This window comes from Vigna unguiculata, chromosome 6 (assembly GCF_004118075.2).
Source record: "Vigna unguiculata cultivar IT97K-499-35 chromosome 6, ASM411807v1, whole genome shotgun sequence".
Taxonomy (NCBI): Eukaryota; Viridiplantae; Streptophyta; class Magnoliopsida; order Fabales; family Fabaceae; genus Vigna; species Vigna unguiculata.
Genome location: NC_040284.1, coordinates 12,377,645 through 12,449,733, shown reverse-complemented (window position 1 = coordinate 12,449,733; position 72,089 = coordinate 12,377,645). Strand labels below are relative to the sequence as shown.

General features: G+C 32.9%; 3 protein-coding genes and 1 pseudogene across 3 annotated transcripts; 2 read left to right on the top strand and 2 right to left on the bottom strand.

Moving 5' to 3' along the window:
• Window positions 1–6,343: 6,343 nt before the first annotated feature.
• LOC114189196 (glutathione S-transferase F9-like) lies at window positions 6,344–11,668 on the bottom strand. The gene is made up of 3 exons (XM_028077911.1): window positions 11,525–11,668; window positions 7,992–8,040; window positions 6,344–6,928 (listed from the first exon to the last, which is right to left on the bottom strand). Exons 1-3 carry the CDS (start codon window positions 11,663–11,665, stop codon window positions 6,480–6,482), a joined length of 639 nt encoding a protein of 212 aa, XP_027933712.1. The 5' UTR covers window positions 11,666–11,668; the 3' UTR covers window positions 6,344–6,479.
• Window positions 11,669–45,267: 33,599 nt separating this feature from the next.
• LOC114188424 lies at window positions 45,268–49,672 on the top strand. Its single transcript, XM_028077011.1, has 2 exons — window positions 45,268–45,748; window positions 49,647–49,672. Exons 1-2 carry the CDS (start codon window positions 45,268–45,270, stop codon window positions 49,670–49,672), a joined length of 507 nt encoding a protein of 168 aa, XP_027932812.1.
• A 1,707-nt stretch (window positions 49,673–51,379) lies between these two features.
• Window positions 51,380–51,705, bottom strand: LOC114187324 (annotated as a pseudogene).
• A 10,453-nt stretch (window positions 51,706–62,158) lies between these two features.
• On the top strand, window positions 62,159–68,341 carry LOC114186865. The gene is made up of 2 exons (XM_028074908.1): window positions 62,159–62,396; window positions 68,151–68,341. Exons 1-2 carry the CDS (start codon window positions 62,231–62,233, stop codon window positions 68,297–68,299), a joined length of 315 nt encoding a protein of 104 aa, XP_027930709.1. The 5' UTR covers window positions 62,159–62,230; the 3' UTR covers window positions 68,300–68,341.
• The last annotated feature ends 3,748 nt before the right edge of the window (window positions 68,342–72,089 follow it).

The window sequence follows — 72,089 nt, the reverse complement described above, 5'->3', positions numbered from 1 at the left end:
TTTAGTATTAGGTCCTGACATGATTCAACAGACAATAGAGAAAATCAAAATAATCAGGGACAAATTGAGAGCAACTTAAAGTAGACATAAAAGTTATGTTGACAAGAAAAGACGACCTCTTGAATTTCAAGAAGGTGATCATGTATTCTTGAAAGTAACGCCAACCATTGGAATTGGTAGAGTGATGAAATCAAATAAACTCACTCTCCGTTTATTGGCCCTTACCAAATTCTTAGAAAAATAGGTCTTGTTGCTTATCAAATTTGCTTACCTTCGTTCCTTTCCAACCTTCATAATGTCTTTCATGTGTCTCAAATAAGAAAATATATTTCTGATCCAACTCCTGTGATAAGACCTGATACAGTACATATGAAGAATAACCTTACATTTGACGTAATACTTGTACAGATTGTGGACAAGTTAGTATTACTCAAGATGAGATATTCTTGACTTACTTTGCTAGCCATGAGCTCATTTATCTTGACTAGTTACTACAAAATTAATCAATATCTTTATAAAAGTATAATAAAAATCCAGTTTTATGGATTTGGGAGAATTTTCATTTCATTTTATTTTATCATGATATGCTGTATTTTTTATGTGATATTTGTCTCACTTCTCTATTTTATGATTATGTGTGAAAAACAAAATTTTATCATCATATCATAGATGGCTGCTTTGTGGCTGTTTTCTGGGGGAATGCATGGCAAACCAATGTAGTGAATAATTATGTAACATTTTAGGGAACGAGAAACTCTACTATTACTTTTCTCTCTACTCCAAACGCGCCAATTGTCATCGAAGGACAAATAGGAGTTACCTTCTATTTACCCCCAACAGTCCAAGTGAACCTTATCCATAACATTTTCCCTCCACATGTTTGAAAACCAGTATATGAGGGGGAAACTGTAAATAAATAACACTTCTTCCTCTTCTAGTGTAGGAAATATAAGATGTACTAAACAATGTAAATATAAGATGCATACAGTATTGTAAATATATATATATATATATATATATATATATATATATATATATATATGTGTGTGTGTGTGTGTGTGTGTGTGTGTGTGAATATTTTAAATATAATTAGATAGCATTGTATAATTTTGCCTTTAAATTTTATAAGTATATTGTAGGAAATAATAATAATAATAATTAAATAAATAGATATTTTTAAAGCCACACAACACATGACAATTATCAAACATGAGACTAAGTAGTAAACCTATTACTATTTAAGTTCATGCATGTAGAAGACAACTTAAATACTACCGTAAGAGGCATTTCTAGAGGGTGAGGCAAAGACAGAGGGTGCATGAACAATTTGTTTATTCTAGCACACCTTTAGTTTACTTGATTCAAATTTGTGCACTTGTTTTGTAGTATTGTTTTAGCTCAATTGCAATTTACATATACAAATGATGTTCAAAGTTTCAACTATATACATTATTGAAGTTGAAGACTTACAAAATCAACAAGTTTTAAGTGTAATGCTTAATATAGTGTTCATACTATATAGTGGTTTAAGTGTTAAGTGTCACCTTGAGTTTACAAAAGTAATTGGTATTTCCTATAATCATATATATTAAAACAACAAAAGAAAATTATAAATAAGGCTACATACCAAAAACACCAGAGAAGAGTTAAGGTTGAATCAAAGTAAAAGGAACTGAAAAGAAGCTAGTAGATGTACCTGCAAAACAGAAAGCAATTTAGATACTAAACATAGGACTTTTATGTGTACAAGAACTTGTTTTAGACATACCAACAATGGCTATATTAGTTTCTATGCTTAATGGTGAGGAATCTATTTTTTTCAATTCAAAAATTATAATAAATCAGAATATCAACTTTATCATAAAGTTATATGCATTTTCCATAGAAATTTGTGTGTAGTTTAAAGTTTCTAAAAATCTGCACAATTGACCTTAGGGTTGACTTTCACTTTGAAGGTTCAAAACCATGCACAAGCTATTGGAAACCTTTTAAGATAATTGAATACACTTGTAGATGGCTGATTGAAGGAGAATTAAGGGGAAATTTCAATTGTAAAGTAAACAACTATAGAGAATAATATTTCTTTTGAAGCTCAAATGCAAGTTCTAGATGTTGGAGACCTTAAGAGACATATCATGAGAAATGTTGAAGGCAAAAGCAACCATTGGAGTGCACTTATCTGCTGCCAATTGTGTTAGTAACTAGTTTAATTATAATAAAATAACATAGGTAGCTTTAGAATTAGAGGTTATTAGAGGTAATATAGAGTTCATGTTAATAGGGTGCTTTTATTATATCTTTTTAGGACAGAATAATTAGAAATTAGTTCTAGTAGTTTAGTTTAGTATTCATAACAATTAGGACTTTAGTTTGGTGACTCGTCTTGGTAGCCTAGTTTCATTAGGAGAGTTAGTCTAGTAAATAGATTCCTTACATTGTAAACATCATAATAGTTTGATTACATTGCACTAGAAGTAGTCTTATTGATAGGCTCCTCCTCAAGTTAGGTTGGGCCAAAGCTTGAAATGATGACTATAGTGGATGGTGGATTCGCGGAAGCTTGGTGTTGAGAGAAAATGGCTCTCGGTTTTGGTGATTTAATGGTGGGATGAAGGTGGTTTATGGAGCCCTAAGAGAGGTTAGGCCAACTCTAGAGAAAGGGGTGCTAGAAGGACCTCTTGAGATGCTCTAGCAAGTGACTAAGAGAAGAAGTATAACTTAAAAACAATTTTGGCAACATAACATTATCATTCTCAAAGTGAGAAATACATGGGGGAGACACCTCTATTTATAGAGTAAGGTGTCTCCAAAATGGTTCAAACCCTAAAATGCTAACATGCACCAAAACCTTAAAAGTCCTATCATTGTGAAGGAGAGCTTGACATGTGGCAATCCTCACTACTCACAAAATGAACCACTCATGAGTTGTCATGTATAAAGCTACTTTATGAAAAGCCTTTCCAATAGGACAATGACACATGGCCACTACCTATGTAAGAGAACTCTCCTTTAAAGGCTTTTCCATGTGGCATGTGTGGGACATCCTCCACCTTAAGCTAAGGTTAACTAAATTAAACATCAAAGGATTGCTTAAGCTAGGGACATATGATGCTCCCTACTTACACAAGATTGTTTTAAAACCTTACACTACTTAGCCCTTAATACAAGGCCTTCGAAGGAAAATCTACAATACATGACCCTTAATACAAGGTCTAAAAATTCCTAATCTACTAAAGATACTCCATTATGGCCTTTAAAGAAAAGAGCTTTGCTTCACCTTGCAAAGATGACTTTATCTCTTCATGAAAGTGCTTGGCCATGTTAGGGGGTATGCCATCACTTATTCAATTTGTGTCTTGGTTAATTAGAATTTAGTTCTAAGAGTTGTTTTAGATTTTTAGTAAAACTAGTCTATTAAAATAACTTGGTTTAGGTGTTTCTCATTGAATTAGAGTGACTAATTTGTGTGGCTTTTTTTTAATACAACTAAATCGAATCAAAAGGGGAATCAAGAAGGGTTGAATGGAGGCAAGAGAAAACTATTTCATTGGAAACATCAACAACTGCACTAGGCGAGACGGCTTTAGCTAATTGATGTTCAAGTGGACTTCATAGTTGACTTTTTTGAAATCAACTAATGTTGAGGTACCCGTTGTTGGAAACCTTCAAGGACAGCTAAATGCACTTGCAAAAGGCTAGAGAATGAAAAATTAAAGGGGAACTACAAATGAATAGAAAGCTAATGCATAAAAGACCAATAACAAAGGTATAGTTTACCAAATGGTTGACTTTTCAATCGAAAACATCAATTATTGTTTTGGCTGTTGGCGATAAAAAAATAGTAGTTGTTTGCACGTGCTAGCAACTCAAATTACCATTGAAGAGCTTAGGAAAGTAATGCTTCACTTCATGAAGGCTAACTCTTCCATGCTTAGACTAGATTAGTTAGTTAAACTAGGTTTTCTAGTTTTAGAAGTAGAAGAGGAGTTAACTAGGCTGGTTAGTGGTATAACGCTCTTCCACAATTTTTCTTTTCTTTTTTCAAGCAAACACATCAAATGGACAAAACTAACAGCACATTTACAAACTCTAAGGTTGCAACGATTCATCCCACATATATATATATATATATATATATATATATATATATATATATTAAGATTAAAAAAAGAACCATAATGCTTTATAAAAAATCCATCAAAATTAAAATTAACTTTTTAGCATTTGAAAACTTTTTTACCTTGATGTCAGTGCAGCACTAAACGTAATTGATTCCTCTGACGGTTAGAGTGGCAGCAAATGCACCAGCCTCCATCGATGCAAGCCTCTATCAACTCACACATATGCCTCGCAAAGGCTACAAATTCCTTGTAGAGGATGTTTTCTATCGTTCTCGCCCAAAGAAAGGACATCCTATCAGCATAAAATTCCTATCAACACAAAGAATCAATTCAATAACAAAGTGGGATAGGTACAAGAAATAAGAAAAATCCCATTGGTAAGAGAACTCCCTAAAATAGCCCTTATCTCTATCAATGTCATGGTGAGCAAGCAGCATCATGGGCTAGTGATAATGGCAAGGCAGTGACAAAACACCAAAACGGTAGGGCAAGGGCAAGGGCTCTTTTCGCGATACGCATTTTTGGGGAACTAGGATTGGGATGAGGGAATCTTAAATTTTGATGGAATTTCATCAAGTAATTTAGCGATGTATTTTTTTTGCCAGTAGTTAAGTAAGCGTTTATCGACGAATATTACTAATGGATATTACTGATGAATCTTTAGTCAACAATTTTATCTATGACTTTACTAACGGATATTTCTATCGATAATTCAAACAAGGATATTCATGACTAATTTTGTCGATGATATCAATTATTTTTGTAGTGGTAGGAGTAATCCTCATGACGTGTTCTTCAATTTAGTTCGATCAGTTTCTCTATTTGAGTAAGTTAAGTTTCTGCCCTTTCCTTGGTCCAATTCGATTTTCTCCTTGCGTGTGGTCTCTTTCCACTTGCATGTATCCTTTCAGTGATCTTTATGGTAGGTCCTAATCGTTCTTGTGATGCTTATATGTGTAGATAGAGCATCTTGTGGTTTTGAAAACATTTTGCTATCTTAAAGATGGTTGGGCAGTTTTATCAAGTGAAGGAAGTTAATTATATTATGTTTTGTGTGATTTTTGTCAATTGGATGTATGCTTGTTGCTGCTAGAACAAATTTGGTGATAAAATTGGCTTTATCTGCTAAATCTATTTTGGTATGTATTGCTGATATGGACTTGTAAGAATTGGATGATTGTGGTGTGTTAGAATGGTTGTGATTGGTTTAATTTGCTTTTGTGTGGCAATGAAAGAATTGGAATCTAAGCAATTAAGTGAGTTGGTACAAGTTCCATTGTATGTAAAAATGTTTTAAACCAAAGCATTAAGGTAAAAGTACCAAATTGATCAATTGAACAACTTAAATTGCCTAAATAACAACATTTAGTTTCTAGTTTCTGATACAACGTTGAGCGGCAGCAGAATGGCAATGAGCCCTAGTTCCTTTAATCAGGTCTGGAAGCATTTTAGCTATAGGATACTAAGGTTAGAATGTGTCGTTGAGCGCAAATTTTTGCGAATGCTTTGGTGTTGAGCGCTAGAAGGTACTGTTGAGCGTAAACTTTTTTGAATGCTTTGGCATTGAGTGCCAAAAGGTACTGTTAGGCGCTAGTTTGTTGTGTGTTTTGTTTTGTTTTACTGTTCACAGTCATGTAGAGTAGAATGTGTTATGTGGTGAGAGTCGTAAGAGGTTGTAGTCTGAAGACATGATAATGGCCTCATATTCAAAAAGGATTAATCTTGTGAGTGATAGGATGATACTCATTGACAATGGCTCTACAGAGATCATACATGTCTCCATTAGCAAAAGATAGTTTTCCTTTTACTTTTAATATCAATTGTAAAAGAATAAACATAGATATAGTCCAATATTCTATTACTTTAAGTGAATAAGAATATTACCATTGACTTTAGTTACTTGGAAAAGCTAATAATTATTACTTTAATAAACATGTTTTCACCTCAGTATAGAAAGTAGCTTAATGTTTACAAGGTAATAAGGTAGTACTAGTTTTGTTGCAATTTTTACGTTGTTAAATGTTACAAATATATTGCTCACATAACTGTAATTATATTTATATACTTAAAAATATTGTGTTATGATTCAAGTGTTGTATTTTTTCCAGGTTGAAACATAATATGATCTAAATTATAAATTTCAAATTTGTCCTATTGGTTTAACACTACGTTAATGAATCTAATTACTTTTGGAGAACTATTAAAATAACAACATTTTATTTTTGACCTGCCAGCCTCTTACTCAAGTTTGTTACATACCTTGATACCTATACCCTCATCATCTAGTGAAGTACTAATATGAAGAACATGCAACATTTTATTCTCAAGGTCAAAGAAAAGTTGAAAACCCTAAAAAGGTCATTTGTATAGTTGAAGAACCTTCTTCCAGGATGGTCTATTACTAATAGCATCCCACCAAGCACTCACATGCTTCCTTTCTCTAATCATATACCCTTTCTTCATATGATTCATCAATAAATGGGTAAATGGAAGATGACTAAGGTCAGCAAGGCTGAAGAAATCCCCTGCAAGGTACTTTGTGTGGGATAGTCTCTCCTCATAAATGTCAAGCACCTTCCCTAGCTTTTCTTCATTTTCTTTAGTAACCTTTGGATCTTCTGCTTCACCCTTTACTAATGGCAAAGCCAAAATATTCATCACCAAGTTGTAGATTGGAGGGTCATAGTTATGAGCTTCAACTTCAAGCCATTGCTCCACAACACCCCTCTCTTCTATTGTGTTTCCCAATAAAGCACTCCCTTGGTTTTTGTACTTTTCTGAATAGTATCTAAGTATTGCCCTTGATTCTACACATTGAGAAATCCATCACAATTACTCATGAAGTCAACAAAATTTGTTATGTTTTGATCCCTAAAATTTTTACTAGGCTTTAAGTTTAGTTTATATATAAAAAGGTTAAATGTATTTTTGATCCCTTAACTTTTAGTAAAAAGTGAAACTAGTCACTATTCAAAACTTAACCCCAATTTAGTCCTTCAACTTTAGAAATGTGTTGATTTAGTTATTTTAACTGAATTTTGCTAAGTTTATTTGACGTTTCAAACTCACTTCTCAATTAACATTGAAACGAAAATGTGTCAAACTATGTAAACAACTCAAATGCTATCATGAAACACGTTTGAAACGCTAAATAAACTTAACAAAATTCATGCATTTCTAAGGTTGATATGGACTAAATTGAGCTAAAGTTTCAAAGAATGACTAATTCCAATGTTCACTGAAAGTGAAGGGACCAAAAACATGTTTAATCGTAAAAAAAAGAACTTTCATTTTATATTTCAAAAAATTTAAATTTTATTTTTATCTATATTATTAGATGATATTAGTTTATATATTATGTCATTAGTGAAATAATACATGTAAGAGCATTGAGATCTTGAAAAATTATAATAAACAAACAATTATTTGATATCTAATTATATAATGTTTTTGTATTTTTTTAAATTGAATTGTTAATACATGATATTACTAAAATAAAGTGGTTAAGTGAGTACTTATTTAATAGAGGTGTCAAAATATACTTAAGAAAAACTGGTATCTGAAAATTTCATTTTATGTACCTCAAAACAAACTTGTGTCGGAAAACGTTTTGATCTTAGATTTTAGAAGTATAATTATAGAAAAATATTTTACAAAATATATAATTAAACGTAGTTCATTTAACATAAGAGCTAAAATTGATAAATTTAAATATTTAATCGATGAAACAAAGAACTATTTTATGTATGAATCATATCAAACTACACTAATTTTATTAGCATTAAAAGCACAATTAAAAATAAATAGATTACATTTATTTTAAACTTCAAACTATCTAAACAATATGTGGAAATAAGTTAAGGAGCTAACCATAAAGGATGTAGTCACCATCTTTAACAACAGGAAGCAATCCAAAGGGCTGTAAATTATAAACAACAAGTATATTATATTTGACAAAATACTAAAACACAATTTTGTTTTAGGCTTAATTAATATTTGACAACTAAATTTTTAATGAATATATGTAGGACTATCTTAGACACACCCCAGAACTATTTTTTCATTCACAAATCAATTTTTTCATGAAAGATATTCTGAAAAATGTACGTGAATATGTAAAGACATCATTTTGGCTTCTTTCTTCTTATTTATTCAATTAAATATCTATGAAAAGTAATGATTGTTACTTTTGCTCATATTTCTTATTTAATTCCTCAATAAGATTCTAATTAGTGATGGTAAAACATAATGGATTCGGTTGAATTTAAAAGATTATTTAATGGATTAGGTTGAATTTAAAAGATTATTATACATATTATATCATCTGAATAATTTACTTATAATAATAATATAATTTAAATTATTAATATTTTTAAATAATTTAACATAAAAAAGTAATAATTATTTTAATTTATACGATTAGAATTCTAAGTATTTTAATAAATTAAAAACTTAAAAAATATTGATGGGATCAAAAATGTGTTTTTAACACACATTCGGATGGTCATACTATTAAGCCATTTCGCATTGAAGATATATGCATTGTCATCTTGAAGAATGTTGATGATATCAATACAATAGTTAATAAGTAACTGGTTGTTAAAGTTTTTCCAATGGTTTTTAATTTAGTTTTTCAAGGTTAATAAAATAAAAATAATTTTTGAAAATAATTTCTCTATTTTCCCTTTGTCTTTTATATTAAATAAGTAATAAAATACGATTTTGGTTTTACAAAAATATTCAAATTTTGATTTTTATGAAATATAAAAAAAAGTGTTTCTTTTTTTGTGTCTCTTGCATCATCGTATCGTATTTAGTCGATGAAAATTATTTTCCGTTTTACCTATTGTAAAGTTAATAGATAAAACAAAAGTATAATATAAAATGTTAGTTCCTCTAAAATATTGAAAATTTAATTCTAGTTTCTCTAAAAATATTCCGCTTTTGTTATCCATATGCCTTTTAAATCACTTTCGAACCTTCAAAAAGTTTACTTTTATAAAGGGCAAATAATGATTTAGATTACTCTATATGGAAAAATATATATTTCATTTCAAAAATAGACATGTAAAAACGACACAAAAAATATTTAAAGGAAACAAAAGTAAAAATATATATCTTCGTAAAAGAAGTCATGAATTCCTGTACAAATATTTAAAAATAAAAAGTAAATTGAAAAATAATAAAAATAAAAAAATAATAAAAGTTAAAAAAGTTAAAAATAAATGCTAAAAACATTTTCTCATACTAAATTGGTCCTAAAATCACACATAATATGGTATTCACTAGGGATGGAAATAGGATGGAGTGGGGACGCTATCTCATACTTATCTCCAAAGAAAAAATTTATCAACATCTTCATATCCAAGTGTAACAGGTATAAAATTTGTGTCTTATCTCCTAGTAATGGTTATTCACTCATACTCCTATCTGTACCTCTTTTTTTACGATTTCAATATCAATTAATTAATTTTTATAAAATAATAAAAAATTACGGTAAAGGAAGCATAATATTATCAAATGTTCAATATTAAAAGGAGGGTATTCTTGTTTTTTCAATATAAAATATTTAGAAAAAACTTATAATTATATACATTTCAAATTAAAATACCAAATACAATTTTAGGAAATCCTAAACATTTATTCAATTGTAAAACGTTAATGTTACCTATGGTTGATGAAATTTAAAAGTATTTAAAAAATATATGTAAAAGGAAAAAAATGTAAATTAAAAAATATTTTAAATGTATGTTTCTCAATTTTTTAAAATTTTAATGAAATATCCTTTTTTATATACTAATAAAAATTATAATACACCACTTTATCCAAATCAAAGAACAAAGATTAAACTAATAATAATTGAAATTCAACATAGATCTTCCATCTTTTCAAATTAAATATATGTAACAATGAAACGATTCATGACAATTACATTAAATTATTATATTATCATAAATTAAATTAATTATAAAATTATAGTGATAAAATTACATGTATGAAATTGAGTTATAAAATTAAAAAAAATCATATAAAAAAATATAAAAACAGTAAAAATAAACAACAAATAATAATAAAATAATCAAATGAAAACAATTTGATAGACCATTGAAAGAAATCATAAAGAAAAACAAATGTACAATTAAGTGTATGATAAGATGAAGAAAAACTTACAGATCTAAGAAAACTTTTCAAATATCAAAATAGTCGAATAGTTAAAAGATAATAAAAATTATTTTAGCGAAATAAAAAAGTTCTTCAAATGAAACAAAAATTAATAATAATAGAATAAAGAAAATAAGCTTTTTATATTATCTAGTAAGTGAAAAGTTTATGCTATTGAACACTTAAATTGACAATGCTAAACATTTTCATGTGAAAAAATTAAATACAATAAATAAAAATATTAAAAAATAGTAGAAATATTCAAATGTGTGAAATACAATAAATAAGTGAAAGGTTTATGCTATTGAACACTTAAATTGAAAGTGCTAAACATTTCATGTGAAAAAAAAATACAATGAATAAAAATATTAAAAAGAGTAGAAATATTCAAATGTGAGAAATAAAAAATATTTGATTGACACACATCATTTGAACATAATTGCACAAAATTTGTGATAAGACGAAAAATATCATGGAGATGCCAATGAGTTTCATGACATACATCATTTGAACATAATTGCACAAAAGTTGTGATAAGTGGAAAACTATCATAGAGATGCAAATGAGTTTCATAACAAGCCAAACAATTAGAAGAAATAAAAATAGTAAATGTGTAATGTAAAAAATAGAGAATTTGTTGTGTGTGTGAGAGAGAGAGAGTGTGTGTGTGTGTATATATATATATATATATATATATATATATATATATATATATATATATATATATATATATATATATATATATATATATATATATATATATATATATATATATATATATATATATATATAATGTGATACTTACTAGACTATAGGCATTTTAATAATTTAAAATGAGATGGAGATAAGATGGGGATGAGTACTATGACGAGCATGGAGACGAAGATGAGGTGGATATGTACATCCTCATCCCCAACCCCATCTCCATACCCAATTGAAAATGCCAGATATTCCCCATACCCATAGCTAGTTAATGCTGAAATTTTTCATCAAAATAGGGACAAATTCAAGCAATATTCATGGGAGATATTCCCCATACCCATAACTAGTTAATGCGGGAATTTTTCATCAAAATAGGGACAAATTCAAGCAATACTCATAGGAGAGAGTTTATTTGTCATCCCTATAATTCACTAAGTGCTTAAATTATCATATAGTTCAACTATATCATATCTAACATGTATGTTATTGTATAGGGATGAAATGAAAGCCTAAAATTGATTTAAGAAAGAGAAAAGAACCTGCAACTTAAGGTACTCTGGCAGTTTATTCTCCCCCTTAAGGCCATCAACATGGACTATTTCAAACTCAACTTCCTTCTCAATCAGACACACTATCACCCTCTTAGGGTTAGCATAATCTCCATAAACCTTCACCACCATTGTATAGAGAATGAAGTAGGATTAGGAGATACGGAAAACAATTAATATATATACTAAATGAAAAATCCTTAAAAAAATTACAATATTAATTAATATATTAAATGAAAATTAATTAATATATTAAATAACTATTAATTAATATATTAAATGACAATTATAAAAATGCCAAAACGAAAAGACGGTATAATTTTGGGATGAATGAGGTAATATAGTTAAGTTTAATAATAGATCATATATACCATTAACACTAGAATGACAAATAAACATATCCTTATGGGTATTGTCCGAACTCATTCCCATTTTGATGGAAAATTCCCACATTGATTGGATATAGGGATGGCAACGGGGAGGGACGGGGACGGGTTTCACTATCCCATACCCATCCCTGTAAAAAAAATTCATCCCCATCTCCATCCCCAAATCCAACGGGTATCAAACTTTTGTCTCATCTCCATCCTCATCCCCACCGGGTAACGGGTATAATCTCGTACCCATACCCCTACCCGTTTTCTTACTACTTTAATATTAATTTTAATTAACTTTTATAAAATAATAAAAAATTACAGTAAAGGAAACATAATATTTTCCAATATTCAATATCAGGAGGATGGTTATTTCTTCGATATCAAATACTTTGAAATAAATTATAATTGTTTACATTCTAGATTATAATACCAAATAAAATTTCATGAGAACCAAAATATTTATTAAATTTGCAAACATTTAATAAATATATTCAAATATCTTTTTAAAATTATTTTAAAAAAATATAAAAGGAAAAAAATATTCAAATTAAAATATATTTTAAATGTTTGTTTACTTCAATTTTTTAAATTATAATGAATATCTTTTTTATACACTAATAAAAGTTATAATACATCACTTGATCAAAATGACGCAAAGAACAAATAATAAACATAATAATAAAATTTTAACATAGATCTTGTATCTTTTGAACTCCAATATATGTTGGATGGTGATAAAAAAATATTCATGGCAATTACATTAAATTTTTATATTGTAGTAAATAAAAATTATGTATACAATTAAAGTGAAAAAATTAAAGTATGATTGTAATGAATTAGAAAATAAAAAGTAATTAGATAAAATATATCAGAATAGTATTCTACATGATGAAAATAAACAAAAAAAAAAATTTAAAAAATTAACAAATGTGTGTCTTATAAACAATTTGGACACTATTGAAAGGAATCGATAAAGGAAAATAAATGTATAATTAAGGGTATGATAAGATGAAAATCTTAGAGATCTAAGAAAACTTTTCAAATATCAACATATAAACTCAATGGTTGAGAAATAAAAAAAATTGTTTTAGCGAAACAAAAACGTTCTTCAAATGAAAGAAAAATTAATAATAATAAGTAATTTTTTTATATTACCTAGTAAATGAAAGGTTTATGTTATTAAACACTTAAATTGAGAGTATTAAACATTCTCATGTGAAAGGAAAATATACAATAAATAAAAACATTAAAAAATAATAGAAATATTCAAGTGTTAGAAATAATTTTTTTTTAATTGACATACATCATTCTAACATAATTACATAAAGATTATGATAAGATAAAAAATATATTGGATATGCGAATGAGTTTCATAATAAACCAAATAATTAAAAGAAATAACAAATAGAATATATATATATAGGGTTACTTAATTAATTGTGAATATTTTAATAATTTAAACGAGGATGAAGATATGGCGGGGATATGTACATCCCCATCCCCATCCCCATCCCCATACCCAATTGAAAAAATCGGGGATTCCCCATACCCATACCCAGTTAATGCGGGGATTCCTTGTCAAAACGGGGACGAGTTCGGGCAATACCCACGAGGATGGGTTTATTTGCCATCTCTAGATATAGGTAATGCTCAATTTTTTCAATTGGGTATGGGAATGAGGATGAGTATGTGCACATCCACTCCATCGTCGTCCCCACACCCGCTCTATTACCCATTTCTGCCCTAATACCCATTCCCTCCCTTATCCCATCCTGGTTTAAACTACTAAAATACTCATAGGGATGGCAACGGGGCAGGGCGGGGATGGGTTTCGCTATCCCATACCTATCCCCATAGAAAAAATTCATCCTCATCCCCATACCCAGATCCAACGGGTATCGAACTTTTCTCCCATCCCCATCCCTGTCGGGTAATGGGTATAATCTCGTACCCATACCCGTACCAATTTTCTTACTACTTCAATATTAATTTTAATTAATTTTTATAAAATAATAAAAAATTATGATTAAGGAAATATAATATTATCAAATATTCAATATTAGGATGATTGTTTCTTCGATATCAAATACTTTGAAATATATTATAATTGTTTACATTTTAGATTTGAATACTAAATAAAATTTCATGAGAACCAAACATTTATTAAATTTGCAAACATTAATTAAACCTAGTTGATAAAATTTAAAAATATTTTAAAGAATATATAAAAGGAAAAAAATATTCAAATTAAAATATATTTTAATTGTTTATTTATTTCAATTTTTTAAATTCTAATGAATCTCTTTTTTATACACTAATAATAGTTATAATACACCACTTGATCAAAATGACGTAAAGAACAAATAATAAACATAATAATAAATTTTGCCATAGATTTTATATCTTTTAAACTACAATATATGTTGGATGGCGATAAAAAAATATTCATGGCAATTACATTAAATTTTTATATTGTAGTAAATAAAAGTTGTTTATATAATTATAGTGAAAAAATTACAGTATGATTGATAATGAGTTAGAAAATAAAAAATAATTAGATAAAATATATCCAAATAGTATTCTACATAATGAAAATAAACAATAAATAAAAATATTAAAAAATTAACAAATGTGTCTCAGAAACAAATGTACATATATGAAAAATAAATCGTACAAAGAAAAATAAATGTATAATTAAGAGTATGATAAGATGAAAAATACCTTAGAAATCTAAGAAAACTTTTCAAATATCAACATATATACTCAATGGTTGAGAAATAACGAAAATTGTTTTAGCAAAAAAAAGAGTTCTTCAAATGAAACAAAAAAATGAATAATAATAATAAGTATATAATATTTTTATATTACCTAGTAAATGAAAGGTTTATGTTATTAAACACATATGTGAAAGGAAAATATATAATAAATAAAAATATTAAAAAATAATAGAAATTGTTCCTGCGGAGAACAAATAAGAGATGTCAGACACGAGTATCACCTTACCTCAATCCGCAATCTCCCTAGCAAGCTTTCTTCCAGTATGTATGCACTATTTGCTGGTGTCTCGGTTTGGACCCATTTGGACCCGGGAGGGGTTACCTGCGGAAGAGACTCCGACACTCAAGTCAACTAAGGATTCTCAGAAAGTCAAATCTCGTGATTAGGGAATTAATGAATGTGTACCTTTAATTCGTGGGGTCCATGCATATTTATAGATTATTAATTATGTCTAGCCACATCATGGGCTGGGCTTTTGACTATGTTGTAGCTGGGCTTGGGCCAAACCCAGGTCCCACAGTTTTGGTTATTGAGGGCCCTAGGATCTTGGTTGGTAGTGTTTTAGGGTTAGCAAGTTCTCGTTCCATTTGTTCAAGTAGGCGGCTTAGGCCACTTACTATTGGTTGTTCGACATATATTATCATAGTTTGTGTCCTTAAGAGGCTGTGTAAGCGGATCTCATGGTTGTGGTCAGGTTAGGCCGCCTAGGTGTAGTACAGCAATATTCAAATGTGAGACATAAAATTTTTTAATTGACATACATCATTTTAACATAATTACATAAAGATTCTGATAAGATGAAAAATATATTGGAGATGCGAATGCATTTCATGACAAACCAAATAATTAGAAGAATTAAAAAATTGAAAGTATATATATATATATATATATATATATATATGAGTTATTTAATTAATTGTGAATATTTTAATAATTTAAATGGAGATGGAGATATGGCGGGGACAAGTATTATGGCAGGGATATGTACATCCCCATACCGATCCCCATACCCAATTGAAAAAGTCGGGGATTCCCCGTACCCATATCCATACCCAGTTAATGCGGGGATTCTCCGTCAAAACGGGGACAGGTTCGGGCAATACCCACGGGGAGAAATTTATTTGCCATCTCTAATCTACGAGGTAATCTAGCTAATATATATATATATATATATATATATATATATATATATATATATATATATATATATATGTATGATATAATAATTGTAACTCTATCACTACAATTGTATAAAATAATTTCATTTACTATGATATAATAATTTAATGTCATTGTCATGAATCTTGTTTGTCATCTTTCAACACATATTGAAGTTCAAAAGATGAAGAATATGTCCTAAATTTAAATTATTATTAGTTAATCTTTGCTCTTTGTGTGATTTAATTCAAGTGGTGTATATAATTTTTATCGGTGTTTAAAAAAAATATGATTTCCTTAGAATTTAAAGAATGAGAGTAAAGAGACAATTAAAATATCAGTTTTATTTTTGTAATATTTTAAAAGAATTTTTAAATTTTATCAACTTTGTTTCATTATCGTTCACAAATTTAATTAATATTTTAGTTCTTTATTTAGTATTCTAACTTGAAATATATACAATTATAATTTCTTTCTAAATAGTTGAAATTGAAGAAACAAGAATATGTTCTTTTAATATTGATTATTTGATAATATTGTATTTCCTTTGAAAGAAAAAAAATTAATGAATTGATATTGAAATAGCAATAAAACATGTATGGGCAAGGATACATATGTATACTCGTTACTCGGTTAAAATAGGGATGACACAAAATTTGATACATGTTAGGTTTGAGTATAGAGATTGAAATAAGTTTTCGTTAGAGATGACTATGAGATATCGAAACCCGTCCTTGCTTCGACCAGTTACCATTAGTTAATGCGAGATTACATTTATAATTTTGTGTAAACATTCTCTTGCAATTTTATTTTTTATGTTTGTAATAATTTTTATATTTTTATTAAAATAATTAACTTTATCAATTTTACGGTGAGTAATAGTTATTTTCCTTGAAGTAAATTTTACTTATATATGTTTTTCCATTTTAAGAGTTAATTTATAAAATTTTTTTATTTGTATTAATATAAAATAGTGAATACATGTGAATAGGTGCATATGTTTTCACTGATATTTATCAAATTTAATACACAATACTATTTATTTTTAATGAATTAAATAAGTAATTTATGTAATAACAATAAATTTGCTCCTTTTATATATAAATGTATATATAAAATTTTCTCAAAAGTACTTTTGTTTACTATTTTGGTGTGTTATTCTAAATGTTTGTGAATCCACTTCTCGCGTATATTAAATATTTTAGTTGAAAAATAAGTAATACAAAAGGGGTTATGAATTCAGTATATAAAAGAACAAAACAAGTACCACTAATTAGAAAACATTGCCTTAATCATATATATCAATAAAACAATACATTTCAGAATTTATAATGACTAAATTATTAAATTAAAATTTATTTTATATACAAATACAATAAACATTCGCTTAACTCAGCACTCGTTTAAGTCCGCATCCTACCTAAATTCGCATTTGATAAGGAAAAATTTTGGGATCAATAATTTTATTACTTATTTTCAGAAAAAAAATCTTGTAAAAATCATTTGATTTTATATTTTATTACATATATGAATAAAATAAAATAAAATAAGAAGTTTCTCTTGGGTTTAGGGTTTAGGGTTTATCTCTTGTATTTATCATATATTTTATATTTCTTATATTTTCACAATTCCTACAAATTTTCAACACTCATACTATTTTATAATCTAATTATATATGACTTATAATACTTATAATATTTCATATTGTAATATGACTATTAAAATTTCATAAGTCCGCATCAAACGCTCAAGATCAAAATACAGACTTAAATAAATGTTTACTATACTACGTATTACTTAAAGAAATTTAACGTTGATAAAAAAACCAATACTAACATGAAAAAACAATGATGAATGTTAAATTTATACAAATTATTTGTAGAAAAAAAAAGTCATAAAACCTCATATACTTTTTTTAAATAATGTGGTAAATAGTGAAATGAATTTGTCTCCACACACTCATATTAATTACCATTTTATTTTTATAATTTGGTTATTTTAAATCACTTATAAACTATAATTCATATATGTTTTGTCATCCTACTTCCTTATTTCATGAATGATATCTTAATTCATTGATGTAACAACCTGTTTTAGTAGCATAAAATCAATAAAACAATACATTTTATAATAGTATTTAGAACAAATAATCTCGAGTGCAAAGTATATTAATACAGTCCTACAAAAGATAAGACTATAAAAATATGATATTTATACAACCATACTAAACCAACAAGGCCCTCTACAAAATCTAACCACTATATATGCTCCTTAAGACTTTCCACAACTCTAATCGATGACTCCTCATCCTTCAGAGGTGTCTTTAAACCTGCATTTTTATATGCTCACTAGGTGATCATTGCAAATGAAAGAGACAAACACAAACAAGGCAAACAACACAGGAAGGCAAACATCATATATTAAGCATACAAATTTTCATAATAAAGCCATACAACTCAAATAGTCAAAGTGAAATCAAACATATAATTAAAGATTTTGTAAACTCAATTATATGGATACATGCATTTAATGTCGGAATCATTGGAGACATGCATTTTTGGTGGCTTCTAATTCTTTGTAGAGCCATTGCTAATGTTTTTGACCCTACCACTCAACGTCCTAGGGCTAAAATGCTTCCAGCCTAATTAAAGGAATTGACGCTCAACGTCAATCTATTGTCGCCCAACATTGTATCAAAAACAAGGAACTTAATGTTGTGATTTAGGGAATTTGACATGTTCAATTGATCTTTTGGTACTTTCACCTTAGTGCTTTGATTCAAAATAATTTTATATACAATGGGACTTGTACCAACTCGCTCAATTGCTCAGATTGCAATTCCTCATTCACACACAAAAGCAAATTAAACCAATCACAACCATTCTAACACATCGTTATCATCCAATTTATACAAGTCCATATTAGCAATACATACCAAAACATATATAGCAGAAAAAACAAATTTTATCCCCAAATTTGTTCTAATAGCAACATGCATACATCTAATTGAGAACAATCAAACAAAACAGATTACAATTAGCTTCCTTCACCTGAAAAAACTGCCCAAGAATCTTTAAGACAACAAAACAATTTTGAACCCATGTGATGCTCTATCTACACATAGAAGCATGACAAAAATAGTAAGGACTTACCATAAAGATCATTGATCAACAGATACTCAAAAGACACATGCAAGCGGAAAGAAACCACATGCAAGACGAAAAATGAATTAGGCCAAGGAAAAGGCAAAAACCTAACTACTCAAATGGAGAAACTGATTAGTCCAAATGGAAGTCTGAGAACTCTAGAAAAATAGTTTCTAGAGAGATAATGTGTTTTAAAATAATGAAACTCATTTATAAACTTTATTTTTATATAAACTCTTTTTAAACCATTGTCAATTCTAAAATACTCTTTTCTAGGTCTTTACATTCTCCTCAACAAGAAAAAATTTTGTCCTTGAAAATTCACTCATCAAGTAGAAGATAAGGACATACTATCCTCATTTCTCACATAAAAACCACCTAGACTTGCCCGACTTACCGTTCCCAACACCTTAACTATTTGAAAACCTTGCCTCTATGGTATGTGATATAGTGTTCAACAGTATAGATTGGCCTAAGCACACTCTCAACATCAAAACTATAGCTTGAATCATCCTTTACTTTTGCCTAACTTTTTATAAATGATACACTAAACTCATATTCCATATGTTGTCCACTAACTCTTCTAGGCTTTTACCAAAATCTAAAGGTAACCTTGGGTCTCAATCTAAAACATCCTTTACCACTCAACTTACTTGATCACACACAACTTTTGGCATATTGACAAGAAGTGAACACTCTTGGTCACTAATAACGTTGTCGTTAACATGATCAAATTAACACTACTTGATTATAACAACTTCAATATTGCCAAGTTAGTAGTGAGAAAACTAGATGATTAAGCTAACCTTGAGTCGTATCTCAATGAATACGAAATTGATTTTCAATATTTGATCCTTATAAAAATCTAACCTAATGCAATTAAAACTATATGAATGCATATGCAAATATATTAATAAGAATATGAGAATAAATGAAACAAAAAATTAATAAAAGACCTTAAAATAATTATAGTAAAATAGGCTAATTCAACTGTTTTCAAAATAGATTCATCTTCGATTATCTAAAGATTATTGTAAATTAATTATTGTTGTAGATTTACAAATCAATCAATATAAAGTCAATTAATTTGTTGGTGTTCTCACTTTTGACCAAAGTACAATCTCAATTAAAAGTGAGAACTTTTAGATTATCCATAGTAAATTCAACCAAAGTACAATCTCAATTAAATTTACTATGCCTAACCATGTATGTTCCTTTGTTTCCTCACCAAATAAAAAGCTTAATTAATCAAAGTAAAGTCTTGACTAAGTTTAGTTAAAGTGATTACATTTAATCAAAGTAAAGTCTCAATTATTAGTACAAACTTATTTAATCACATGAAAGGTTCTAAATAAAATCAAAGTAAAGTTTGAATTGAATTTAAAAACCCTTAAGCTCATATGTTAACATGTATTTATATTTAAAATTATTATTTTCTATTTGATTAAGAAGCAAAAGACATAAATAAATGAAAACAAAAACAATAATCAAAAGAAAAAGGAAATTATTTTAATTTAACCTCAGAATCCATAATGAAATTATAGTGGAACCAAGCTTAAAAGCTTAGCCGTCCACGGATTTGATGAAATACATGATGAATGATGAATGAGACAAAAATTAAAAAGGTGGAAAGAATAAAATGAGAAATGTGGTGGATGGTAGCTTTCAAAACCAGAGTTGCTAATGCATCCATATGCTTCCTCTAAGTCTCTTTTTATAGGGCTTGAATGAACTTGGACTTTATCTTTTCTGTTGTTGGAATCTTTTATCTACAATATCTTTCAAATAATTAACAAATTTTATCAATTTTAAAAATATCTGAAAGATATTCTCAGTTGATATTATTTGATTAATTATCTAAAAATATCTAAATAATTATCAACAACTAAATCTTGCCAAAATTCCAATTCAGCCCTAGCGTGTTTGACATGTTTTGCTATTTTGACCAAAGTTTGAATATTTGACCAACTTTGACCCGTTGACTGTGCAATGAGAAGTTGCCACGTGGCATTCTCTTTCTTTCTCTCTATCTCTCCCCCTCCCTCCCTCTCTCTCTAATTGGGGTTTTTTACTTAGGGTTATTGTCGGAATGATGCTTTTCGTTGAGGTTCGCGTGCTGCTCGTCTATAGTAGTTCTCTCACGATTTAGGATTTTTATTTATTGCTTGCGATTTCTGCAGGTGCATTTGGAGCCTAGATACGTCGCGAGGGTTTCATGTTATGGCAGTCCGATGAACTTTGTTCTCGCTATTAAGATTCTGGTTCGTGAACGCACAAGCTACGATTGTGGGCTGTGGTGGTGCATGATCATGGATTTGAGTTTGCCTTGGTTAAACGATTATTGAACAACGTGGTGTTGGCTCCACATTTTGATGTTGTTGGTTGGGGGTCCAGTTTGGAGAAGGGAAGAAATGATGAAGTGGCGTGATGTGGTTGAACAATTTAGTGAATGGAGGATCATGACACTTGTTTCTTCTTGGTTGGACAAATTGAAAAGTACTGGATCATTACACTTGGCAGCATCTGGTTGGCCAGAATTTGTGAGTGATAAGAGGGGTGAAAATAGATGTATTAGGGGGTGTAGAACAAAGTTTGTATGGGCTATTTGAGAAGGGGAGTGTATAAATAAAAGTTAGGGGTGCATTTAGCTCCATGTATATTTCTTTCTAGAATTTATTGATTTTGGCCTATTTTTGTAAGTTAGAACAATTTAATTTCACACATTTAAAGAACTAAATTTAGGTTCAACTCCATCAACAAACATTAGAATATCTAGAAATAATTTATGCAACTAAAAACCCTTTTTAAGCCATTTTTATCTCATGTACTCAATAAGCTCAATTATTACAAATCTTAATTAAATCAGTCTTTTAAGCACAAAAACTCAATTAAATATTTAAAATTAAAGCATAAATAAGGAAAAAAATATGCACTCATCAGTCACCCTATTCACAAACACCCCACAACATCATGCTTCCTGTAACTTTGGCCACTACATAACAAAGTGCATAACACTAATATCCCACTTCCAAACTAGAACTTTCAACTATTGCAATGACAAACTCATTCTGGCACTCCATTTTCATTTTCTAATCCACTAACCTGTAACCATTCCTCAACAACATCCTTAAAACAACATCTTTTCTCAACCTTTAAGAAACTCACAAATTATATTCAGGTGACTACACTAATGAAATCTTCTCATAACTACTCTTACCTTATGAAATTAAGGACTTGAACCATTTTTCTATTTAAAGCATCTACTATCAGTTTCTCACTTTCAGGTTGACACCACTCTCGAAATCATAGCTCGATTCATCTCTTTCATGACTTGTCTAACTTCCGTTGTGCAACTACACACTTCTACCTCTTGATGATCTTTGAACATGTTTAACCATTCCTTATGAAGATGACACCTTCGCTATGCCAACTTGATCAACATACAATCCCACATCTAGAGTATTGAGTAGTAAACCTCAAAAGGCTTTCTTGTGTAAAGAATTATTAGAATTGAAGTGCCAATAAACTTCTTCTTCAGCATCCTGAAAAATCTCTTCACACTCCTTTTTTTACTGCAAAAGGATGATCCTTTAGTGTCATCTATGAAAAAGAAACAACCATCCTAGAGAAATTTCCCTTAGCCAAAGTTTTCACTTGGATAGCTTGACATACAACTACATCTTCAAGATCCACTAAATTGTAGTTCTCGTGATGACATATTGTGTCTAAACCACTACTTCTCTAGCAGTTCCTCCACTTATTTCTACAAGTTCACCAACTCTACAAAGCCATCCTATAAGGAGCTATTGACGTTGTTTCCAGTCCATGTATCGAGTCAATAGTGAGATCCCTTGCATATGCTCTTCACTTGCCTTTGTCAAGGAACTTTGTACTGCATAACACTTTGCCGCCACTTTTCAACTTGATCCACACTTGATACACAACCATCACCTTACCCATAGATAAAAGAATATCACTTATTTGGGTACCACAACCCAATGGGAATGATATTGGAAAAAAACCAATTCCCCCTTGAGATTTTGTAACACCCTTGCAAAGGAAACAAGTCATATTTCCTTTGAATTTGGATCCTTTGATATCCATGAGACTTGCCTCACAGCCGAGTAGTCTTCACTTGCCCAAAACTGTAGTAAAACCACCAACTCAAACTTTAACCCGCTCTTGCAGGCAACCATGGATTATTTACCATACTAGCAACACCAAGGAGTGTACGACTTCCAAACAAAGTCATAACCTTAATCCTAGCACCACCTTCGTAAGTTGTATCTTTGAATATGTTAGTTACTTTCATAGTAACCATCTCAAATACCCTTTCTAGCTACTCGAGAACTTTCCTCGCCTCTTTTCCTTAATTGTACGCTAACAACACTAGCTTGACTTTCCCTTTGAGAACAATCTTTACCAATGTGCCTCCTCTTCTGACACTTGAAACACTTAGCCTCATTGCAAGTACAATCCTTTTCTCCCTTGTGAACCCTTGTACTTGAACATCTTTTCCATTCTCGTCATTGATGCGACTGACATTGTTGAGAAGATTCAACTACCTTCATCATTTGGTTTGGCATAAAGCTCTTATGCTACCTTATCCTTACCAACAAACAAAATTTTCCTATTGAGAAAGAATCACTATACTTGATTGGTCCTTAAAAGTCTCCATTAAAACATCAACGAATAACCTTTTCACCTCTATCCTCTTGTCTCTCACAAGCTTCTTACACCTCTAGCTTCAAATGTTGCTTTCGATTTGTGCCTTGTCATATTCTCCAACCTCATTGCTTACACATGCATTGACATCTCACTTTTCACCCACCTTAGATACTCATCTTCTCTTGCCAACCTTACTTTATTTGTAAAATTACCTTTCCAAAAATCTCCCCTTGAAGATTATTTGATCCAAGATTTAGTCTTTTGACTTCAACATCTTTTCTAGACCAAAAAATCAAAAGTCAACTTTCCATACCCATTAAAAAACATTGCACAATAACTTCATATCTTTGAGACAAAAGATTGGTTTATAGACCTTCTTCAACAATTTTGAAGGTAACTAGATCAAATTGGCCTTGAATTTGTGCTTCTCTACTACTATTGAACATTACACATAAATTACAAAGGTAAGAACATGTCTAGTCTAGTATCGAAAACATAACTCAACTATAACTCTATTACCCCCTTTAACAAACATGACTTTTCTACACATACTCTCTCAAAATCTACTGACCACATAACCTAGTTTTACCCATTGCATGTTATCTATCACTTTTCTTTCTCCAAGCTTTCATACTTAAGAAGGGAAAACTATTTTTGATATAGTCATGAGTGTGCACCCTTATTACTTTATCAAGACACTTTTTATTCTCAATACTCCTAGTTTTATAAACAATATCTACAATCTAAACTTAAACTCTTATACACGGAAGACATGAGAAAACATCACCCTTAGGTCATCCTAAGGACAAAATGCTCTCATACCATTAATGTAACATTTTGTTTTAGTAGCATAAAACTAATAAAATAAGTCATTTCATAATAATACTCATAAGAGATGATCTATAGTATAAAGTATATTAATACAGGTATACAAAATATAGGACTATAAAAATATGACATTTATACAACCATACTAAACCAACAAGGCCCTACACAAAAACTCACCACTACTTATGCTCCCAAAGACCATCCACAACTCTAACTGATGGCTTTTCATCCTCTAAAGGTGCCTCTAAACCTAGATCTTCATTTACTCACATCGATTAGGTGATCGTTGCAAAAGAGAGATCCAAGCACAAACAAGGCAAACAACACAGAAGGGTAAGCTAATTTGCAATAGAAACATCATATAGTAAGTATACAAATTTTCATAATAAAGCCATACAACTCCAAAAGTCAAAGTGAAATGAAACATATAACTAAAGATTTTGTAGACTCAATTATCCGGATACATGCATTTAATGTTGAAATCACTGGAGTCATGCACTTATGGTAGCCTCTACTGCTCTATAGAGCCATTGCCAATCGATTACACCCTACCACTCACAAGGTTAACCCATCAATGTTTGAGGCCATTATCCTCCCTTAGGAATAGGACCTCTTGCGAGTCTCACCATATATCTCCTTTCTTGAATCCATACATCAATGTAGAAACTAAAGAAATGCCACCATAGAATCTACATACGAGATCCCACAAATTACGCCACACACATTGATGAAGGATTGACCCCAACCAAGGATGGAGGCACATGCTTAAGAAGACTAAGCATGTTTAGAAAGGAAGTTCATTAATCCTTCATCCCTTTCATTTGTGTTTGTTATTTTTGATTCCCTAAGTTGACTTAGTTGAATCAACTTTAGTTGACTTGTTGACCTTTGACTAGGTTTGACTTGTTGACTATAGTTGACTTGACTTAAGCCAACATGCTAATCTATGTTTATTTGCTTTGTAGGTTAATTAGGAGTAAGAAAGCAATGTTAGGTGGTGCATGGTGATTGGGGAGCATAAATGATGTGGAGGAGAGAGTAAAGCAAAGGCATAAAGCATAAAGTAAAAGGCATAAAACAAGTGTACCTTTGTATCTTTAGTCTCCTTTGTTTTTTGCACACTTTGGCAACTTTTTAGAGACATATGAGACACATTCTTTGTCTCTTTTTGTGCTAGAATGAAATTAGCCTTGCACACACCATAGTTAGCTCTTTTGTCTCTCATTTTTGTAACCTTATTTGACCTAGTTTCTAGAAGCTAGGGTTAGGTTTTTGTAGAGACATCCTTAGGTATCTTTTATTTTCTTAGAGGCCCTTAAACTCTTCTATATAAGGGGTGCTCCTAGACATGTAAAAGGGTTGAACATTTTAAAGTAAAACACTCTTGTGTCTCAACCATTTGTGAGAGTTTCCTCCCTTGGGAGTGAATACTTTTAAGCCTTATCTTGCATAGCAAGTGGCGGCACACATCCACTCATTTTCAAGGTTGTCATGGCTTCTAGCCTAGCCTTGTAGTGGCGTGCTTCTCACATTTTTACCATTTCTTTCCTTTCCATTTTATGTTTTCTTCTTCCTTTAATTGTTCTTGGTTTTCTATGGTTTATGTGCCTTCCATTTCCTTTTTGTTTTGAATCAATCCATCATCTTCTTCTCTTGAGCTTTGTGAAAGGAACCTTCACATCTAGATAACTTGCTATCTTAATGTCCAGTGGGGATTTCACTTAGCTTTCTTAATCAACCAACACCATATTAATAATCTTAAAAGGAAACAACATAATCCTTCATCACACATATGCCATATCAATTCTAAAATACCATTTTCGAGGTCCCCACAATAATACCTTTGAATCTTATAAAATTCTTAAGCACTTTGAAATTGTGTTTTGATCTCAGGAAACAATTGTATATCATTTTGATTGAATACTAGAAAAGTTGTGTTAACAATACCAATAATACTCCTTTTATAGATATCTTGAAAACATAAATTGTAAAACAAAAATTGATGCATATAATTGATTATATTCAATGGTAATCGATTATCCTAATAGGTTGTTAAAAATAACTTTCGACATCTTTTAAAAATAACCAATTACTCAATTAAGAATGCTCCTCACTAAATTTTGAAACCTAATTTAACCGATTACCTATCGATTATATAGTTGGAACAAAAGGAGCTTAAAAAGCTTTCAAAAATAATCGGTTATGTATTAACATAATTAATTGTACTATTCTAAGAGGCTCTAAAGAGCCAAAAATTATGTAATCAATTGAAAATGCTAAATTTCATTTTTCACTTATTTTTATTTTTCGAAAAATCATTAGCTCATTTTACTCCAGTTTTAAGTGATGTATGTTGTGTTCTAGAGTTTCAATGAGTGCTTGTGTTAAAGATATGAAAACAAAGAAGGAAAGATCTATGATAAGCTTGAATGTTCATCAACATCTTCAAACATTGTTAAAAACACAATCTTTTGCCAAAATTGGAGGTTTCTCTTGAATAGCAATAATCTCCACCTTTTTTTATAATGTCCCAACCTTATCTTCTTCTTAATGAAGATTTTGAACATGTCTTATGATGTTAATCCTCTGACTTTCCATGACATTTTCAGACAACTACAAAGAATCATAGCAAACTTCTTTGGGCTATGAAAACTCCCCTTATCTCAAAGCTCCCCCTACATGAAATACAAGGAAACAAAATAACCAAGAGACTTGGAAACAAAAATGTACTCTTAAATTAGACTTTTAAAACACAAATACATATAATTGAATAAACCATGAAAAGTAAACCATGCAAATAATCTTTATGTAATGTTATAATTCTCCACCTTAGGGCATTATCAAAAGAAGATAATAAAAAGAGGATCATGTTTCAAGAGTAGAAAATAAAATACAACATTGAAATAATCGATTAGCAATCAATTATATATATTAGGAATAAGATCTAGTGAAATAAAAATAGTTTCAAGTATAAGCAATCAAACAAATATTCACATATAGATAAAAAAAGTTACTCAAACTATTTTATGAATTTAACCAAGGTTTCAAACATCTCAAAATATTTTGTTAATAAGTTTTTTGGGTATTACAACATTTTAAAACAAAATAGGGAATACCAAAAAATTGAGCAATTTGAGAATTCTTCACTTGGTACACTACTACTCTCTTCATTTGTCAACTTCTTTAGCTTCTTATTCCTTCCTTCTAGCTTGTTGTAGAAGTTATCCAACACAAAATTGTGAGTTTCTTCTTTCTCCTTTTGATTATTGTAAATAACATCCAAATTATTCACTATTGCTAGCTCAAAAGGAGAAAAAGGCTTTTCCTCTTATTCTTGGATAGGTTCAAAATACGTTGTTAGAGTCGTAGCTATATTTACGTTGGACAAAAACCAAGATGGAGTGAATTGGTTTATTGAATAAAGTTGTGCTTCTAAAATTATTTTTCCCCCTTTAAAATTTGATTCGAAAAAAAAATTTAATTTTGTTAAAATAATCAACATATAATTAAAGAGAGTAGGGAAAGAGAAAATTGCACAAGGAATTTTTATACTGGTTTGGATCAAAAGATCCTACGTCCAGTTTCTAATCTCTCTAAAGAGGGATAAACTCAAACACTAAACATAAACCAAACTTACAATCAAAGAACAAAGAGTTCAAGGTTTAGAAAATACCTCTGTTGAAGACACAAGAGATGAAAGACACCTTCCTTGAATTACACAAGGAATGAAACATTTCCTTTGAGTCACACAAAGGATGAACAACTTCTCCTAGCAATAACAACAACACCCGATCACAAGTTATCGCTCTACCTACACTAGGTTTTTCAAAGCACCCTTTCACAAACATATAGAGTTTCTTTTTGCAGTCAAAGCACTAAGCCTCTTAATGAAAAGTTTGTTATGATAGGTCTCCCAAAATATATAGATTTGAAAAGTAGGTCAAAAATCTAAAGAGTCTAGACACTCGTTGATAATCAATTATTTGAAGAGATAATCGATTATCATAAAAACTTTTTATTTTCTCTATGATAACCTAAAAAGTCTAGTTACTCGTTGATAATAAATTATTTGAAGAGATAATCGATTATCACAAAAAAAATTCTAAAAACTTATTTTCTCTATGATAATCGATTACTAGAAGTGATAATCGATTATAAAAGAAAATCTTTTAAAAAAAATTGATTTTAATTAGATAATTGATTATGAGAAGTGATAATTGATTATCACATAACTTTTTTGTAAACAAAAGAAAACTTTCTTGAGTGATCTTTGTGTATGCTGCTTTGTGACTCTCTTAGCTAAGTCCTACACACAAAGTATTCACTAATATGTGACTTATTACAAAGGCTTCTAATATCTTTTGTCATCACTTTAAGTTCTTGGGCTTACTTTTATCATCACCAAAATTTACTCTTGAAGAATGATCTATATCACCCTCTTCTTTTACCAGCAATCTCCCCTTTTCTTAAGATTATAAAAAATTGTTTTAAAGTCTTTTGTAATAGCTTCCAAATACACAACTACACAAGAGAAAAACATTAAATAGTCTTAAGGTGTCATGCTTTAAACTTTTGTCCCCCTTTTTCTTATCATAATAACATAAGAAAATTAAACTCCCCCTTAATTTGACAACCCATATATAAAGGAAAACAAGGTGAAAATATTTTATTAATTAAGATTTAAGAGTCATCACTCATATCATTGTTATCATCAACCGAATAATTATCAAATTTCTTTTCTAAATTAGACTACACACTTTATCATGCTTAGAACCTTGAAGAGTATATGTTTTTTCCATCCTCCTACACATATTTGCAATATTTTCTTCCATGGAGGAGGAAGACCCGGCAATAATGCTAGAAGAACCAACAATTGGATCAACCTCTGGCATATCTTGAGCATCTTCAAACTCTTCATTTGGCACATCTCCTTTGAGAATGTAACAATTTCCATGAGGAAGGAATCCCATTTGTTTACGAGCACTTCATTCAATTTTGTTTGATGCAAGAGTGTGTTGGACAAGTTCTCCAATAATGCCCACACCTTTGTGTTCACAAATTCTTGAAATAAGAAGTTTTTAGGGGAGAGGGTATTGAGATAGGGATGACAAATAAACTCATCCCCGTTGCTATTTCCTAAACACGTCTGCGTTTTGACGGAGAATCCTCGCATTGACTGGGTATGAGTATGGTTATAAGGAATACCAAACTTTTTAAATTGTGTATGGGGATGGGGATAGGGATGTACATATCCACCTCGTCCCTGTCCCTTTACCTACCATAATATGTAACATCCCTACTGGAAATTACTTAATAAAAATAAATAAATAATAATTTAAAAGCAGACCTCATAATTTTATTATTCCCAACCGCGAGAAAATTTAAAACATTATTCAGCACGCCATAAATTAAACAAAACTAAATAATAATGTTGTTACAAGTTCTAAAATTCGACAAAAATAATGGAATCACCTGGAATATCATCTAGTCCAAGGTCCCCTGATATCCCTCCCTCCTTAGCTATGCATCAATAGCATCACCTAGAATATCATCTGCTTCTGCGTGATAAGTCACACGATCATCGCCAAACACAAACAGAAAGGGAGAGCTCATAATAAAATAACACATAAGTTAATAATAACAAACCACCCAACTAACTTATTATAGATATTTCTTGGCCAAGACCTTAATACCCCAAGGTTTTCAACCACTGCTTGCAGCATTATCACCTGGTGCAGCCTAAGCACTGCTAGGCAAAATTCCTATGCAGACCTCCTGGCGGAACACCAGTGCCGCCAGGCACCAGGCCTCTCCCAGACCCACTGTTTTAGGGTCTATCGCCTGGCGGAGCACACCATGCTACCAGGCGCCACACGTTGCAAGGACATCCCTACCGCACCTATCGCCTGGCGGCCACACCCGTGCCGTCAAGCACTATACCAGTAGCGAAACTCCACTGGTTTTAGCACCCAAAACAGATTAACTTACAATCCAAAGCACTTCCAAAAGTCCAAATATATAATCGTCAATCAAGGTTAAATTCTTGGTAATCTATAGCCCTCACATGGTTCAAGTGCCCATCAATCATAGTTGTCAATCCCCTTATTCTAGACCCATGATTTTACCAAGTACTTTAACATTGCATAATATCTAAATCAAGCTTATGGAGAAAGATACCCGTTAAAGCTACCTATTTATGATTGATATCTTAGCCCACCGTATTATAATTATCCAACAATTATGAGTCTATATCCAATAGCAACTATACTTTTGTTCTCGGCACCCATAATCTCCATTACCATTATTCTTCCTCTTGATTTCAGTTTCCATACTCATACCAATTCCCACATACCCCTGCTATAAGCACACCTTTATAATCATTTCATCATGGCATTCTAAATTATTAAGAATTATGTCTAATATTCTCATCCACCTAAAATTTATCATGATGAGCCATACACCACTCTCGGCCCCTATTCCATCAGAACACTAAGCTGGAAAGCTTCCAACTATCGCCTGGCGGCAGACGATGCGTCGCTAGGCGGCAGAACAGACCCTGGGCATTTCTTTGTTTCCCTCTGTTCGAAAATGGATTCTTAAACTCTCGCTGCCTTGTCTCACCATTTCACTAGGCTTAATACATATGTATATACCGACAATAGCATAAATTATTATTCTGAGGAATTAACAGTCAGACCTTGGGATCAATTCCCAATTGACCTCTCCCAAACCCCATCATAATTCAATGATTATCCTCGCATCCTTTCCACAAAACTTTATCATACAATTAAATCGTACAATTTACATTATTATGCATCAAACACGATATACACCAACCAATGTTGGAATTATTGGGATCAATTTCAAAAGTCGCAATGACTCTTGCACCAAAGTACAACAAAAACCTAGAACAACTTTGTGTCGCCTGGAAAAAAATTGATGGTCTGCCAGGCGGTTCAGACCAGAACCCAGTAACTAGGTCACTACGAATGCGTCGCCTGGCGGCATCCTCATGCCCGCTAGGCTGTTTTTGGGCAAAAATTCAGAAACCTACGTAAACAGTGTAAAAGAAAGGGGAAATCCATGCAATCATATCATGGCAAGGCATAATCATTCATACACGAATTACAAAATCTAAGAAGCAACTCCGCTTACCTGGAATTCCTTGCTCCAATGAGAATTCACACTTCTACTTGATTTCTAATGGTCTTCGTAGACCTCCCAACCATTAGCTCTCAACCCTCTCTGCACAATGGCTCTAAACCTCTGAAAAACCTTTGCCCAAGTCCCACACGAAAATGCAGTCCTCCTTCCTCCTCCAATTCCCTTCTCTTTCTAAGTTACTACCCCCTTAAACACCCTTTACTCCACCAAAACAAAAAATAATAACAAAATGCTTAATGGTCATTCAATGATCATTAACAAAGTGTTTCTCAGCTCACTAGGTTGCCCCTCTTGGCAGCTAAGGTTCCTCTGCCTTTTCACATTCATGCCAAAGGAAATTTTGGCAAAAAGAAAGTTTAATTCGTTCTTTGCGAGGTTTGAACACACAACCTCTCAATTACAAAGTCAATACACAACCAATTCAACCAATTCATGTTTCATGATAATTCGTATAATTTTAGGATTACATTATCACTAATCACATTCAAACATAACATTAAAATAATATATATATTAAAATAACATACAATTGCCATACATAGGACTTGAACCCAAGTCCTCTTACATAATCAAGTATTCTCAACCATTTGAGTTAGTATTTTTCCACATTATAACAATCCGCATTAAATGTCATAAAGGCTCCTACTCATTTATTAGATAATTATTTATTTAATTATTTAAATTTTTCGGGTCTTACATAATACGCATCTCTGTCACCGTTTAAATTATTAAAATACTCATTGTCTATTAAGTAACCTTATATACCCACACACACACACACACACACAAATATATAGACACAAGCATACACACACAAACACACAAACACATACACGTGTAAGACCTGTGAAAATTAATTAATAAATGTGGGTAGAAAGAGCCTTTATGGCATTAATTATTGTTTGATGTGACGTGGAAAAGTACTAGCTCAAGTGGTTAAGAGTACTTTGATTGTGTGAGAGAACTTGGGTTTGAATCCCATGTATGCCTGTTGTGTGTTATTTGATTTATTATCATTTTGTTAATATAATTGTGAGTGGTGAGTGATATCATAATTACAAGATTATAGTGATAGGTGAGTGTTTGGGTGTGCAAGGGCTGAATTGAGAGAGAGGTCTAGACAAATCATTGGTGAACCAAGGAACCCCATTTTCTTCCTACTTTCAATCAAGCATCCAGGTTAGGGGTGCTGACATTATGTGTATTTTCATATGGTTTGGGTTTCTGCGTTTTGTTCTCAAATTGGATTTTATGTGGTGTGATTTTTGGGTATTATATGCGTTTGTGATTGAGAAATTGGGTATTCTTGGTGCTGGTATCAAATCTTTGATATTTCATATGAGTTGAATGTGGGGTTTGGGGTGTTGCGTAGTTCTTTTGGGAAAGTAACGAGTTTGGTATTCAAATGGGATGAAAATGCGGTTATAAGGCACAATTGTTGATGTATGTTGAATGATACTAGTGTAATTGGTTATTGGCGTGAGTTGTAGTTAATTTGGTGTGCAAACAGTGGAGAACCTCTACAACTTCCGCCCAAGCGAGCTACTCTCGCCTAGGCGAGAGTTGTAGAATCTCGTATCAGGTTTTGAATCATGCGTGTCGCCCAGGCAACCAATATCAAGATTGAGCGATTGGGTCTTTCGCCCAGACGAGAATGGCTCACCTAAGCGAGTCACGAGGAAACCTGAACCATTTTTTAGCGCAACATCTCTCCCAGGCGAGAGGTTTTGGGGTTCTGAGCGATAAGCATGCTCGCTTAGGCGAGAATGGCTCGCCTAAGCGAGGTCGCGATGAGAATTGATGTTTGTTTGATTGAATCCTCGTCCAGGCGAGAAGTTCTGTGTGTATTGAGCGACTTAGGGTCTCGCTCAGGCGAGAAGAGCTCGCCTAAGCGAGATGAAGAGGTATAGCCATTGTTACACACTCGCTCAGGTGAGGTGGGCTAGCTTAAGCGAGATCGAGGTTCTAGCTTGGGCGAACTGACATGGCTTAAGCGAGAATGGCGCGGAGTCATGTGTTTGTGCACTATTTGGACTGTTTGCTTGTTATTTCCTAAAGGAATTATATGCTTGTGTTTGTGGTGTTTGGGCTTGAAGGACTAAGTCCAATAGGGGTCTGGGATGTGCTTGATGGTTGGATGCATGATGGGCATGGAACTGGTTGAGTTCCCGTCGGCTACTAATGGACGAGGAGTCCTTAGTATGGTGATTACATGCGTCGGGTGCACGATGATCAAGGAACTGCTATGTTCCCGTCGGCTACTATTGGGCGGGGAGTCCATAGTATGGTGATTGCGTGCATGCCAAGGTCCAAGTTGAGAAGGCTTGGATGATTTACTACAGACGAGGAGTCTGTAGGGCAGGACTATGAGCGGGATAGGCTCATAGGGTTGGACCACGAATGGGTTAGTTTCGTGGAAGCATAGTGAAGTCCCAAGACCTAGTTCATGTATATGACTCATGAAGGAATATGAGATCATGGTTGGGTAATTTGAAAATAATGAAATATTTATTCATGTTATTTTTGGGATGGATGACATATTTATTTCACGTATCTTTTTATATATTGTGCATAGCTCACCCTTTCTGTGTGTGTGTGGCGATGATTGGATAACTCGTTATCCGGGAGTAGATGATTTAACAGGTGGGCCAGGAGATGCTTAGACTCGGAGCGAGGGATAGCATGGGATTTTGTACATATGTTTATTATTTTGGTTCTGAGATAATTATGTAACCTTTTGGGAGCCATTTGAATCTTTTTTCAGTTTTAAAAATTATGGACTCCTATTTTTATTACATGTATATTAAAGTTTTAAATTTCCCGTGTTTTTGGGAAATGGTATTATATTAAATGAGGTATTTATTTTAGTTCCTATTTATTTATTAAAATTTAGTAATATTCTTTAGGGATGTTACAACACGCACACACACGCGCACACAGAGACGCACACACACACACATACACACACACACACACACTATATATATATTTTTAATTTCTTATGGAACCATTTGGCTTGTCATGAAGTTCATTTGCATCTCTAAGATATTTTTTCGTCTTTTCATAGTCTTTATACAAATATGTTCAAATGATGTATCTCCATTAAATATTTTTTATGTCTCACATTTGAATATTTCTATTCCTTTATAATTTTTTTATTTATTGTATCTTTTCTTTTCACATGAGAATGTTTAACACTATTTACAATAACAAACCTTTCATTTACTATAAAATTTTTATCTTCTTTATTTATTATTATTAATTTTTGTCTCATTATGCATGATTTAAGGACCTTGGACACAAAATCCAAACAATTAAGTAGTGCATAAGCCTCTCATCTATTTTTAATCCTCAAACCAAGAATTGTTTTACAATGTCTTCCTGAGGATTTTTCAGAAATGATCTAAATGCGAGTAGCCTGCTGAAGCCTTCAATCCCGGTTAGCACATTGACAACATCTTCTCGAATGGGAAGCTTTGCAACATTTTCCCAAATATCATTGAAAAGAATTACATATATTCCTTTGACTTTGTTGAATGCTACCTTATCTTTGTACTTAAAGTTGTAATAAAATACCCTTACCAAGTCAGGGTAGTAGGTTCCTTGCAACTCCACAAAGAATTTGAGCCCTTGGTTAGTCAATAATTGAGGAAATGGGAAGTCAGATGCACTGAACTAGTCTATGTTAATAAATTTGGGCACAATCAAATTTCTTTCTTTCTATAAAGAGACACCCAACTTTCATAAGGTACTTTTATACTAGTTTGGGTCAAAAGACCCTACCTCTAGTTGTTAATCTTTCTGAAGAGGGATAAACTCAAACACTAAACATAAACCAAACTTACAATCATAGAAGAAAGAGTTCAAGGTTTAAAAAACACCTCTGTTGAGTGCTTTTGGTGCATGCTGCTTTGGGAATCTCTTAACTAAGTCCTACACACAAATTATTCACTAAAATATGACTTACTACAAAGGCTATAATCATGTACAAAATTAAAATACAAGTCTTCTAATATCTTTTATCATCACTTTAAGTTCTTGGACTTGCTTAATGTCTTCTAATAAGCACACCAATGAGCATTAAACAATTATCACTCCACCCTCAATCATCTTATCACCACTTTTACTTTTCTTTTACATTATATTTGTTTTGCCTTCCACAAGGAAGGCTAAGTCTCTTGAGTTGATTCTCTTGTAGTTTCATAGTGTATTTTAAGGTGTTATGTAAGTAATGAGTTGTTCCTTTAATTTATTCAATCAAAGTTTATTTTTATCTATTCTTTTTTACGCTTAGTATCAAATTGAATAGAGTAAACATTATGTAACTTTGAGTAGAGTAAATCTGAGGATAGTATACGAGTGTATTAAATTCTAAGTGTGGTTGAACATATAAGACAATATGTTTTTACACATAGAAGATGATATGTGTTTACAGATAACAGGCTATACATAACTAAGTGTTGTAGACGATATGTGAGCCGAGGAAGAGTATATGATACAAGTAAACTAGAATGACCAAACAACACGGGAATAGACACGGATAAAATAAAATAAAAATTGTATTACAAACCCTTGAACTCAAGCTCATTGTTTGGTCCCAATTGAAAATAATATAAATAAGTGGGCCAAGCACATTTCTCTCACAAATTACATGCACCTTGATAAGAACAAACTAATATTTTTTTTTTACCCTTATGACATGACAAATTTATGGTACGGGATAAGCTTGAATAGATTTTATGCTTCTCTCCTAATGAAAACCTTCCAAATGTAATTACTAGGATTAAAGACATATTTCTTCAAATACAACAATGTCTCCCAGATTTTTCTCACTATTTCCCACATCACTTTGAGCATTTCATTTCAATATCAAAGTTCATTTTACTTGATTAAGGTAAGAGGGATCAATCCAAATTGTTGGTATTGCGCAGCGGAATATTTAAACTATGGTCAAAAACTAAGAGGGGGGTGAATTGGATTTTTATAAGTCTTAATAGGTTTTAAAACATTTTCTCAAAATTTAAATGATTAACTTAAAATCACAGTTACTTTAAATGCAAGTGCAGATAAATAAAGAGTTTAAAGGAGAAAGATGCACACTGATATTTGTATTGGTTCAGATCAAAAGACCCTACGTCTAGTTGTTAATCTTTTAAACAAAGAGATTAACTCAATCACTATAATAAACAGAATACAACAGATTATATAAGAGTAAGGATTAGAAAACACCTCTCTTGAACAACCACAAGAGATGAACAAAACTCCCCATAAATCACACAGAGGATGACCAGCTTTCCTAGTAACAGCACAACACTCAATCTTCTAAGAACTCACTTAGAAAAAGTTATCACTCACTTACACTAGGTTTTTCAAAGCTTTCTTTAAGAATCTCACAGAGCAACACTTTGCAATCACAACACAAGAACTCTGAATCTTAAAAAGGTGGTTTGAAGTTTGGAAACTGAGTTCTATTTAAAGAGGTTTTCGTAGGCTGAGTTAGAAATGAAGAGTTTAGCTGAAATTGCCAAGGATAATCGATTACCCAAAATGGTAATCGATTATCTCATGTACAAATTTGAACAAATATTTTTATAACTGCCAATGGTAATCGATTACCAGAAATGGTAATCGATTATTTCAAGTCATTTTTCAAGAGCCAAGTTATAACTGTCAGTGATAATCGATTACCATTCGTGGTAATCGATTATCTTAAGTAGGTTTTGAAAAATAGAATTTTTTGAGTTGGTAATCGATTATTATAAGTTGGTAATCGATTACCATACTGATGTTTGCAAAAAAAATGAGTTTCTCTCAGAGGAGTTGTGAGCTGGCTATTGTTCTAACAATTTTTCACCTAACTAGAAAAAATTTAAGTCTATTACAATAAGAATCTTTAAACATAAACTATATTGTCTTCAATATCTTCGAGTTTTTCTTCAACATCTTTGTCATCATCAAAATCTTTTAATCAATCTTTGTCAACACAAATCTCTAAATTTTTATTATGACACATTTTTTCTCTAAGTATATGTATCTATTATGAGGCATTTTAATATGTATCTATCCATACACAATTTGAAAACTCTGACTATAAAAATATATTCCTTGGGTGTGAAAACCTAGGCTTAGGTTCAAAAATCAACTCATTTCAAGGTTTACAAATAAAGTTATTAACAAAACAATTTTTTTATTTTAGAAATATGTATGTGGGAATTCTATTTTCTTTTTTGGTTATTGTTTTGGTTTTAATCTTTTGTGTTTACACTATTTCTTTTGGGGCAACATCCTTGTATAATATATTAAGTCAATCGAGGGATTAAGGATTTAAATGTAATACATGAAGCACTAAAATAGTTATATAACACACATATAAGTTGTATTTGTTGTCTTATATATGAATGTTTTGAAAATTTTGGGCGGTTAGAAATGCAGTCGTTATGCTGTTAAAATTTTTGTGAAAAATTTAGTTTCAAGAGTTGTATGCAAAGTTTATGTGAAAGGACCATTGAGAAATGAATTATAGTTAATGAAATGAAGGATGAAAGAGTACTATTCTTTTAAGAATTGTATGGATAGTTACATATACTAGGTATAGAGTCCAAAAAAAGGTTAGGTGTGGGTTAATAGATGGTGGTGATATGATTACACTATATTGATGTACTTAATTAGTTAGGTAAAAACAAATCATAGGCCTCACACCTTATTCTCGACCATCCTCTTGACTATACTTTTAGAGTCAGAAGGTGGGGTACCACACATTTCGTATTTGTGGGAGCAAACAACTTAAACAATGATTATGTAATGAATTTCATGAAGATGTTGAACCTAAATTATATAGTTATGATTATTTAAAGATTGATAGTTATGAGCGTGAGACCTTGAACTCAAAATATACAAACATGATTTTTTGTTATCAACTTGATTTATTTTGCATTGTTAGTTATGACTCATGAAAATCTCAAATTTTGAGAAGTATTTTCATTTAATTGTAAATTCATTTGAATAATTATGTTGTAAACTTTAAGATGTTATGATGAAGTTTTAAAGGTAAGGAAAAGACTCACCCTTACTTTCTTGTTGTTTAGAGGAAGAAAACAAGGACTTAAACTATAACAATGAGATTAATCCACCTTGATTTTTCACATAACCCCTAATTTTGTGAAATCACCACCTGGTATAGTTTAACTTGTTTTGTGATGTATTTTAAATTAAGACCTATCTTTGTTTTGTTGTAAAAGTAAAAAGAGACATTCCTAACCTAGATCTATATGTATGTCAATATTGAAACCACATGAATATGATATACGTTTAACAAACAAATTATAAAGGCAAAGAACATTGCATCTATTCGGTCAAGGAAAGTTTTGAGCTTACGTATGATTGGTTAGATGAATTTATAACATCATACAATTTTGACTCTTAGTCAAATGAATTTTGTGTTTGACGCGACCCAATGGATGAATTTTTTATTATTATTGTCAATTTATGTAAGATTCGCGGAATTTAATTAATTAAATAAATAATTAATTAATAAATGAGGGAGGGTAGTACATATATGACATTAAAATCTGTTATATATGACGTGGAAAAGTACTAGCTCAAGTGGCTGAGAGTACTTTGTTTGTGTGAGAGGACTTGGGTTCGAGTCCTATGTATGCTTGAATTGTGTGTGTTAGCAAGAAACATAAGTTGGCTTGATGGTTTAGAATTGATTTGACTTTGGCATGGTGTGGGTTCGAACCTGGGTGGACGCAAATTTAACTTCTTTTTGCTAAAAAGTTGTGTGACTGAATATGAATAGGTGAGGAAGATCTTAGCAAGAGGGGGGTAGCCAAGAGGGACTGAAAAATAAAACAACTAATAATGGGCTTGAATATCAATGAACTCCATCATAAACCGAAATTCGTTTTTTTGCATTGGCCTAACATTAGGGCCTTTAAAAGGCAAAATTTGAGAGTGGAAAAGGGTTTTGAGAGGCTGTTTTCAGAGAGCTCTGTGAGGTGCACGAAATCAAGGTAAGATAGAAAGTTTTGAGAGAATTAGATAGGGGTAATTGAAGTGGTGATAAGGCAAGCCTTGGTGATAAGGCATCTCGCACAGGCGGTGTGATTTGGTCTTAGGCGACAAGTCATCTCGCTTAGGCGAGTATACCTCGCCCAAACGAGAATTCGTGGGTGTTTTAGGTGGTTTGATTGGATATCTCGCGTAGACGGGATCGATTGTTGTTTTGAGGGGAATGGCGTCTCGCCCAGGCGAGCACCTCTCGCCTAAGCAAGATCTCGAGGGAAGGTTGGTGGTTGTTGTTGAACTCGTCGCCTAGACGAGGTATATTATTTTTGGGCGAGTGGGAGTCTCGCCCAGGCGAGACTGATCTCGCTTAAGCGAGACTTCATAGGATGCAGAGGTGATGGGGGCTTGCCCAAGCTAGTGGGTCTAGCTTAAGCGAGATAAGCTGGATAGGTTAAACAAAGGAGTATATTTTAACGGAGTGAGGGTGTCGGGACACTTTCAAAGCATGTGTTATTGCTATATTAATGGGATGAAGTGGAAATTGTAAAGTATGGTCTATAAGGCTTCTAAGAATATCTCGATGTGGGCTTGTTGATGTTCTAAGGGTTTTGGCCCGGAACGTATCCTTGAGTTGTGGCTCAGGATAGCGGTTAAGCATGTGGCATTCTATGGCTTGTGGCCCGGAATGAGTTCCCTTGAGTTGTGGCTCGGGATAGCGGATGAACACGAGGAACCTTGAGTTGTGCCTCAGGTTGGCGAGTGTGCCGGTGTGAGTGTGCTGGTTGTGGCCAGTACGGATGGGTCCAGATGGATTGCCCTCCTCAATGGTTGCTAACGATTTTGGTGGTCCTGGGACATTACGGACTATATTCGTACTTGGGAACTCCACCTGGCGTTACGGTGTGTGATCCGTAGCATGGTTTCCGCATGTGCTCTATCGGTGGTGGCCGATAGGTGTGGCAACAAGGCACCTTGAGATACTCAATAGAAGATATAGAACACTACTAACATGGTTGTGGCCATGAGAAGAATTGGAACGAGGTTTCCTTATGTACCTACTACGCATGGTGGTGGCCATGTGGAGGGAAGGTAACGAGACTTCCACTAGGTGCATCGGTGTACATGGTGGTGGCCATGTGATGGAAAGGGAGTAAGGTTCTGTGGGAAAAGAAAGGATATTTTATATGGTTGTGGCCATGCAATATAAAGAAAGAGTTTGTGTTGTTGTCATATTATTTGTATTGGTTATACAAGTATATGTATGTTTAGTATAATTTTGTGTGTTTCAACCGTTAGCTCACCCTATCTGCTTGTGTTTGGCGATGATCGTGTACGCAGTACATGTGAGCAGGTGATGATGCAGGTGGAGCTGGTGAAGCTTAGCTACGGAGAGGGGATGATTACGGGAATTTTTATGTTCATGTTTTTGTTACTCTATTTTAATATATGATGTAAAGGCTCATGGCCTACTTGACTAAACTCACAGTTTTGTATTTATGGACTTATTAGTAATTTAATGAAGTTTTACATTTCCCGTGTTTTGGGAAACGAGGTATTATTATTAAATGAGACTTTAATAAATGTTGCTGACGTATTATTTCTATTTTATTTTATTAAATTCGTAATATCCAGACGGGATGTTACATATGGTATCAGAGCTTTGTTTTCAAAATGATTTTTGGCGTCTATGGGGAGTGAGCTTACCGTGTGTGCTTGGGAGATCATTTTGATCCTTGTGTGTTAGCTATCTTTTAGTATGAAGTCTTAACCAAAGCTATTTGATGTGAACAGTTATATGTGGCGTGCTCAAGCTATGGCAAATAGGAGAAGAAGGAATAATGCTGGGGCTGATGAGATCGCTCAGGCGATACATCGGATGGTAGATGCGATGCAGCCCATTGCAGCGCAACCTCGGGCCATGGTAGCACCCACACGCCCGGTGTCGATGGAGGACTTTATGAGACATAAACCCTCAAAGTTTGCAGGCAAATCTTCTCCAGATGAAGCCAATGCTTGGCTTAAAGAGTGTGAGAAAATCTGCCGGGTGATCGATTGCACAGATGCCCAGAAGCTTTCATTTGTCTCCTTCCTGCTGGTAGCTGACGTAGAGTACTGGTGGACAGGCATGCAGCAGCTCATGCAGACCCGGGGCGAGGAGGTTACCTGGACTTCCTTCAGGGAGAGATTTTTGGAGAAATATTTTCCAGCCAGTGTCAGGCATGAGAGAGAGGCGGAATTCCTCACATTCCAGTAGGGGAACCTAACTGTGCAGGCATACACAGACAGGTTTGAGTATTTGGCCAGGTTCCACACACCTACTGTTACCGAGGAGTGGAGATGCTGAAAATATGAGGGCGGGTTGAAACACGAGTTGCGCCGCTTTATTGTACCTTTCCAGATCAGGGAATTCCCAGTCTTGGTGGAGTAGGCCAAGGCTGTAGAGCAACTTGAGATGGGGCCCAGCAAAGGGGCCCGACCTCAGAAGACTACATCTGATTCACGGCAGCAGAAGAAGCCGTATGATAGGCCACAGAGTTCGGCTAAGAAACTAAAGTGCTACAACTATGGTGGGGAGCATTATCGGAGGGATTGTCCAAAACCCTCTGGCAGTTCTAGTGGTAGTGGTGGTAGCACTGGCAAGTGCTACGTTTGTGATCAGACGGGCCATTTTGCACGACACTGCCCGAATAAGAAACCAGTTGGAGGTGCACTAGTGAAGAAACCAGTAGGGGATCGACCTAGAGCCCCTGGTCGTGTATTCGCCTTGACGACTACTGAGGCCGCCCAGTCAGGTAACCTAGTTTGTTGTTTGATCACAAGGTTGTTGTGTTGTATGACTCAGGAGCTACCCATTCATTCGTATCCAATGAATGCGTGAGGAGGCTCGATCTAGTGATGTGAGAGCTAGCGTGCGAGCTAATAGTTGCGACACCAGCGTTTGGGGAGGTATCCACCACGTCTGTTTGTGTGGGATGACCTATAGAGGTGGCAGGCCGCAGGTTCAAGGTGAATCTCATTTGCTTACCAATGGTTAGATGTGATTTTGGGTATAGATTGGTTGGCCAACAACCATTTTGCAGAAGGACTGGAATTGATATCATCCCACCAAGCAGAGAAGAAGATTGAAGTGGGGGCTACATGTTTTATGATAGTAGCTCAGACGGAGAAGAAGAGTATTGCAGAGAAGATTAGTCTGATTCTTGTGGTAGATGAATATGCGGATGTCTTTCATGACGAAATTCCAGAGTTGCCACCAAGCAGGCATGTGGATTTCACCATTGATCTCATCCCTGGTGCTGGCCCAGTATCTATGGCACCATATCGGATGGCACCAGCTAAGTTGGCAGAGTTGAAGAAACAGATTAAGGATCTGCTTGAGAAGAACTTTATCCGGCCAAGTGCATCACCATGAGGGGCACCGGTATTACTTGTGAAAAAGAAGGATGGCAGTTCCAGGTTGTGTGTTGACTACCGGCAGTTGAATAAGTTAACAATTAAGAATAAGTACCCGCTGCCGAGGATTGATGATCTGCTGGACCAGTTAAGGGGAGCAGCTGTGTTCTCTAAGATTGACTTGAGGTCTGGATACCATCAGATCTTATTCAAACTAGAGGATGTGTAGAAGACTGCATTCAGGTCTCGCTACGGCCACTATGAGTATGTGGTGATGCCGTTTGGGATGACGAATGCGCCTGTTATATTCATGGACTACATTAATAGGATATTTCGGCCGTATCTGGATCAGTTTGTTGTTGTATTCATTGACGACATACTGATATATTCTGAGAGTAAAGAAGAACACGCGGATCATCTGCGAGTGGTGTTGGAGGTGCTTAGAGAGGATAAGCTTTATGGGAAGTTATCGAAGTGTGAGTTTTGGCTTGATGAGGTGCAGTTCTTGGGCCATGTAATCTCAGACCAAGGAATCTCAGTGGACCCAGCAAAGGTTGAAACAATGGTGAAGTGGGAAAGGCCACAGACTGTGACCGAGGTGAGAAGTTTCTTGGGCCTGGCAGGGTATTACAAGCGCTTTGTGGAAGGATTCTCCAAGATGGTGAGTCCATTGACTCAACTCACCAGGAATGACCAGTCCTTTTCTTGGACAGACGAGTGTGAGGTCTGTTTTGAGGATATAAGGAGGAGATTGACCATTGCACCCATCTTAGCTATCCCAGATACAGCCAAGATGTTTGAGGTGTACTGCGATGCTTCATACCAGGGTTTGGGGTGTGTGTTGATGTAGGACAAACGACATGTTGCTTATGCATCTCGCCAGCTGAAAGTACACGAAAAGAACTACCCTACGCATGATTTGGAGTTGGCTGCGGTAGTTTTTGCTCTCAAGACGTGGAGGCATTACTTGTATGGTTTGCAGTTTCAAGTGTTCAGTGATCATAAAAGTTTGAAGTACTTATTTGATCAGAAAGAGTTGAATATGAGACAGAGGCGTTGGATGGAGTACTTAAAAGATTATGATTTTGAGCTTCTATACCATCCAGGGAAAGCCAATGTAGTTGCTGATGCTCTGAGTCGGAAGAGAGTTCATATGTCTGCTATGATGATGAAGGAGTTGGAGCTTATAGAGAAACTGCAAGATATGAACTTGAATCTATACACAAGTGTTGATCATATACGATGCAGCATGTTTTAAATCACTAATGAGTTCTTAAATGAGGTTAGGGAGGAACGGGGTAAAGATCAAGAACTACAGCAGATTATGAGTGAGTTAGGAACTAAAAAGAGAAAAGACTTCAGGATGGGCAGAGATGGTATCCTGAGATTCAGAGAGAGAGTGTGTGTACCTCGCAGTCGGGTGTTAAGGAAGATGCTCTTGGATGAAGGGCATAAGAGTCGTCTTAGCATACATCCAGGTATGACTAAGATGTATAAGGACTTGAAAGCGACCTTCTGGTGGACGGGTATGAAGACTGATGTGGCTGACTATGTCGCTTCTTTTTTGGTATGCCAGAAGGCAAAAATTGAGCACCAGAGGCTGGGTGGTACACTGGAGCCTCTTGACATTCCCTAGTGGAAATGGGACAGCATTTCCATGGATTTTTTCACGCACTTGCCACGGTCTATGAGAGGACATGACTCGATATGGGTTATTGTAGACAGATTGACGAAGTGTGCACACTTCCTACCAATCAATCAGAAGATGTCATTGGATAAGCTAGCGGAGTTATATGTCAGAGAGATTGTTAGACTTCATGGTGTGCCAGCGAGTATTGTGTCGGATAGGGATCTGAGGTTCACCTCCAGGTTTTGGCAGTCATTGCAGAATGCCTTAGGCACGCAGCTGAGAATGAGCTCGGCATATCATCCTCAGACTGATGGGCAGTTTGAGAGAACCATACAGTCACTAGAGGATCTGCTGAGGACTTGTGTGTTAGATCACCTGGGTACGTGGAGTGACATGTTGCCATTGGTGGAGTTCACGTACAATAATAGCTACCATTCCAGCATTGGGATGGCATCATACGAGGCCCTGTATGGTAGGAGATGCAGGACCCCATTGTGTTGGCAGTAAGATGGAGAGTTTGTGGTGTTCGAACCAGAATTCCTGTAGTAGACTACTGAGAGGGTAAGAGTGATACAGGATCGGATGCGGGTAACTCAGAGTCGGCAGAAATCCTACGCCGATAAGAGGAGGAGGCCACTCGAGTTTGAGGCTAGTAACCATGTATTCCTCAGGGTTACACCTACAACAAGCATTGGGAGAGCCCTGAAATCGAGGAAGTTGACCCCTCAGTTCATTGGTCTGTATCAGATTACGAGGAGGATCGGACCCGCCGCGTACGAGATTGCCTTGCCACCTCACTTGGCAAATCTGCACAACGTCTTCCATGTTTCACAACTGAGGAAGTACGTGGCAGATCCTAATCATGTGCTGGAGCAGGATGATGTCCAGGTGCGCGAGGATTTGACTATGTGGGTTGGACCAGTAAGAATCTTGGATTCTCAAGTGAAGCAGCTTAGGGGGAAGGAGATCAGAACGGTGAATGTGTTATGGGATGAGGCAACTCAGGAAATGACATGGGAGATGGAGGATGTCATGAGGAGGTCTTACCCTCATCTTTTCACTGGTAAGTTCTCTTTTTCGAGGATGAAAAATTTTAAAGGTGGGGGTAATGTAAAATCCGTGGAATTTAATTAATTAAATAATTAATTAATTAATAAATACGGGAAGGTAGTGCATTTATGACATTAAAATCTGTTATATATGACGTGGAAAAGTACTAGCTCAAGTGGTTGAGAGTACTTTGTTTGTGTGAGAGGACTTGGGTTCGAGTCCTATGTATACTTGAATTGTGTGTGTTAGCAAGAAACATAAGTTGGCCTGATGGTTTGGAATTGATTTGACTTTGGCATGGTGTGGGTTCGAACCTGGGTGGACACAAATTTAACTTCTTTTTGCTAAGATAGAAAGTTTTGAGAGAATTAGATAGAGCTAATTGAAGTGGTGATAAGGCAAGCCTTGGTGATCAAAGGAAATTCCCCAATTTCAGAAGTTAAGCAAGGGATTTTTCAGGTTAGGGGAGCTGAACCCGAACCCTATCTTAACTGCACTGTTTTTGTATGATTTTGATGAATTGCTGCCCTAAATTTCATGCTATACTTGAGGGAATTCGGGGTTGTGGATTTTGGGGACTGTTGCATTGGAATTGGACCTAAGAGTTTGCCTATAATGGGATGGTATGTTGTGCATTCTGTGATTATGCAAAGTTGGGTGGTTGGGGATTATTTTCGTGTCCAAATAATGCTCATGTGCCTATCCAAATTGTGCTTAATGAATTGGTGTGTTTGAGATGTGTTTCGGGTCGCTGGTGCAATGTGTGTATGCGTGAATCAGTGCCAGAACCTGCAATTCTCGCTCAGGCAAGCTAGGCTCGCCTAGGCGAGACATGCAGGGAAGTGTATCCTCTATTTTGCTCGTGCATCTCGCCCAGGCGGTGTGATTTGGTCTTGGGCGACAGGTCATCTCGCTTAGGCGAGTATACCTCGCCCAAACGAGAATTCGTGGGTGTTTTAGGTGGTTTGATTTGATATCTTGCGTAGGCGAGATCGATTGTTGTTTTGAGCGGAATGGCGTCTCGCCCAGGCGAGCACCTCTCGCCTAAGCGAGATCTCGAGGGAAGGTTGGTGGTTGTTGTTGAACTCGTCGCCTAGACGAGGTATATTATTTTTGGGCGAGTGGGAGTCTTGCCCAGGCGAGACTGATCTCGCTTAAGCGAGACTTCATAGGATGCAGAGGTGATAGGGGCTCGCCCAAGCTAGTGGGTCTAGCTTAAGCGTGATAGGTTGGACAGGTTAAACAAAGGAGTATATTTTAAAGGAGTGAGGGTGTCGGGAAACTTTCAAAGCATGTGTTATTGCTATATTAATGGGATGAAGTAGAAATTGTAAAGTATGGTCTATAAGGCTTCTAAGAATATCTCGATATGGGCTTGCTGGTGTTCCAAGGGTTGTGGCCCGGAACGTATCCTTGAGTTGTGGCTCAGGATAGGGGTTAAGCACGTGGCATTCTATGGGTTGTGGCCCGGAATGACTTCCCTTGAGTTGTGGCTCGGGATAGCGGATGAACACGAGGAACCTTGAGTTGTGGCTCGGGTTGGCGAGTGTGCCGGTGTGAGTGTGCTGGTTGTGGCCAGTACGGATGGGTCCAGATGGATTGCCCTCCTCAATGGTTGCTGACGAGTTTGGTAGTTCTGGGACGTTACGGACTATGTTCGTACTTGGGAACTCCACCTGGCGTTATGGTGTGTGATCCGTAGCATGGTTTTCGCACGTGCTCTATTGGTGGTGGACGATAGGTGTGGCAGCAAGGCACCTTGAGATACTCAATAGAAGATATAGAACACTGCTAACATGGTTGTGGCCATGAGAATAATTGGAACGAGGTTTCCTGATGTACCTACTATGCATGGTGGTGCCCATGTGGAGGGAAGGTAACGAGACTTCCACTAGGTGCATCTGTGTACATGGTGGTGGCCATGTGATGGAAAGGGAGTAAGGTTCTGTGGGAAAAGAAAGGATATTTTATATGGTTGTGGCCATGCAGTATAAAGAAAGAGTTTGTATTGTTGTTATATTATTTGTATTGGTTATACAAGTATGTGTATGTTTGGTATAATTTTGTGTGTTTCAACTGTTAGCTCACCCTATCTGCTTGTGTTTGGCGATGATCGTGTACACAGTACACTTGAGCAGGTGATGATGTAGGTGGAGCTGGTGAGGCTTAGCTACGGAGAGGGGATGATTACGAGAATTTTTATGTTCATGTTTTTGTTACTCTATTTTAATATATGATGTAAAGGCTCATGGCCTACTTGACTAAACTCACAGTTTTGTATTTATGGACTTATTGGTAATTTAATGAAGTTTTACATTTCCCGTGTTTTGGGAAACGAGGTATTATTATTAAATGAGACTTTAATAAATGTTGCTGACGTATTATTTCTATTTTATTTTATTAAATTCGTAATATCCGGATGGGATGTTACAATTTACATATATTTTCACTACCATCCTAAATTATTTTAATTACTTGAGGAACTTTATTTCATAGTTTTACAATAATTGTAAATATATATATATATATATATATATATATATATATATATATATATATATATATATATATATATATATATATATATATATATATAAGGGATGATGATGAACAAAATATAGCATTAAAATATAGTGTTTCATAGTGCACTAGACGAAGGACATTTATTTCATTGTATCAACATCAATAATCAAGCTCCTAACAAAATTCTAACGACTGGTTTAATTCTAATGCACTTATTACCTTTCCAACTTTTGGTCCTTATTTTACTTAGAGTAATGGTAAACTAGATTCTAATAAGATTGTTTGAAAGCTAGATAAAGTCTTTATTAATTTTCATTATATTGACATGTGGTTTAACCTGATATATTAAACTCTCCCTAAAATTGCTCCTACCATAGTCCTTTACTGGTCACCTTTTCTGCTACTAGATTTCATTATAAGCCACTACTCTTAGATTTTTCAAAATGTGGTTATCACATTGGTGAATGCATTAACACTTAATCTTATCTATCTTGAGAAATAATTGAGTTTAAATTCATTGTTTTAACTAGGATCTGTGCAAATGGGACAAAATGAGCTTTAAATCAAATTATGCAATAAAATTAGATTTTTAAACCATGTTAAATTATATATGCTCTATGTACAGAAAATGCACTAGATAATTTAGTTAGACAAGTCTAATTAGAGAGTATAGTGTGTGGAATTTCCCTAGATGACTTGAAGAACTATTTAAAAATCTAGTTTTGAACGATATGAAATGTAATGATGTTTCCTAAGAATTCTAACCTATGATTTGCGTAACTGAAGTGAAAGAAGTGAAAACAAGCTCATAAACCGTCTATAGATCATACAAAGATGAATTGTAAGCATAATGAAGAAAAATAAGTGTTCTTAAAGATGAAGCGTTTAATATATTGCTTAAATTGTTGGGTATCAGAGTACTAGCACAAGTACTCACAACTAAAATAAAAGATAAAAATAAAGGAACAAAAGTAGATAATAGGCAATGAATATAATTTATTCAAGGAAAGGAAAAATTACATACCATTCTCTCTAATTCCAAGGAGAAAACAATGGCAACAACTCTCTTGGAAATAGGAAAAAACTCATACAGGGAGAACCTTAAAGGAGAAACTAACCTTCTCTCTTAGAGGAGAAACTAATATTCTCTCTTAATTTTTCTCTCAAGCAAATAAAGCAAAAAGGAATAGAAAGGGAGAGACTTTGGGATTATTTCCTAAGGAAACACTGGACTCCTTTTATAACATTAAAAGTAAGCCCCAAAGTAAGTTCCCATCGATGTGGGACTTCTTTTCTCACAATCTCCCACTTGAAGATTTTGATGAAATTAATCAAATCTTCACACCATGTTTTATTCTATGCCTTCATGTTGCTTGTTCTTCTTGTAGACTTCAGTAGGATCGAATCCACATAGACTTCATTGACACATAATTCTGATCCTCCAAAACGCAATGCAACACCTGAGGTTCCTTCTAAGGACCTTTTGTCAATACTTCATTGCTCTCCACCAAATCCGCCATGAACCTACTAACCACTCCCACTGCTTGTGCAATGTCTGGTCTTGTACACATCATAACATTCATAAGGCTGTCCACCACCGATGCACTCGGTACTTGAGACTTCTCCATCCTCTCCGCTTCACTACTAGGACTCATACGTGAGGAATAATTGATAGAAAGTGGGGTCGAAATTGGCTTGCAATCTTGCATGTTGAAGCGTCGCAAGATTATTAGTAAGTATTTCTTCTGAGAAAGCCAAACCTTCCTATCTTTTTTGTCTCGGTGTATTTGCATCCCTGAAATCCTTGTTTGCTAGTTCCAAGTCCTTCTTCTCATACTTCCTAGCCAATTTTGCCTTCAATTCCTGGATTTGAACTTTGTTGGGGCCTACCTCCAACATGTCATCCACATACAACATCAATGGTCTAAACACCCAGTATGTTGTAACCGAGGCTTATGAAGGAATCAAATCTCTGGTACGAACACCTGAGCGCCCTCTTTAAACCGTACTGAGATTTGTTTAACCATGCAAACCAAGTTTTCTTGTTCTTTAACGCCTTCTGGTTGGAGCATCATTTCATTTCTGCTTAACAATAACCTTGTGGGTAGTGGGACCCACAAGTGGTACCCCTTCACATTGTTAGCATAGCCTAAGCACTTAATTTTCCCAGTTTCAAGCTCTACTCGTGCTTTGGATTCCTTGAACTGGTAACAACACATTTGACTTCCTCTTGATGTAGTACACCCACAATCTCCTGGAGTAAACTTTGATTCTCCTAGTGATAACTCTGGTGATTCCCTTACATCAGAATAAACCAAGTCTTCTTGTGTTTTCCTTTTTCTGGTAGTCAAACTAGCAATCTGCGATCTATGACTATGTTTGTTGGCTTACCATATAGTGCTCGCATAGAGGTAAAACAACCTTCTTGAGCCCGAGTAAGAGATTACGTTCCGCCTGGATTTGCAAATTTTGCTCTGACTTATACCCAAGTTTACGATGTCACATCAACATCGCTTCTTCTTGACTTGTCGATGCAACCATTGCATTAGCTTCCTGCAACGTATCTCCCAAAAGCACATACACATCTGCCATGATCTTCTGAGCTTTCATGACTTACCAGATCTCTCCTCTTCTTCACAGAATATCTTCGTCCTCCGAGGTATTTGCCATACAACCTTGTGAGGTTGATGCCTCAAAGTTCTTTCCTCCATTCTTCAAATGCCAACAATTTTTCTTCACATGCCCTCTTTTGCCACAATGGTAGCATTTGAGATGCTTCTTACTTTGATATCTATCATGAGACTGACTCCCACTAGATCCACGTTCTGTTGATCTACCTTTCGTCATCACCAAAGCTTCTATTTGCCTTGCACTTTCCACCATATCCTCTTTGTTCTTTCGCCTGGATTCTTCTTCAAGAACAGCTCCGGCAACATCCTCAAAGCGTAGGAGGTCAATAACGTTGTAATTTGTAATGTTGATGACAAGTTTATCATACGAATCAGGTAAACTCTGTAGTAGAAGCTCCGCACGTTCATTTTCAATTATGTTGAAATCTGCCGCTGAAAGTTGGGCAAACAACGTATTTAGATTGTTTATGTGGTCTGTCACCGATGTGGACTCACTCATTCGAAGAGTATAGAGTTTTCTCTTCAAGAATATTCTTGTGTGAAGTGACTTAACCTCGTACAGGCTTGTGAGAGTATCCCAAATCTCCTTTGCTGTGGTCTTCTCCGCAATGCTGGATAAAACCGCATCTGCCAATGCTAAGTGCAAATTTGCTATAGCATTGTTATCTATTTCCTTCCACTTTTTATCTGTAATTCCGTCAGATTTTTCTTTAATTGCTTCTAGATAGTTGTCCTTTCTCAAAATTGCTTTCATCTTCAGTTTCCACAATGAGAAATTTTTCCCATTGAACCTCTCTATCTCGTATCTTGTTGCCATGGCTTTAAAACCGACTTATGCACTTCTCACTATGAATAGTACTGTCTACCAGAACAATGGAGGCAGACCGTGAACCAATGCACCAGGTAATTCCCAGGAAAGAGAGGTGGGTCACTAATGGACACGCTTAAGTACCAAGTCTTTCCTAGCCAGAATTTTCCTAGACAAGCACTTTCACACTACCACACTTTATCCACTATCACAACACTATTCTAATGACAATAGTAGCGGAAGATAATCACACGAACCAATAGCTCTGATACCACTGTTGGGTATCAGAGTACTAGCACAAGTACTCACAACTAAAATAAAAGATAAAAATAAAGGAACAAAAGTAGATAATAGGCAATGAATATAATTTATTAAAGGAAAGGAAAAATTACATACCATTCTCTCTAATTCCAAGGAGAAAACAATGGCAACCTCTCTCTTGGAAATAGGAAAAAACTCATACAAGGAGAACCTTAAAGGAGAAACTAACCTTCTCTCTTAGAGGAGAAACTAATATTCTCTCTTAATTCTTCTCTCAAGCAAATAAAGCAAAAAGGAATAGAAAGGGAGAGACTTTGGGATTATTTCCTAAGGAAACACTGGACTCCTTTTATAACATTAAAAGTAAGCCCCAAAGTAAGTTCCCATCGATGTGGGACTTCTTTTCTCACATAAATTGTCTAGTCAATATATTGCTTGATGCTCGAATCGTCTACTCAGTACATTGCTTGACTTGTCTACTTAGTATGTCACCAAACTCGTATGACGATATCATCTAATGAGGGATTCATCTAAATGAACCATCTACATGACCCATTTGGTGAACATATTTGGTTAAATTGTCTAACGATATAGTCTAATATTTTCTCCTGACATGTATCAGTTGGAGAACCTTGTCTACGCCTATCATTTAACACATTGGGGGCTCATTTGGATCATATATTAAGCTAGATTTTTCTACAAGATAAAATTGTTTTTAAGGTTTTATTCTGTGTGAAATTCAAAAGACATTCTGATATGAGATAACATGGTTCTCAAATTCCTACAACTAAAGATGGGAAAAGTGCAAACCTAAGCAGTAGCTAAAGTCCAGCTATACCACTATAAAAGGCAAGATCCACTACAACCTTCATCATTTCATAATTGTTCACTTCATCCATCCACCACTATTTTCCTTCATGTCTTGGGTGGTTTTCCTCATCTAAGGCTAATCCCTCTTGGTTGATACTCTTCTACTTTCATAGTTGATTCAGAGACTAAGTACAATAAATATGTTATTCTTTGGAATTTTGGTCAAAATTTATTCTACTTAAATTTATTCTTTTTGAATTCTGATTTATGCTCTCAGGATTATTTTAGAACAATTGTTTCTAATTAGATCTTATATATTTTATTATTATTCTTATTAGATTTTGATAATCCCTTGTTTAAGTAAAAAGTAAGGACTTTACATTGTTAGGGGCTGCACATGTGGAGTCTTTGTGGCACTGCATTCATATATGATGGAATGAATAAAGTGTAAATGTCATATTACTTGAAATAAGTAGGAAGCTAGATGAATTAACTAAATGATTAACTCAAACTTGTATGTTTTCTTGCTCAATAAAAAGAGGTAAAAGAATACATAAGATTTTGCATTGTTAGTGCACATGTAAAGTATGAAAAGGATCTTCTTGTATGGGGTGTAACAATCGAGAAACTTAACAAATTAATTAAATGGTTGTTTAGTTCATTTGCGATTTGTTTCGAAATTTATTGAGTGATAATTAGATGAAAACCAATGAAGAATTTAACTACGGAGGATCTTGAGAACGAACTTATCTTTCATATTTGTTTTAAAACATCCTTTATTGTTTATTTTTCTAAATCTTATTGCATATTTCAATAAGTATTGTTGTAACTCAAATCATCAATCAAATTCGATAGGAGACAATTTGGGCTAACTTAACCATATGTAATTCTTTTTGTTAAACTTTTATGCAACAAACAAACAATTTAAAGACATTAAATGATTATTGCAAACCATTAGACGATTACTTACTAGATTAATCTTTATTTGATTACACCAGGAACAACAATCACACATCCTAACTATAAGGGAGTTATAAAATAATCTTTTTCTTAACTTGTTGTTGGTTGTCCTATATGTTCATGTTACAAAAAAAATTATAGAATTTGGAAAATACTCTTAAGGTTTGGAACAAAGTTGTCTTTGGTAATGTCCATCATAAGGTAGTTGATTAGGGATGTCAAAAAAATCCGTACCCGTGAATATTCGCGGATAAAAATCACAACGGGTAATAAATGGATATTGTAAATGGATATCCTACCTTCCTTGTTGATATTCCTATAGTTGATAAAACTCAGCTTTTGGAATCTATATGGCTTTAAATAATGCCCCCCCTGTGGTTCTTTAATCCATCCATTCTTTTAAAAGAGCATTAGGCTATGCCAGATTTCGATGTAACATTAAATTACCAATAGTTGTTTTGGAAAGAAAAAAAGAGAGGCTAATACGCTTCGTTCAATGATGGTGATGGAAACACATCCTTCTTTCAAACAATGGCTAAAAAGGAAGATATAATTAATCATGTATTCATACTCTCATGATAATATTTTGGAGGATCATTAAGTATCCTAATTTTGAGGAAATTAAGAACGTTGTTTTTAGCTTAAATAATAGTTCTTAGTCATAATGGCTTTGATGATTTAAAAGAAAATAATAAAATATCAATAATTAATATTGAAATATTGAAAATGATATTATACTATAAAAGAAAAAAAAATGGATAAATGTTTTCTATAATTAAAATTCTTTTTATTAATAAACTTTAAATGAAGGAATTATCGACAAAAGTATATTTGTTGACAAGTGAAATCTAAAATTCATAAGTTAAATTGATCGGTGAGTCAATTTTACCGATGGAAAAGAATTTGTTGGTAAATCCAATATTTTTTGTAGGGGAAGATTCTAGCAATACATTTATTAGACGATTCTAACAATACACTAGCAAGATGATTCTGGAAATACACTAACAAGATGATTCTAGTCATACACCGACTAGACGATTCATGAATCATCTTCTCTTTTCCATCTTAAAAAATACTTTATTTCCTCGTAAAATTTACAATCTAGTCTCTCTCAATTAGTGAAAAATCTCCAAATCAACTTTCGAGCATCATCCATAAATACATTAAATGATCTATCATTATACCTTCTATAAATGACTTATGAGCTTGTTTATACTTTAGCTACACAAAGCACAAATTAGAATATTCAGAAAATGTCTATGCATAACATCAAAATTCAGCTTATGGATGATCTATCAAAACGTCTAATAAAAGTCAACTAACTAGATTCTTTAATTGATCTCATCTAATGTCTACCAAGACTTTAAATGTTGATTTAAATCAATGATTTTAGTTAAAACTTATTAATCCCAATTGCATAAACTCAAGTTTTCGAATTGCATTTACAATATACTCATCAATCAACATCCTATGTTTAGAGATGTTTAATTCTTTAGTTGGAAGTTTTAGTTATACTTTTTTGTATATAGATTACATTTCACATCCATATTTTTTATTTTTTATTTTATTTTTTCTTAATAATATTTTTCATGTCAAAGTATAATGTCTAACATGAATTTTATAAATAAGTACATATATAGTGGCGAAACTTAGACAAAAACATTAGGGGTGCCAAATTAAATCTTTTTATATATAAATTATTTTTTTTAATTAAATAAAAAAATTCTTTATTTTCTTTGTTTCAATCATTTTCATAAAGTGATTCTCTTATGCATTTTCCAATTTATAATCTTTCTAATTCATTAAATTAACATAATAGGGATGTTCTAATTTCTAATCCAATTCAAGGTTATTCAACTAATTTATTATGTGCAGCGAAATTTGTAGTTCAACCCAAGATACATCCATAAAATCTTACAAATTTTACCATATGCAATGGAAAACACAAAATTTCTAAATTTCATAATCTATGTTATACTAATTTCAGGAAAAAATATAATTAGGATTAGTGCCAATTTCATAAAAGAATCCTTACAATCATAATTAAGCAAACTAATTGGAAAAAAACTTAATTTAAGAAAATCATCATAATAGGAGAATCATAAACACATAAATCATAATAAGATATTAACCTTGATTCATGAGAGGTCTTGTGCATTTTTTAATCTTTTGTTTTCTAATCTTTCTCTTTACTTTCTTTCTATTCTCATTATTTTTTAATGATTTACTGTAAAAGAATCTCATCACTACTGATAAAACCTATTATCTTTCATTAATTCATGTCATCAAGTTGATTTTTATTTTATTTTTTATACAATAAATATATATAAATAAAATAGGTGATAAAATAAAATATTTTATTAATTTAATATAAATAAAATAATAATATATAATTATAATTTTAAAAAATATATAATATATATAAAAAATAGAATTAAAATTTTTTGGGAGCCATGGCTCCCTTATCATAACAATGGTTCACCATTTTATATATATATATATATATATATATATATATATATATATATATATATATATATATATATATATATATATATATATATATCAAATTTCCGTGGCCATTAAAATATTTTGGTCACACAACTCACAGTTAACCAATCAATAAAATAAAAACATGACAGCTAGCTGATTCCAAGGTGTATGGATTTTATAATTTTCTAAAAGAAAATTTCTACTTTCTTCCATTTTTTTTTTAACTAAATAATTCCATCCCCATTCTCTTTTCAAGTGCATCCCTATCCCTGCATTAAGGCGTAAAGCAATCACAGCCAACAATTTCCCCAAAAATGTCGAAACAAATTAAGAATTTCTCAAGACCAAACATGTGGAACAAAATAAAAATCTAAAAATTCCTTTGGCAAAGTGAGTATACATTTTCTCTTGTTTCAACCATGCCATCATCAAACAAATTTTCTATCATGCCCTGTCATTTCACATGTTTAACTTTTATATACATTTCCTCCCCCACCACTTTCATAAAACAACTATTTTTTTCACTGTTGACCGTACCAAACCCATATTCAACTGCATGCATTACCACTTCTTTTAAAAGTGAATATTAAGTTATTATTTTAGATGAATTTCTCGGTAGTACCTTTTGCATGATAAAAAAATTAACAATGTTATTATATTTTTATATAAATTAGTTTCATTGTTCCCCATTATCATTGCTTGGAAGCTTTGCACCTTTCTTTTGTGAGAAATGACATGTTGGAGGAGATGCCATGTGAAACTTTGTAATGACATTTGATGCCATATAGTACTAGCTAGGGTTTAGGGTGCCATTATATCATTGTGTGGGTTTTCGTGGTCCTTACTTACCAAATATGGAATTTGTGCCCGAATTACCAAGTAAGAGAGAACCCTCCATTAAGAAATTTTTGTGCATTGGAAATAGTTTTCTTTTCTTTTCATTTTCAACTTCAATTTCAATGTGAGAGCATGTTGTGAAATGGAACAAATACCCAGGCTGCTGCAAACTTTTGCTTAGGAAAGGAAACCAATTTTGTCTCTTAACGGATCATATGAAGCATGTGGAACAATGAATCAAAACCTCTCATTTACTTCTCAATTACTCCCTTCTTACAAAAGAACTAGTTTCTGTTTTTAAAAACTTAAATAAATCTTATTCTAATTAAGTTAAGTAAAAATAATTAATTGAATTCAATAATTAACATAATATTCTCACTTTAACTATGACAACTAAAATCGTGACGGGATGGTAAAAAATAATTTAAAGGATACATAAGAGTCGCTATTATAGTTTATTATGGAAAACTATAGAAAAACTTTTAAACAATAGTCTTTCAAACCAAATTTGGGTTCAGAAATCGGTTACATGTGAGGAAAGTATAAGGATTCCACAATGTTCGTCTTAAGAACGATTTCCTTTAATTAAGTGTGCAAAATAAAGGTAGATTTTTAATATATTTATTTTACCCAAAAATCAAACGAGAAAATCAAACAAGATGATGCATATACCAAATAATAAAGAAAAAAATATTTTTTTACTATTGGGTCTAACAAAGATTAACCTCGCTCCTACGTATTCTCATCCAAAATAAGAAATCAAGGTTACATAGTTTTTTTAAAAAGACTATTTGGAGAACTAGTAGGAAAATGAGGTGTTTTTTAAGTGACAATGATTGACCTTGCTCATACGTATTTTCATATGAAAAATCAATGATCGTGTAGTTCTTTAAAAAAGATTTGAGGACAAGTTGATTTTTAATTTTTGAAAATTTTATATTGTTTTTGTATTCTTGAATTATTAGAAAATAGTTAGCAACCAAACAAACACACAAAAAATGAGGAGAAATAGTTTTTTGATTTTATAGAACAAAGATATTTGTGAATAGTAGACCCAATGTCACCTTGAGAGAAAATGCCAAAGTTAGGTGAAAAAACAAAAACGCGTACAATAAATCAAAAGAAAAAAAAATGGCAATGACATATTGATAATGTTGTCGTTGACGCGATCAAATTAGCACTACTTAATTATAGCAACTTTAGTATTGTCGAGTTAGTAGTGAACAAACTAGATAGGGTTAAGCTAAGCCGGAGTCATCTCCCAACGAATACAAAATTGATTTTAAATATTTGATTCTTATAAAAATCTATCTTAATGCAATTAAAAGTAGTTAATATGAAGATATGGGATTTTGATGTGCAAAGAGTAAATGACAAGTAAATAAAAGAACACAACAATAGTAAAACAGGTTAATTCCAGTTAGGGATGGCAATTCGAGACGAACCAAGCAGGCTCACCCACAGACCCGCAGAAAAAAAACGCGACACGGGCTAAAGGTGAGGCGGGGTGGGCTGGCCCGCTGGCCTGTTTACAAAAATAAATATTCTTTTTTTTCAATCCCCACACAATTCATCACGTTGTTTATGTAAGTTCCTTTTGTTATTATTATTATTATTATTATTACTATTATGTATAATCATTGTATATAAGGTAATGATTTTAGTTTTTAAATATGAAATATCCTTTTATGCATTTTTAGGTTAACAAATTTGTACTTGTCTTATAAGTTGACATTTTGCTATTATACTTTAGCTATAATCTTCTCTGCTATTGTTTCATGTGTTCGATTAGTTAGACTAATTGGAACTATTTCAATAAGAAATGAATATCAATTATTATGAATATCAATAGGAGCATGGAGTTTGACAGAAGAACTACTCCATTGTGCTTACCAAATTGATTTTTCATGTGGAAACTTGGTTGAGAATGGAAAAAATATATTATAACAGGTTTCTCTTCTTTTCTTTTCTCTTTCACTCCCTTAATTTACTTCCTTTAACCAAACAAAGGCTAATTGTGGGCTATGACAACTAAATCAGAGAGGAGTGTTAGAGAACAATTTTTTACATATATAAATTTGTATTTGTTATCGATGGCTTATTAAATAAAAAATGAGTAACATACTTGAGGAATATGAATCAATAAAGAAGTTGTGGACTTGCTTGAACATATTTCATGAAAGGAACTGTCTTATGTAACAATAAGCATACAACTACCAAAAGCAGAATAAGAACTTAATAAATACAATGGTTAAGATTATTTATAAAAGGAACTTTGAAATGGAAAAAAATAATTAAATTAAAAAGAGAATGAAGGAAAATTAAACAGAATGCTAAGTCATGATATCAATGGGAAAGCAAAAGCTAACTCTCTAGTCAATAGACTTATTTTTGTGGGCAAGTTCAAGAATGCCCACGACATTAACCGAAAATACCCTACTAGTAGGTTATCGTGGGAGTGATTTAAATCTAAAAAGGAGAACAACAAATTCATCAACTGTCAAAAAGGAATAAGGTAAGCACTACTTCAAAACATTAACCAAAAATATTTTTAAAGGTAACTTTCAAAGCACTACTTCACAAGCAATAAAGGGAAACCTCTTAAAAATTATAACTATAAGGTTTCATAGAAAATATCCACTTAAATGAAAACTTAGTCAATCTTCATTTTGAGCATTCTACTTAAAAGGTAACCTCTTTTCAACATCCTCTAGAGCTTCTTCAATGATGTATCATATCAGTTGTTCAACATGTGGTTTTGCAGACAAACTGTAACAAACAACATTGAACTTTGTTTAGTGCAAATGAATTAAAAGGGTTGTGTGGTCGGAGAATCATGCAATAACAGACCACATTTGAAAAGAAAAAAAGAGAGTAATTGATCCCAAACCTCACGTGCAATTTTGTTATCAATATCCAAGCCAAGGGAATGTATAGTTTAAAACTCAATTACCAATTATCTCACCCTTTTAAACTAATGTGGAAAAAATTTGGTGTGCAACCAATTATCTTAATCTTTTAAAATAATTCAAAAATTAGAGATAAAACAATTTTATTTACATCTTTAGAAGAGAAAGATAGTAGGAGCTGCACAACCAAAATTGTGATAAAATTTTGAACCACAACCAAAATTTCTTGAACCTATAAGGAATTGGTGTGATCTAATAATATGTAAAATGTTGAGTGCAAGTTTTAAATTATGTTTAGTGTACTAATTCACATAAATTGCAAGAGCAAATAACTTCATTTGAATTTCAAAAAGTTTTACAATTACAAAGATGGGGATTGTTGTTTTTGTGTTATGATAAATTTCTATGATTGTAGTTGATTAAACATCGCTTAGTGGAGAGTGGAGACAACCTTTAATTCTTAAAAATATTAACTACCTAATTATCCATGAAAGGAATGCAATGAACCAGTTCAAAATCAATCTTACTCAAATCATAAATTTTTACATACATACACATCATAAAATTGAAGATAAGGAAAGAGTAAAGATGCTAAATCTGTAAAAGATACATAAAACAGGGACTAAAACTACTTGCACAAGTTCTAATGACCTAGACATGACCAAGAATTGACTCAAAAACTAGTTCCTAAGACAACTTCCAAAATTCACTATCAAAACCTGTAAAACTCTTAATAAAATGGCCAAAGTTTGGAAATTGCACTAAACTAGCCTAGTCAACTGTAAAGAAATTATCCTAACAAGTTTAAAATGGTAAAATGTAGCTAAGAAACAACTCACATTACAAAAACTACCTAAAAATCAAAATGATGTACATTTCATGATAATTATGTAAATGGAAGTAAATATGTAGCAATGATTTTTCTTACAATTATTATGAGACAATTCCTTCAAACTTTAGGACTCAATGAAATCAAGCAAGGAGATGTATAATTTTTTTCCCTATAGAAAAATGTACTAAAATTCAAACATCTTCACATTACACTTCATAGAAACATATCTTCAAAGTACTTAAATTCATATTTGTTATCATTTATGCTGCAGAAACTCAACTAGAGTATCAAATAACTCTATATTTGATAATCAAATTGGTTGTTGTTGTCAAACCTAATAGAGAACAAAACATAAACATTGGACAACTTTACCTTTATTCCCTTATTGAAACATAACTTCGAACTATGTCATGTAACCATGGAAAAAAAACAAGAACAATGTATCATTTTTCCACCCTCATCTAAAAGTACTTAATAAAAGCCATAAGTTTAACACACAAAAGGCAAATCTAACAAAAAATTGCCCAAACAGAAATTGGTACAAATCATTGATCTAATTATTGTACGCCTATTCAGAACTATCATCATCCAATTCCATTTCTTCATTGTCTTCTTCTGACTCGTGATCATCAAATTCCCCTTCATCATCTTCTTCCAAATCAAAGTCTTGAATTTCCTCTTCTTCCGTGTCTTCTTCTATTGCTTCATCTTCTACTTCAACACCATTTTCTAAATCTTGGAAGCCTAAAATAGGTTCAACTTCTATGATTTCATTAACGTGTGAAACTTGGTCTTCTTGGTAAGGCATATCATAATCTAAATTAGTAGCTTCTATGTGACCTCTAGGTTTTGTCTTGATTACAGCACACAAATCACGTTTATCTATTCGAGATGGTAGATATGAGACATAGTGTCAACACCCAATTTCGTCCGGATACGAAATAAAATTTTGACTTTAATAATAATTAAAAAAAAACACATCACAAAAAAAATCAACATTAATTTGGATGTACATATATACTCCTATTCTTTTATTTATTTATTCTTTTTATTTTTAATTTTAATTTTGTTTTGTTTTTTATTTATCTATTTTATTTATTTTATCTTGTTTTATTTTATTTTTATGTTTTTTTATTTTTACTTTACTTTATTTTATTTTATCTTATTTTAATTCCAATTTCCATTTTATTTTACTTTCACACTATTTTGTTTTTCTGCTCTTAAAAAAACATATAAAATATATAAATAAAAAAAATAAAAATAAAAAATAATAATGAAAGTCATTTGACTTGACTCTGCCATGCAAAATATGGCCAGATTCATACGTTATCTTGTTATTGGGGGGTTTGGACATAAAAAGAAGAAAGGTTGGGTATTGGTGTATCACTATGGCAGGAACCAGGGGAGGCAGTCTGAGCATAGCAGTGCAGCTATGGCTAAAGTGCAACTTTCCACACGAAAGGGGGAAGACGAATTTGGGGGGACAATTTCACAAGCTTACACAGGGAAGAAAGCAAAAAATTGGGAAAAGCAGATATACAGAGGGAGGAGAACGAAGAGCACACTCGGGGAAATTGGCACACCGAGAGCTTCAAGAGGTATGGTTGGTGCCTTCATGATTTGTGTTGGCTTTGTTGTGTTTTGTTCCTAAATGAACGTGATATAATGTATGCGTGTGCGTTTCTCGCATCATTCTTTTATCTATTTAGTGATGTACTAGTGTTCAAATATTGTTTTGCTTAAGTGTTGGAGAAAACCCGTACTTCACTTCCCTCTCACAGTCTTATAGTACACAGTCTCATACTACAAGAAAACCAACCTATAACACACTCTCACCAGTCCATTCTCCCTCACCTCATATGTGCACGCATAATCTCCAAATCAATTTTATCCACCACCCCATTATCCTCTATGTTTAATCTTCGTTCAAGACCCACCATCTTCAGCAACATTCTCAGCTCATTCTCTCCACCAAAACACGATCCGTATATACGCACCAACCATTACACCTTCATTCGACTTAATTCATTTCCCCCAAGCGCACCAAAACCTTTGCATCCTCCCGCATAACCACCAAAACAGAGCCCCAACCGAACCCACAGCCGCAGTTTCCTTCCATTCATCCAACGCCAAACTTTTCTTCCTCATTTTTTCCATCACAATCAGATTCATATGCCCACACTAGCCTCCAATTCATTCAAACCTGCAGACACACCAAACAAAACAGTCCAATACTCCAAATCCATTCTTCTACCTACACCCTCATCTCCATTGCTCACCTGCATAAAATCAAAATAAAAAAACAGAGAACCGAAATCCCAATGCTAGTGTCAAATATTCCCGCTTCATCTTCCCCAATCAGTCATATCCAATCAAACCCAAACGATGGCTTCCCCAATCAGTCATATTCTCTTTGTGTTAACAATGAATTGATGGCTTGCTAGAAGGACGAGTTGGTTGGTTGAAGATGGACAACGATGGATGATTGGTTTCAACTCCCATTTCATTTCTACTACTTCGCAATGACAATATCAATCATTCAATCCTTAAAATTCATCAACTTACCCCCTCTATTACTAGCCCCAAACTACAAGCCCACAAATGACAAAAGGTTAACATCGATAAAAAGGCAATTAAGGAGAGACAATAGTCTTTGTTTCACTTATGATGACAAATTCTCTTCTAACCATAAAGGTCCTAACAAGCGACATTTTGTTCTTTAGTGGGAGAGGAAGAAAAACCAAAATGGTGACCTAAACCACTTGATTCAAAAGAATTTGGTGACGATACAGAATAGTTAGACAATCATTTATTTTACAACGCACTTAAAGGCTTTGTAGGGTTAAGGACAATGTAATTCCAAGGAACAACAAATGGGACAACAGTGCAAGTTTTACTCAGTAGTGACAGCTCAAATAACTTCCTTCAACCACGAATTACACAATTCTTGAAATTATCGATTGAACTAGTTCCATATTTACAGGTTCTAATTGGGAATGACAACTCCTTACTAGTAGAAGAATTTATCTAATAATTGGGAGTGAAAATTCAAGGACACACTTTGAAATTTGCTATCAGCTTCAGGTGCAGATTTGGTGTTAGGGGCTGCTTGATTACCTATAATTGGACCAAACCTATCTAATTATAGCACCTTGTCCTTGAAATTTTACATAGGCATCCAGTTTATTACATTACACGGTGAAAAACAATCTTTGCCACAACTCGCCCAATTTAATTATATATGAAAGGTGCACAATACCGATGTAATTGTTGAATTATTTGCCTTACAATTTTCAAATAGTGAGGGCTTTAAATATTAGCCACTTGAATTACCATCAACCATGGACCCATAACTCGCTATGCTACTACACACATATAAATAAGTTTTTTGACATTCCAGTTGGGTTGCCTCCAACACAATCTCAAAATAACTCCATTCCCTTAATCGAAGGAGTTGATCCAGTGCAGGTGAAGCCTTATAGATACCCACATAGTAGGAAGGATCAAATAGAGAAGATGATAGCTGACATGCTAAAAGAAGGAATAATTATGATGATCCCCTATCATTCTTGTAAAAAGAAGGATGGTACATGGAGATTTTGCACGAATTATCAAGCCTTAAACACCATCTCAATTAAAGATAGATTCCCTATTCCAACTATGGATGAGTTAATCGATGAGTTATATGAAGCAAACTAGTTCTCTAAATTTTATTTAAGGTCTAAGCACAAAACAACTTTCCAAATACCCCAATGTCATTATGAATGGATTATTTTACCATTTGGTCTCTCAAATACTCCGACTACATTCCAATCTAACAAAATGTTCCTTTGGACTCCAAGAGCTTGATTATGTGGGTTGTACAGTATTGGGTAGTGGAATAGCAATGAATCAAGAAAAGGTCCAAGTTGTCCTAAATTGGCAGTATCCAACGAATTTTCACCACTTTCCTTATAACCATTGGTGGTGGGGAAGATGGTGGGGTTAGAGTGATGGAAGACCAAGGATGGGGTGAGGGTCACGTTGTCGAAGACAATGATGGTGGGTGTGGAAGTGCAGACCCTTAAAACTTGTATTATGTAGTTTTTGCGATGTGGGTGAAGGATTTAGGTGTTGAGATAAAAAGCCTTTCATGGTGGCCTGTGATGGAGAGAGGTTGGGCATTATCACGTGGTGTTGTCTCAAACTTGGGATGGAGAAATTCATAGTGTTAAGAAGTGGACTTTAAGCCTACCTAACCCCACAAAATTGGCTTGTAAGTTGAGGTTTACACCCACTTATATACTCTGAATTGGCCTTATCTCTAGTCGATGTGGGAATTCCAACACACACCTCACACCAAGGTTTATACATCTCATCTCGTGCGTGGGACTAGACATTAATGGGTGGTCCGATAGTTGGCGGAACGATATATGTCCAACAATCTCGCTAGGATAGGCTTTAACAATGGCTCTAACACCATATTAAAAAGTGGACTTTAAGCCTATCTCAACCCCACATATTTCAACATGCATGACATCTAAATTGTGACGAACCATATTAGTAGACCAATAAGGTAATTCCCAAAATATGCTCTTCTTAACCCAATTATGTGTTTTACCAAAGTCGGGTTGCTTTTGCTTGCTTGATTTCAAGCCAAACGTAACTTTTTGAAGTTGATTTACTTGATTTATTACATCCATGCCACTAAATTCTTGTGGTGGTAAAGACTTCTCAACTACCGACTTCTCAACTACCGACTTCTTATAAGAGCATTGATCACGATGAAATGAATGATTGATAGGTAAAAATTGACGATGACAATCAAACCAACAAGGTTTACCACCACTCTTCAAAGTAAATGATTTAATGTCCCCCATACAATATGGACAAGCAAATTTTCCATGAGTGCTCCATCCAAACAACATTCCATAAGCTGGAAAATCATTTATTGTCCACATTAATGTTGCTTTCATAATTAAATTTTATTTTTTCCATGCATCAAAAGTATTAATTCCAATATACCACAAGATCTTTAACTCATCGATTAGAGGTTGGAGATAAACATCTAAACTTTTACCAAGTGATTTGGGTCCAGGAACCATAAGAGTAAGAAATATGTATTCCCTTTTCATACACATGCTTGGAGGAAGATTGTAAGGTGTTAAAAAAATTCGCCAACATGAGTATGGGCTACTTGAATTACTGAATGGATTAAAACCATCCGTGCAAAGTCCAAGCCTGACATTTTGTGGATCTAAAGCAAACTTAGGATGAGCTGTGTTAAATTTTTTCCAAGCCTCTGCATTAGCTGGATGTGTCATCATTGATTCATGTTGGCGTACTCCATCTGCATGCCATTGCATATATTTTGAAGTATTAACAATCATAAAGAGGCGTTGAAGTCTTGGAATAATGGGGAAATATCTTAACACTAAGTAAGGCACATCCTTGTTTTTTGTTGTTGTCTTGGGTTTAAATCGCGATTCTTTACACATTAAACAAACATTCTTGTCACTGTTTTCTTTGTAATATAGCATACAATGATTAGGACATGCATCTATCTTCTCATATCCTAATCCCAATTCACTCAACATTCTCTTTAATATGTACAAATTTTCAGGCAACCTTTCTAACTCTGGAAGCATGCTTTTGATTATAGCAATCATTCGATCATAACAACTAACACTCATGTTAAACTCAGACTTCAAGTTTAGGAGTTGTGTTACTACTGACAATCTTGTATGCTTCTTACAACCATCCCATAAAGGTTCATCAGCATTCTTTAATAAGTTAAAAAACTTCTTAGCTAGTGGATTTGGATCCTCTTCCACCTCTTGTACTTCTAGATTTGATCTAGCATGGAAAGCATTCATAACCATATCATGATATGGATTTTTACTTCCTTTAGCACGATCTTGGACAACATACGCACCATTTGTCCACCTTTCTTCACCATGAAGGGTCCAATTTGTGAACCCATCCATAAATCCATGGTCATACAAGTTCTTTTCCACATTAAATGATATATCCCAATAACGATTCCTACATTTTCCACATGGACAAGGAATGTGCCCTGTTACATCAGCATATTTCGGATCTCTTTTAGCTACTTGAATGAAGTCATCAACACCATTTCTAAATTCCTCAATTATACTACCAAATTGATCTTTTCTTCGCAACATTCATCCTTTATCAGGTCTCATTGTCCTTGCAGATAGTTTAAACATTGACAATAATTGAAGACATAATTAAAATTAAGAACAAAAATTAGTTAAAATAAAGTAAATATAAGTAAACATTAATTGAAGCAAGATATTATATCTGCCATATCTATTTTTACATAAGAAAAGCAACCAGAATTTGAACAATATTATAGTATTGGTACTCATAAAATTGAACATATAATTGTCATTTAATTAAGAGAATATGATATTCATACATCAGTTTCTCATAATTAATACAAACACTCGAAAGTCTTTGTTAATAAGCCAATCTTATTACTCAAGTAAATATAATTAGTATTTTAGAAAAATATATGCAAGTATGTAATGTTTTATTATTTAATATACCTAAGAAAACCAATGAAAAAATGTGGAAAGATATATAACTTCTATTATTTCTTTTGTTATGCTATAAATTGAAATTGTTGCAGTAAAATATAAATTTATTAGTCTTTTTAAATTTGTAATTATAAATTCACTAAATAATGAGATATATGGTTAAATACTATAAATCTCATAATAAGTAGGCTTGAATCTTAAGTTACATTTTATCTTTTTTTTTATATGTGCTTAATAATTAGTTTATAAATATAATAATTAATGTTTTCTCAATGAATATGCATTAAATCTATAGTACTGGAGAGTACTGAGGACTTTATTATTTAATTGTGTACCACACCAGCCGGCCGAGCCGAGTAATAACCATAAAACCCGTCTGTGTAACTACCAAGGATGTAAATAATAACAATCACCATACACACCCTAAAGTGAATCAAAGTATCCGGCCTAAGCCGCTAAGGCGCAACATCGACCGAACACACTAAAAGAACAACAGCGGCCTAAGCCGCTAAAGAGTAACCGGCCTAGGCCATTAACTGTAGGAAACTAAGCAAGGACTTGGCAAATTCAGAACATCAATAGTAAGACTCACAGGGCCCACGATGATCGAACTAAGGGGTCTGGGTTAAGGCCCAAGCCCACTTATAGCCCAAACGAGGGCCTAGCCCATGACGTGGTCAGTCATAATTAATAATCTATAAATATGCATGGACCCCACGGATTAAAGGTACGCATTCATTACTCTCTTAATCACGAGATTTGACTTTCTTAGAGATTTTGCTGACTTGAGCTTCGAAGTCTCTTCTGCAGGTAACCCCCTCGGTCCAAACCGATCACACCGAGATATCCATAGGCGACATGTATTGGCCAAGAGGAAGCCTACTGAGGAGATAGTAGACCTGAGTAAGGTAGCACTTGTGTCTGACATATCTTATTTGTTCTCTACAGAAACAAATTGAAAAGATAACTAATAACTTTTTGGATAAGCCAAACTAAAGTAAAGGAACATAACTAATGTGAAGTATCTCATTTAACTTCATGTTTCATGCAATCACAAGACTATTTTATTTATGAAACAAATAAAGGACTATTACTCCAATGAAAACAACTACCTAACTAATTAAGAAAAAAACCATGTCGAATACCTTCTTTAATGAAATTGAACATTTAAGATCAAAGACTCATTCTTAAACGCTATATTAGTAGCTAGGTAATAACAGAAAGAATAAATGACTGCATCCAATTTCATAAGGCCAACTTATTTAACCTTGGAAGAGAACCACTCTGTAGCAGATATTGTTGACCAGTAACTGTTGTATTATTATCAGCAAAGAACAAAGTAGCTCTATGAATTTGTCCCCTCTTTTCTTAAACACACGTATCTTTGATTTATTTTTTCCTTAATTTCAATTATATAATCTTTTAATAATAATTTAAAAGTACTCCCAGTTAAGGCTAAACGCCTAATGTTTTGACAATTAGCAGCACCTAATGTGGAAGTTGGGATTGAGATATAACACTCTTTTTCAAGGAAAAGTATAAATAACAGTAACATGGAAATATTTTAATGAAAGTTTGTCATATGAAATCATAAATCTCTATATAAACCAAATCATGCAGATTTCTGCCGAAAGGAAGCCATATGCGGGGAAACAAACAGTGAAGATACATAATAGTGAAGAAAATAGTCATAAGAGGTAGCTACCAACTTATATTCATAAGAGCAATTATGGCAGAACAACAAATCATACAAGCCCCGACGAAATTTCAGTTTGGAGTGGAAGATTAATTCAACGAAATTTCAAACCCTAAAAATTTAACGAAATACCTGTTTTGATTAATCGAATCAAAGGCTCCAACGAATTTCAGATTTGGAATGGAAGATTGAAACCTTGGACATCAACCAACACCATGCATAGATTGAACGACGCCATGAGCTCTTAAACAGAAAAGTACTGTCATGAATGAGTGAAATACTAAAGATGGAATAGTGAACAGCAATGAGAAAATGGCGAAGGAAGGAAAAGTTGGGAGTAGAAGAAGCAATGTATGAGCAAATTCAAATGGAGGAAATATGAATCGAAAAATGTCATAGAGGGTTTGAATGCCGCATTTGATGAGTTTGGAAGAAGAAAAACAATCACTCTTTGAGATATTTCACTATTGCTGATTCCACCATTTATCACGTACTTCTTCTTTTTTTTATTTGGAAAGCCTAAAGCGAGGGAATACTGTTGTTGATGTTACCATACGAATTACAAGTTTTCATATATTTCTAACTTTTAATTTCTAAAAATATTGTATTAGATAAATGTTATTTTTCATTTAAAAAAATGATATTTATAAATTAAAAATTAAGTTATATATAATAAAGTACATCTTGATAATCTATTAGTATATTAGTTTTTTTATTGTTTTTCGTAAATTTATTTTCCTCATAATAATATTTTAAATATAATTTCTATTTGTTAGTTATGGATTAATAAAATCATTTTGTCTTATTTTATTATATATTTTAATTAATTTATTAATATTTATATTTATCATTTACATTTTAATATATAATACTATATTTTAAAAAATAATTTTAAAATATTTAAATTAAAAGTAATTCAAAATATTTAAATTTAAAATAATTTATAATAATTAAATTAAAAATAATTTTGCAATATTTAAATTAGAAGTAATTTTAAAATATTTAAATTTAAAATAATTTTAAAATATTTAAATTTAAAATAATTTTAAAATATTTAAATTTAAAATAATTTTTAAATGTTCAAATTTAAAATAACTTTTAATTACTTAATTTAAAAATAATTTAAAATATTTAAACTAAAAATAATTTTTAATATTTAAATTAAAAAATATATTTTTATACTAAAATTAAAAATAATTTTAATTGAGAAAGATTAGCTACCAACTGACTACAAATTTTATTTCTTCGCTATTTCATCGCAAATTAGTGAGGAATTAGTTACAAATAGATGTTTAGGTGAACTTGTAGCTATTTTGCTACAGACACGCTACAATTTTATTTTTTCGTTATTTCCTCGCAAATTAGTGAGGAATTAATTACAAATAGATGTTTAAGTGAATTTGTAGCTATTTTGCTATAGACAAGCTACAGTTTTATTTTTTCGTTATTTCCTCGCAAATTAGAGAGGGATTAGCTACTAATATTTTTTCTCACTAATTTCTGTAGCTAAATAGAATTTTTCTTGTTATGAAACTAGCTTGTAAGGTGATGTTTGCGACCACTTATATACTTTAAATTGGTGTTATCTCTAGTTAATGTATGACTTTCAACACATAGTAATTGGATTCAATTGCAGAGGAATGGTAGTGTATAAGAAGGTTGAGAAGCATGCATGTACATGAGTAATTGCGGTGGAGAAATGCTTTGAGTGTATTAATGCTATTAATGCATGCATGACTCAATTTTCTTAGTACTATTCTCACGTAAATAATATTTTTATAAAAACAAGCATAACTCACTCAACTGGACATAGTTCTAAGCTATGTTTATTATCAATCGATAGTTGCAAACAAATAAAAGCCACACAATGAGGACACCATGATGGAAGATGTTGTCACAGTTGAATCTGATCCATAATGGCCTTTCTAGATAGTGGCGGATTTTGACTAAAAATTTTGGAGGGGCTAAAATAATATAATTTTTTTATCATTAAATTAGATTATTAGTATAATATTTCAAAAAATAATTCTTTAAACTAAACAATTGGATCATTAGATTAGATTATTAGTATAATGTTTCAAAATATATGAAGAAGAAGTAGAATGAATCTGTTCTCATCTTCACGAATAGCTTCCCTTTAATCATTTAATAAAAAATAAAATCTATTATTTTATTTTTCATCTATATAAATATTTTTTCAAAATAATATTAGAATACAATTTTTTTCTTATATATTCATAAAAAATAAATTTGCAAAAGGCTTGTAAGATAAAAAAAAATCATGTTAATAACTCTTAAACTAATATTTTGTTACCAGGTAACACGATAGAGAGTTACCTTTATTTTTCAAGAAAGAAAGAACACAAATGAGAAATCAGAACAAAAAAATGAGTTTGTGTCTAATTTTTTTTCTTCAAAAAGAAAAAAGAAAACATATGAAAATGAGAGATGAATACAATTTGTGAAAAATTAGAAAGACAATGAGAAAGAAATAAAAAATATCTTAATAAATATTTGGTTTAATATTTTTTTTTTGTTTCTTTATTTGTCCAGAAATGTCTAGTTGGTTGTCTAATGTTTTTTTAGTCTCAATTTGTTGAAAATTGAAACGGTTAATAAGGATGTTTTGTTTTGTTGGTACAATTAACATAATCCAAGTGTTAACTTTGATGAAAAATCTTTTGATCCACTTCAAAAAATTCAATGAAAATAACAAAATTGCATAAACTTTTTCAAAAATCGGAACCAAATTGAAACTAAAAAAAATTAGATGACCAACTTTGTTAAGATTAAAGGGTGTGTTTTATAAAAGAAATAAAAAGTCACACAATTTAATTTCCATTAATTTCTAAAATATACTACACTTTTAAAAAATTAAAAATTTTTAAAAAAAAATATATATATATATATATATATATATATATATCTGTATAATTTCAAATAATTTCAAAAATATAAATATAATTTAAAAAATATTCAAAAATATACATATAATTTAAAGAAAAAATTAAAATTATTGGAGGGGTCATGGCCCACTGCCCTTTAAATGATCT

Bases quoted from the DNA above. Each gene is read 5' to 3' on its own strand.
- LOC114189196 (XM_028077911.1), bottom strand. From the start codon at position 11,665: ATGGTGGTGAAGGTTTATGGAGATTATGCTAACCCTAAGAGGGTGATA. The intron at 8,041-11,524 runs GTTCTTTTCTCT...TATAATTTACAG, and splicing joins CAGAGTACCTTAAGTTGCAG to CCCTTTGGATTGCTTCCTGT. The intron at 6,929-7,991 runs GTTAGCTCCTTA...CTCAATGTGTAG, and splicing joins TGGTGACTACATCCTTTATG to AATCAAGGGCAATACTTAGA.
- LOC114188424 (XM_028077011.1), top strand. From the start codon at position 45,268: ATGCGGGTAACTCAGAGTCGGCAGAAATCCTACGCCGATAAGAGGAGG. The intron at 45,749-49,646 runs GTAAGTTCTCTT...TTCTTCTTGTAG, and splicing joins TTACCCTCATCTTTTCACTG to ACTTCAGTAGGATCGAATCC.
- LOC114186865 (XM_028074908.1), top strand. From the start codon at position 62,231: ATGGCTAAAGTGCAACTTTCCACACGAAAGGGGGAAGACGAATTTGGG. The intron at 62,397-68,150 runs GTATGGTTGGTG...TCTCTTCTGCAG, and splicing joins CACACCGAGAGCTTCAAGAG to GTAACCCCCTCGGTCCAAAC.